Source organism: Bos grunniens, chromosome 6, assembly GCF_055505025.1.
Source record: "Bos grunniens cultivar Pamir isolate PY7600 chromosome 6, Bosgru_T2T1.0, whole genome shotgun sequence".
Lineage (NCBI taxonomy): Eukaryota > Metazoa > Chordata > Mammalia > Artiodactyla > Bovidae > Bos > Bos grunniens.
In genome coordinates, this window is record NC_141170.1 from 79027705 (window position 1) to 79099793 (window position 72089).

Below are 72089 nucleotides of genomic sequence, written 5' to 3' on the forward strand. Positions count from 1 at the left end.
GTTCCAAATACATCCAATACTTCTGATGTAGTTCTAGGAATAGGTGAGTGTCACGTCCTCTTACTCTGCCACCTGGATTGATTTCCACAAGCAACTTTTACTCTGCCACCTTGATATAAAATGACCTTGAGGATTTCAAACAAACATGACACTGGATAGATTAACCTCGGATCACAAGTGTTCTTTGGAAATGAGAAAGAAAGATGCTAATTTTCATAACAAGAGTTTGCTCTCTTCCTGACTATTAGATTTTTGGTGTGCATTCCTGTTTTTGGACTCAAGCAATCCTCTGGTTTTATTCAGTTGTTGATCCTAGTGGATAAATGTACTCTAAATTGATTTATGTTCTGAAATAGGGCCAACTTTATTTCTTGTTAATACTGACATTGAAGTATTGTGTTCAGAGATGTGTCCCACAGATGGCCTTCCTTCTCAACTGCCCACCCAGTACTCAAGGTTTCAAACACTTATACTTACAAAAATTTGGCTACCTTTCTTAAAAGGCCACAAGAACAACTCCCAGATGCCATTGTGAGAGAATGAGGAACACTGTCAGTAAGGGAGTTCAGGGAAGTTCTAAATGTACTGGCCTTCAGATTCACATACTTATGCATCCAAACTCATCCTATAGATGTCTGTCTTGGCCCGGCTGTGGAATGCCCAACTTTATAGAAATGGGAATTTACATTTGGATACACTTGTTATGTAAAATTATATTTGACATTGATAATTATTATATCCCGTCCCCCTTTTAGTTGCTTCTCCTAGAGTTAGTGATGCCTCTACAATATCATTTTTGGAGTGTTCTCAAACGGTGTTCCCACATAGATGACAAGTGTACTGAACCCAAAACAGTGAGGAGATGCTGGGGAAATCAAGGCAAGCAAGGTTCTACACTGAGGGACTCTTAGAGCTAGTCCATGCTGATGGGCACTGTAAACATTCTAGAGACAGAAAGGCATGTCCTAGTTCCCCAAATTAGATTAGGATTGGGAAATACCACCCTTGAGAGTAATGGATCAGGTCTTGATTTCAAGTTTTGCACTTTTGTAGCTGTACTAGCTGCAGAAACTAGCCAATGTGTTCTATATCGGGCATATCACTTTTCCATAGAGCTTTTTCTGACATGTACTCATGGCCAAATATCCTTCCCCATCATTCCAGAACAGAACATCTTTTCCTCTCAGCAAATTATATTTATTATTTCTCTCTCATTTATCACTTCAATTCATACTCATAGATAGTGGCTTGGATGTCTATTACCCCATCTACATTACAAGTTTCCTTAATATATATGGACCAGCCATCATTTATCTTTGATCCTTAGTGAGTAGTTTAGAAACTGACAAGCTGTGGGTCAAATTCAGTCCTCAGGTGAGCTTTGTTGGCTTAAAGGGTATCACAAAAATAATAAAATCTTTTTTAATTAGCTGACAATATCAGAATTTGAAAGACTTTTAGCTTTCCTTGAACAACTAGAAGAGTTGGCAGGTATAGATTGGCATTCCTGCATGGCAAAATTTGCAGAAGCTGAATAGTGAATGCCTTCCTTAGGTAGGGCATGTGCTATCTTGTACAGCAGGTTTCCTTTGGTCTGCATCTTAAATTTGTTTCCTGGTCTCCTCCTGAGTGTATCTGAGTGGATGACCCTTATTCTTGAGCTTAGCTAATCGAAAGAAATATACCACACTCTCAATAAATAAAAAGAATAAAATACTTAGGAACATATCTACCTAAAGAAACTAAAGATCTATATATAGAAAACTATAAAACACTGGTGAAAGAAATCAAAGAGGACACTAATAGATGGAGAAATATACCATGTTCATGGATTGGAAGAATCAATATAGTGAAAATGAGTATACTACCCAAAGCAATTTACAGATTCAATGCAATCCCTATCAAGCTACCAACGGTATTCTTCACAGAGGTAGAACAAATAATTTCACAATTTGTATGGAAATATAAAATACCTCGAATAGCCAAAGCAATCTTGAGAAAGAAGAATGGAACTGGAGGAATCAACCTACCTGACTTCAGGCTCTACTACAAAGCCACAGTCATCAAGACAGTATGGTACTGGCACAAAGACAGAAATATAGATCAATGGAACAAAATAGAAAGCCCAGAGATAAATCCATGCACCTATGGACACCTTATCTTTGACAAAGGAGGCAAGAATATACAATGGATTAAAGACAATCTCTTTAACAAGTGGTGTTGGGAAAACTGGTCAACCACTTGTAAAAGAATGAAATTAGAACACTTTCTAACACCATACACAAAAATAAACTCAAAATATATTAAAGATCTAAACGTAAGACCAGAAACTATAAAACTCCTAGAGGAGAACATAGGCAAAACATTCTCCGACATACATCACAGCAGGATCCTCTATGACCCACCTCCCAGAATATTGGAAATAAAAGCAAAAATAAACAAATGGGACCTAATTAATCTTAAAAGCTTCTGCACAACAAAGGAAACTATAAGCAAGGTGAAAAGACAGCCTTCAGAATGGGAGAAAATAATAGCAAAAGAAGCAACTGACAAACAACTAATTTCAAAAATATACAAGCAACTCCTACAGCTCAATTCCAGAAAAATAAATGACCCAATCAAAAAATGGGCCAAAGAACTAAATAGACATTTCTCCAAAGAAGACATACAGATGGCTAACAAACACATGAAAAGATGCTCAACATCACTCATTATCAGAGAAATGCAAATCAAAACCACTATGAGGTACCATTTCACACCAGTCAGAATGGCTGCGATCCAAAAGTCTACAAGCAATAAATGCTGGAGAGGGTGTGGAGAAAAGGGAACCCTCTTACACTGTTGGTGGGAATGCAAACTAGTACAGCCACTATGGAGAACAGTGTGGAGATTCCTTAAAAAACTGGAAATAGAACTGCCTAATGACCCAGCAATCCCACTGCTGGGCATACACACTGAGGAGACCAGAAGGGAAAGAGACACGTGTACCCCAATGTTCATCACAGCACTGTTTATAATAGCCAGGACATGGAAGCAACCTAGATGCCCATCAGCAGATGAATGGATAAGAAAGCAGTGGTACATATACACAATGGAGTATTACTCAGCCATTAAAAAGAATACATTTGAATCAGTTCTAATGAGGTGGATGAAACTGGAGCCTATTATACGGAGTGAAGTAAGCCAGAAAGAAAAACACCAATACAGTATACTAACGCATATATATGGAATTTAGAAAGATGGTAACCAGAACCCTGTATACGAGACAGCAAAAGAGACACTGATGTATAGAACAGTCTTTTGGACTCTGTGGGAGAGGGAGAGGGTGGGATGATTTGGGAGAATGGCATTGAGACATGTATAATATCATATATGAAACAAGTCGCCAGTCCAAGTTCGATGCACGATGCTTGATGCTTGGGGCTGGTGCACCAGAGGGATGGTATGGGGAGAGAGGAGGCAGGAGGGGTCAGGATGGGGAACACATGTATACCTGTGGCGGATTCATTTTGATACATAGCAAAACCAATACAATATTGTAAAGTTTAAAAATAAAATAAAATAAAAATTAAAAAAAAAAGAGTTGACTTGTTTAAAATTGAAGTGTGTCTTAGTTTAAGTTCTCCCAGAAACTGACCCACAGACTAGGATTAAAATTCAAAGAGTTTCTTTGAGATGTGAAGGAAATACCTGTGAGCAAGTGAGAAAGTAATTTAAAGAGAAGAAAAAAAGGTGCTTTTGGCCAGCCACCACTTGCAGGTAACTAGAGATTGAGCCTTCTGGGAAATTCTGGGGGGTGGAGGGAGTGGAAAATTTACACCTTAGAGGTATCCTAACTCAGAGTCTAGAGAACTGGAATATTCTACGGACTCCTGTCAGTCAGACCCTAGGGGATATAATTTCTCAACATATTTATTCTGTAACCCAGATAAACAGAGCAGCTCTCTGGGATTTTGAGAAAAACCTTCAGTATACAGACATTGATTTAGTATTTGGCAATCAGACAGAAGAAGCTGGAATGGCAAAATTCTTAAACCATCACCCTGGCGCTGACAATGACTCCCACAAAGTGAATTAAACTGACTGAAGAAGAAAAGAAGCAAAAGTTGAACATCTCTGTTGTGTGTTAGTCACTCAGTAGTGCCCAAATCTTTGTGACTCCAGGTTCCTCTGTCCGTGGAATTTTTTAGGCAAGAATACTGGAGTGGGTTGTCATTTCCTCCTATGCCAGGGATCCAACTTTATCATCTGAGTTACAAAGAAACTCTGCATCATCTTTGTTAGCTGCATCTCTGTTAGCTTTCCACAAGGAAGCTCTGCACCATCTCTGTTAGCCACAGGTAAAACTGATTTAAACTCATAAACATATAGTTAATAATTACCTTTGTTCCTTCCTGCTACCCATGTTCCTGATATAAATCACAACATAAAATTATGAAGTTTGGGAACTATAAAAAGTACTTTATTTATATGTAACTCTCATTCTGAAAGTTGCACAAAGTTGAAATGCAAGCTTATGTCTGCATGAAATTTTCTTTCTTATATATCTATGATAAACTTAATTTTTCTTGAATATTAAAACCTGCCAATTATTATGAAACTGAAACAAAAACCATGGTATGACTGGGAAAATTATTTTTTCTGTTCTATCTAGAAAGACCCCTAAGCTGCTCTTTTTATTTCTTTATTTTCCTTCCAGACTTCCAAAATTTCATTTTAACTTGATCACATAAGGATGACAATGTCCATCACAGACCAGTCCCTAGGGTGACAGGAATCTTGAGTACCTTTATATATGGCTCTGTCCAGAATTCACATGGAAATTTAAAAAAATCATTGTCTTTATTGATGTTATACTTTTGCAATTTCATTCAATATTTTTACAACTAAAGTTAATTTATTATTGAAAATTGTTCTAAGTTAAAAGGAAAAACCATTCAAGATCATGAAAGTGTATTCCACTGGTAAACTGATGTCTGTGTCTCGTTCTGTTGATTGAAATGTATTCCTTTCATAAACAATCATATAAACTTCAAGATAGACGTGTTTGCTTTCAGAGAGGGGAGAGGAATAATCCAACTGAGCTCCCTTAGGAACTCAGAAAGAGCAGAAAGTTTCATTTTCCCTCCCTGTCAAGTAGGAATATAGTTAACTTCTGGCAACTTACCTGACACATTTGTGTGCCTTTGTTACTGTAACTCTGAGACTGAGTTTTCTGAGCATCTATAAGCAAGATTTAGGTGCAGACTTTTTTTTGTTTAAAAGAGAAAAGAAAAATTCTTGCTATTTTCTTTTCTTTTCTAAAGAGTATTGATTTCCCCTAGGAACTAACAGACTATCTCTAGCCAAGTCTGATTTGGAGTTCATGGAGTATTGAAACTCAAGACAAACTGCAACTTTTTTCTTGAATTATTAATTTATTTCTGTGATATATTTTACTGGAATTGTTTGAAACTAAAAGCCATACTTTATGCTCAAGATTTTCTTTACTTTTTGTTTTTTTTTGGATGAATTGTCCAAATCTAAAAAGATGAGGATAATTCAATGACATTTTTACTTTCCTAAGAAGAAAGCCCACTTTATTATCTTAAAATATGTATGTCTTTATTTTATTATAGTTTGAATACATTTAACTAGTTTTCTCATGTCCTAGTTTAATTGAGGGATTGAAGATTTAATGTAGAAGATAAGCATGCTCAATAAGGGGAGAGAGATTGTCCAAGCAATGTAAAATGAAAGTTTAATCTCTGTATAAACAGGATATCAAAACTTATTATTGGTAATCTGATGACTAGCATTGCATTTTTATTGACACAAAACATTTAAAATGTTAACATTAAAACAAATAAAGACAAACTGTGTTATTTTGGTTAGGTAGTTAGAATAGGAAACAGGAGTCCAGAATGGTGGTGGCTAAAAGACAAGGAAGGGAAAAGCCCGCTAAAATAGATCAAAGGAAGGTCCAAGGACCAGAGTGAGGACCTCAAGTAGAACAAAGAGCACTCCTGGCTAGCCCAATTTACATAGGGCAGGCCCAAGGGCAGGGAAAAAACATATAAAAAGCGGAGCCAAAGGGCCAGGGGTCTCTCTTTCCTGTGTGTGCACGTGCACTCTCTGTTTCTCTTTCTTTCTCTCTCTCTTCTCTTCACGTCTTTTGGGTCAGCATGCTCTCATGCCTCAAGGATGTATTTTCCTTTTATTTCTAAATAAAACAGAGCTGTAACACTGATCTGTCTGAGAGCTATAACATGGTCTGTCTGAGAGCAGAGGGCTATAACACAGTCTGTCCGAGAGATGTGACACGCTGAGGGCTTTAATGTTTGTGGCTTCAAATTTTTGTTGTGATGAGACAGAACTGAGGAGATTACACTTCCCTGACATCTAGATATACAGCCAATGTACATTTTTTCAGATATCTAAACAAATACTGGTTTTGACATTCATCTGTATGGAAATCAGAATATTATTAGAAGAGTGAATCATTTCTACAGGGTATGTAGTTTGCATATACAGTCTTACTAAACGGGACCTAACCAGTACTGAAGCCTAGAGTTGCTTATTAATATTTAGAACATAAGCACTTCAAACTGATTTGAAAGTGATGAAAGAAACAGATGTTTTGCTTGAAGTTTATATGTTTCATACATATATACTTAGTATATAACTAACTTAGTTCCAAGAAGGCAGATCTCAGAAATTGAAGAAGAAATACCATCTTCTACACCCACATCTTTCAAAACAGCAAATCAGCAAGCCAAGTCGGCTGTTCAATATAGTTAGGCTACCTTAGTAAAGACAGATTGCTGGAACTGGTGGATTACAGCAAGTTTGAAGCAAATCATACAATTTCTTTCAGTATGATGAATCTCCAGTTCCATTTCCATTACAGTTTCATAAAATTTGAAAGCTCTGAAGTGAACATACTATGTATCTGAATATCTTATTCTTTCTTAATTGTATAATCTTAGTATGGTGCTGGAAAAGACTCTTTAGAGTCCCTTGGATTGCAAGGAGATCAAACCAGTCAATCATAAAAGAAATGAACCCTGCATATTCATTGGAAGGACTGATGCTGAAACTGAAGCTCCAATACTTTGGCCACCTGATGTGAAGAGCCAATTTATTGGAAAAGACCCTGATGCTGGGGGAGATTGAGGGCAAAAGGAGAAGTGGGTGGCAGGAGGATGAGATGGTTTGACAGCATCACTGACTCAATGAATATGAGTTTGAGGAAGCTCTGGGAGATGGTTAAGGACAGGGAAGCCTGGCATGCCGTAGTCCATGGAGTCACAGAGTCGGACACGACTTACCGACTGAACAAAAGCAACAAAAACATGGGGAGAAAGTTTGACGAAGGATCTACTGTTGCACTTGATATACATTTGGTGCTTAATTAATATTTGATTCTGTCCTCCTTTGAACTCCTAAAGTAATACAATAAGTAATGAGACAAACACACTTGGAGATAAAGACTTACAGTGTGTTAAGTGCTGGAAGATAGGAACAGGTACAAATAAGCACTAAGAAGGGAATGCCTAACTCTGTCTTGGGGAATTAATGAGTCTTTCATCAAAGAGTACTTATTGTGCTAAGCTTCAACTCTAAGATTTCTTAAATTGAAGAACAATGGACAGAGACCTTTGAGGCATGAGAAATTAAAGGCTGAGAAACTGTAGAGTTCAGTGAAAGTCAACAAGTTTGTGCAGCTGGATAGGAAGAATGAAGATGAGGGTGGTATTCATGAGAGTGAAAGACATGATGCTAAAATCAAAGTTTAGTCCAGATATGAAGGATCAAGTATGTCACATTAGGGGGTGTTTATCTTGTCTTTTGGGCTATTAAATGTCTTTCAGTAGGAATGTTGTTTAGTTCCTAAATTGTGTTTGGCTCTTTGCAACCCTATGTGCTGCAGCATGCCAGGCTGCCCTGTTCTTTACTATCTCCCAGAGTTTTCTCAAATTCATGTCCATTCAGTAGGTGATGCTATCTATCTCAGCCTCTGTTGCCCCCTTCTCCTGTTGCCTTCAATCTTTCCCAGCATCAAGGTCTTTTCCAATGAGTCAGCTCTTCACATCAGGTGATCAAAATATTGGAGCCTCAGCATCAGTCCTTCCAATGAATGATCAGGGTTGATTTCCTTTAGGATTGACTGACCATCTTGCAGTCCAAGGGACTCTGCAAAGTCTTCTTCAGCACCACAATTCAACAGCAATATTTCTTTGGCATTCAGCCTTCAATAGGAATAGAATATGCATTTCAGTTCAGTTCAATTCAGTCACTCAGTCATGTCTAACTCTTTGCGACCTCATGAATTGCAGCATGTCAGGCCTCCCTGTCCATTACCAACTCCCGGAGTTCACCCAAACTCATGTCCATCAAGTCGGTGATGCCATCCAGCCATCTCATCCTCTGTTGTCCCCTTCTCCTCCTGCCCCCAATCCGTCCCAGCATCAGAGTCTTTTCCAATGAGTCAACTCTTCACATGAGGTAGCCAAAGTATTGGAGTTTCAGCTTTAGCATTAGTTCTTCCAAAGAACACCCAGGACTGATCTCCTTTAGAATGGATTGGTTGGATCTCCTTGCAGTCCAAGGGACTCTCAAGAGTCTTCTCCAACACCACAGTTCAAAAGCATCAATTCTTCAGCACTCAGCTTTCTTCATAGTCCAACTCTCACATCCATACATGACCACTGGAAAAACCATAGCCTTGACTAGATGGACCTTTGTTGGCAAAGTATTTTAGGTTATATAAACTTGGGAATATTAGAATTTCAGTTTTTAAATTGCTAAATGAGAGTAACAACAGTACATAAGTCATTTATTTTATGCTATTTAGATATGATAAAGCAGGTAAAAGTTGACAAGAGAGTCATAGTGGCATGAAAGGAAAAGTCCTCAGTATCCAAAGGTAGCTGCAATCTATCCTCACTTTTCCATTAACATAATTTCAAGAATATCTTTGGCATTAGTATACTGAATACAGAAACAAATAAGCAAGAGTATGGAAAGATCCTGAATGGGAGACTAAAATAGGGCATATGTTTTAGTGGCAGAACTGCTAACAGGTAATATTTTTCCTTAGCCACAGTTGTATTCTCCATGCCAAAGAGGGTGATATGTTGAGGTTATCGGAATTTTATGTCTAATGCTTTGTTTCCTCTCCAAAGTTGGAGATAGATCATGTGTCAGTAAACCTCCCTAAAATCTAGGTTTCTTAATCTATAAATGAGATTAAAAATACCTAATCTTCACCCATTTGTAATGATTCAATAAGGTAATGTATGAGAAGAGTTTATTCTGTTATTGTTATTATTATTAATGAACATGGCCTGTCTATATAAGACCCTCTTTGTAATCAATTTTTAACTTCTATTCAGTTGGTTGATGGCTATCTAATGGAGGGGCAGTGGCAAAAAAAATAGCATACCTTCAAAAGATGAAATTAGATTCCAAGTCAAAGTAGTCAGCATTTTGGACCAAGCAGGAAATTTGATTGTATTTTAAAAGGCAGTGGAGGGGCTGAGGAAGTTACAATGGTCTACCCCATCAAAACTCTTATTTCTCGAATGGCCAGTCCACGTTTGATGCATGATACAGGGTGCTCAGGGCTGGCACACTGAGATGACCCAGAGGGATGGGATGGGGAGGGAGGTGGGAGGGGGGTTCAGGATGGGGAAGGCATATACACTCATGGCAGAGTCAAGTCAATGTATGGCAAAACCAATACAATATTGTAAAGTAAAATAAATAAATAAATAAGTTTAAAAAAAGACTTGTTTCTGAAACTGTGGCTGGAATTGTTGAGATTTATATTAATCATCAATCATCAATAATATTTTCATTAAACTCTAGTCATTTCCAGGGGAGTGTATAAATTTAACATGGAACAGGTTTTACTTGAGAATTCTCAAGTGTGAAAAAGAAATTGTTGATTCTAGCATACTGATTTAACACATTTATTGATTTTGTAGATAAAACAGAGTTTGCTTTCCTTTGATGTTTAACTAATACTGTAATTTGATCTGATTTGAAAATAGTTTTTTAATAACAAATTTAGCTAAAATCATGTCCTTATTTTCATAATAGAGTAAATTTTATGAATCATAATTAGATATTTTATACACCCCCAATGCAGGACCTCCAAATATGTATATATTTTATTGAGTTTTAAAACAAAAACTTAAAACACTGGAAATGTCCTATGGAAAATAATGTTACTATAAAGTGCAATGTATATTTGAATTCTTAATGTTTTTATTAGAGAAGTTACTGTTAATCATTTGAAATTTTGAAGAATCTGTAATAGAATAATAATTTCAATCAGTGTATTCTCAGAAGATGGTAGAATAATGGCAAACATACTGTGTTGCTCTCATTTTTCATTTGTGTGTTCATCTAGAGAATTATTAACTAAATCATATTGTCTACAGATATTTCAAAATCTCAATCAATTTTTCTGAAATCATTTTAACAGAATTTAGTTTCAGTTTTTCCATGACTGTTAGATTTAGTGTTACTAATATGTCTCCTTTGGCTATTGTGTCCTCTATAAATCCACTTTTATAAACCAGAGGCAGAGAAGAAGGTCCAAAGGTTCCCTTCCTTCCTGGACCCTTGATTCTTTGCTTATCTCCTTCTTTGCCTTAACTCCTTGCAAATGTTGCTAATAGTAACCAAAAAATAAGATTTGGAATTTCTCCTTGCTCTAGTCTCTTCTGTAATGGTAGCTTATTTAAGAGAGCTAGAATGTGGGACTCACTGTTTATGTTATATTATTATCAGTAATTCTCAATGAGACTTTAATTGCCCTAATTTCTGTTCTGAATGTAGAGTCTGGGATGTGTGCCAGAAGTTCTTTTGTTGAAAATACTAATAAAAATACATTCAGGTTTTGATTTTGCAAACATGCCTCTTGTTTAATGGTTCACTGAATGAAATGTTAGGGAATTACATATTTTGTTATCTTCACTTTTATTGTAAATTCTAACTGCACGGCTTCTTGTTGAGGAGACTGGCTATAATTCAATAAGAGGTAAGCGAAGCATTTTCAAAAATTACTTTACCAAATTTATATTTTAATTTGTATCTTTTTTCTCAGTCCCCAGTGCTGATAAATTACCTCACAGTGAATGACAACCTAGCCATGATGAAGTTTCCAGAGACAGCCTATTTCTTATTTTAATTTCTTTTAGACAGTTGATCATGTACTATTCAATATTTAACTCTATTTCAAAATAGAAGGTTCATCATAAAAATTCATTCTAAAGTCACTGAAAATGTAGAAGTTGGGAGTTTTCAACATTTTAGATATCTAAAGGGATAATTTTATAGCTATAACTCACTTTCTAGAGCAGAAGTGTTTCTAAATACCTCCCCCTCAATTGGATTTTATCGTATCAAAAGCCAGTCTTCACTGATTTCTGAGCTATTCTTTTGAGAAATGTGTTAAACCAAGGGTAGAAAAAAAAAAATCATGGATTAGAACTGTGGAAACTTTAATGCAGAAAAAATGCATTATTATATATAATCGAGATATATTTTATATATTATATATTCACCCACTGCAAGTATACAGTTCATTTTTTAGTAAATTTACAAATTGTGTAAGCATCACAATAAATCAGTTTTAGAATATTCCCGTCACCCCAGTAAGATCCCTCAACTTCACTAACTGTTAAACTCTGTCCCCCACACTCCCTACCCCCTACCATCTTAGGCAACTATTAATCTGTTATATGTCTCTATAAATTTGCCTTTTACAGACATTTCACATAAAAGCAATAATGCAATATATGTTCTCTTGTTTCTGGCTTGTTTCACTCAGCATGATGTTTTGGAGGTTTGTGCATAGTGTAGTGGGCATCAGTAGTTTGTTTCCTTTTATTACTGGCAAGTGTTCTGTCACGTGGATATAGTACTTTGTATCTCCACTTATCAGTTGAGGGGCTATTTAGGCTTTTTCTAATTTTTGTCTCATATATATAAGGCTGCTAAGGACATTTGTGTGCAAGTCTTTGTATGAATATATATTTTCCTTTTTTTTGGACTGATATCTAAGAGTGGAATTCTTAGGTCCTTTTGCCACTATGGCAAATACATGTTTAATTTTTAAGAAACTCTTAAATTGTTTAGAGTAGCTACATCATTTTAAATCCTCATTAGCAATGTATGAGGGATTTCCTTTCTCACATTCATTTGTTATTGTATGCCAATTTTTAATAGCAGTTCTAAGGGATGTGAAATGGTTTCCAATTGTGGTTTTGATTTGCATTTCCTAGTGACTAAGGAAGCTGGGCATCTTTCCTTATACTTGTTAACTATTTGTATATCTTCTTCATTCAAATGTATATTCAAATCTTTTACCTACTTTTGTTTTTTTTAATTTTCTTATTATTGAAATATATTCTCTGTAGGTTAATGTATGAACTCTTTATCAAATACATGTTTTACAAGTATTTTTTCTACTCTGTTGCTTATTTTTTTTCATTTTGTTAATAATATCTCTTCAAGCATAGATGCGGTGAATTTTGACAAGGTCAAATTTATCATTTTAAAACTTTAATTTCCTGTCCTTTTGTCCTTTTGGTATCATATCTAAGAAATCTTCACTTTATCTGAGATCTTGAAGATTTTCTCCTGTACTAGATTTCTATGAATTCCATAACAAGTTGCCACAAAGTCATCATAATGAAGTTTGGTAGTTCAGAATTCTGAAAAGGGTCTCAGTGAGCTAAAATCAAGGTGTTGGCAGGATTGTGTTCCTTTTTGAAAGTTCTACAGTAAAATATATTACCTTGCCCTTTACACCTTCTAGAGGTTGCCTCTGTTGAATTGATTGTGATTCATTTCGTCAATTTTCAAAGCCAAAATTGTGAGTCTAGTTCTCACATCACATTGCTATGATCTAACTCTAACTCCTTCACCTCCCTTTCTCTTCCACTCTTAAGCCCTTGCAGCTATATTGATCTTTACTAGATAGGATAAGATCTCTATTTTAAGGATAACGTATTAGCAACTTTGACCCCATAGGCAAACTTAATTCCCTTTTTAATACCTGAGCATATTTATAGGATCTAGGAATTAGGATTGTGGAAGTCCTTGAGGGACCATTATCCTGCAGACCCTACAGTCTGTATTTATGGTGTCACATCTACGAAACAGTTGCCTAAACAGGGTCCAGAATATATCTTCCAAAAATTTTATTATTTTAGCATTTATATTTGTCTATAGTAGCCATGAAATTAAAAGACGCTTACTCCTTGGAAGGAAAGTTATGACCAACCTAGATAGCATATTCAAAAGCAGAGACATTACTTTGCCAACAAAGGTCCGTCTAGTCAAGGCTATGGTTTTTCCTGTGGTCATGTGTGGATGTGAGAGTTGGACTGTGAAGAAGGCTGAGCGCCAAAGAATTGATGCTTTTGAACTGTGGTGTTGGAGAAGACTCTTGAGAGTCCCTTGGACTGCAAGGAGATCCAACCAGTCCATTCTGAAGGAGATCAGCCCTGGGATTTCTTTGGAAGGAATGATGCTAAAGCTGAAACTCCAATATTTTGGCCACCTCATGCGAAGAGTTGACTCATTGGAAAAGACTCTGATGCTGGGAGGGATTGGGGGCAAGAGGAGAAGGGGTCGACAGAGGTTGAGATGGCTGGATGGCATCACTGACTCGATGGATGTGAGTCTGAGTGAACTCCGGGAGTTGGTGATGGACAGGGAGGCCTGGCGTGCTGCGATTCATGGGGTCGCAAAGAGTCGGACACGACTGAGTGACTGATCTGATCTGATCTGATAGTACGAATATGGCTTCCCTGTGGTTCAGACAGAAAAGAATCTGCCTGCAATGCGGGAGACCCTGGTTTGACTTCTGGGTTGGAAAGATCCCCTGGAGAAGGGAATGGCAACCCACTCTAGTGTGTTTGCCTGGAGAATCCCATGGACAAAGAAGCCTTGTGGGCTACATCCATGTGGTTGCAAAGAGTTGGACAAGACTGGGGGACTGACACTTCATAGTATGAAAATAAAAATAAAATACAATTTCTATAGCCCAGCGCTTAAGGAGCATTTTTTGCAGAAAGAACTGTTAAACCTTGTATCCTTAAGTAGTAATCACCTCATTTAGGATTTCTTCATCCATCTATCCATTGATTCATTCATCCATCCTTTCACTAAAAGGTTATTTTGGGGAACTTAATCTATGTTAGGCTCAGAAGAAAATGTTGGGATAAAACTATGGCCAAGAAACAGTCTTTATGAGGCACATGTATATTATAGACTAAATGTTATGTCTCCTCAGTATTCGTGTGTTGAAGACCTAAATCTCAATATGACTATATTTGGAGATAGGGCCTCTGAGACAGTGTTAAAGGTTAAATGACATCATAAGTGTGGGGCCCTAAGCTGGTGCCCTTATTAGAAGAAGAGAGCAAGACACTTCAGAGCTCTCGCTCTCCACCAAGTGTCTCTCTTCAGACACAGCTAGAAGGCTACATGCCGAGGAGAGATCCTCACCAGAAACCAACCTAGATGACACCTTTATCTTGAACTTCTGGCCTCCAGAACTCATCTGTGAGAAAATAAGTATCTCCTGTTTAAGCACCTAGCATATGGCGTTTAGCTAAGGCAGCCTGAGGTGACTAATACAGTGTGCTACGTGAATAGCCATGTCCACTATAGTGTACGCCGTGATAACTATTCATGCCATTGTGGAAGCCTGTAGAGGCTCAGGAGAGGATTGATTGATAGAATGCAAATGCTTCAAAGAGGAGAGGACCTTTGAAATAGTTCTCAAAGTAAGGGAATGGGTTTGCCAGGCAGTGATTGTAACAGTGAAATGCTGAAAAGTTGTTGACAATTGTTGAATGTTTGCTTCTTGGGAATTGGTAATGGCCTGGAATAGAATGGCTAGGGAATTGCCCCACCCCCCCACCCCCCCAAAGCATTACTTTAGGCAGACAAAAAGGGTCTCAAGGCAAATCCTGGTGCCATAACATCCCTGAAAACAATAGCTCAGAAACACCTCCTTTTAATTATTTCCTTCCCAAGTGATAACTATAGACTCTGTTCCTATGCTATTTTGTGCCTTTTTTTTTTTTTTTTTACCACTTATGCTAACACATTACAATTAATAATGTCTGTCTCACCCATTGGACATTTTGTTTCACTGTGGTTACCAGTGGGGAGAGGGAAAGAGGGAGGGACAAAATAAGGGTAGGAGATTAAGAGGTACAAACTACTACATATAAAATAAACAGGGGCAGGAGGAGAAGGGGATGACAGAGGATGAGATGGCTGGATGGCATCACTGACTCGATGGACGTGAGTCTGAGTGAACTCTGGGAGTTGGTGAGGGACAGGGAGGCCTGGTGTGCTGTGATTCATGTGGTCGCAAAGAGTCAGACACGACTGAGAGACTGAACTGAACTGAACTGAACTGAGGGATTTTATTGTAAAGCATAGGGAATATGATGAATATTTCAAAATAACTTTAAATGGAATTTAATCTATAAAAATATTGAATCACTATGATGTACACCTGAAACTAACATTAATTTTGTAAATCAGCTATATTTAATTAAAAAAAAAAACAAAGGAAATGAGGCAGGGAATTTAAGAAAAAGAACAGATTTGGAGAAAAAAGGGAACGGTTTGTTTTTGGACCACATTAAGTTTGAAATTACTTTTGGGTGTTTTGGTAGAGATGTCAAGGAGACAGCAACATCTAGGAGAATGAAGCTCAAGGGGGATTTCTAGGTTGGACATAGGCTAGAGATGATATGCAAAGATGGAGAATGGATATGATTAAATGAAAAGAAGTGAAGACAAGGAAGAAAAGAGGCTCAGAATGGAAGTCGGGTACATGCCCATGTACAGAAGGTAGAAGGATAGAAGCAGATGACACAGCATGGAGGTAGAAAAGCAGCAGATGGTGTTGATGGAGAAATAGGGAGAGAGTGTGGCTCAGACAGTAAAGGATCTGCCTGCAATGCAAGAGACCCAGGTTCAATCCCTGGGGAGGAAAGATCCCCTGAAGAAAAGAATGGCAACCCACTCCAGTATTCTTGCCTGGAGAATTCTATGGGCAGAGCAGCCTGGCAGGCTATAGTTTGTGTGGTTGCAAAGAATCCAATGTGACTGAGCAAATCTCTGTCTGTCATGACCATGGAGAATTGGGAGAGGCCAGCTGTGTTGAATGCTGCTAAGGGACTGAGATGAGCTGATGAAGTGTCCTTTATATGTAAAAAATGAACGTTGTAAATTACTTTCCAAGGTTTCCATGGCAATGATCCTGACAGAAGACAGACTGACTGAAGAGGAAAACCCCCACGCTCCCAATGTCATTGTGCCATTAACCTGAAACCTTAGCATTATGCCTAAACATAGACTTGTTGTTTAGTCACTAAGTCATGCCTAATTCTTTTGAGACCCCATGGATTGTAGCCTGCCAGGCTCCTCTGTCTGCAGGATTTCCCAGGCAAAAATATTGGAGTGAGTTTCCATTTCCTTCTCCAGGGGATCTTCCCGACCCAGGGATAGATTCCATGTCTCCCGCAGTTCAGGCAGATTCTTTACCACTGTGCCTCCAGGGAAGCCCATAAACCTGGCCTACATGTCTCTAAATATACTTACTCTATTTGGCCACTAAATCTGGTCTTTCAGTTGGCATTGTGTTGAGATTGGTGAGTCTTATAACCTGAAATCCACTGGGGGAGGAAATGGCAACTCACTCCAGTACTTTTGCCTGGGAAATCCCATGAACAGAGGAGCCTGGCCAACCATAGTCCATATGGTCACAAAGAGTTGGACATGACTGAAGCAACTTAACACACACACACATACATACACATACACACACAATCTGAAATGCAAGTTTTAGAATTTACTGAAAAAAAAAAAAAACTAGGCCCAGGGATGTTGTTCTCCAGGATGTACTTTTTCGTTGTTGGATATTTTACAGCTCATCATCTTTAGAACAAAACAATGATTATAAACTGATAATCACTCACTTTGTGATCTGATTGCCCTCCATCGTTAACAGATTTTGAAGGTATAGAGAAAATGTATTTGAAGAGACAAGGGGCAACCCTCATCATAGTTTATTTTCTGTTTCTTTCACCCAATATGAAGAATAACTTTCTATTGCCCAATTTTGTCACTTTCTGGAAGCCAGAAAGAAAGTAGATTTTTAAACCTTCTCCTCAAGTAACCTGTCTTGTGAGTTATGTGGTGGGTATGATTTCCTTTAAGCATGAATGAGAAGAAAAAAACTTTAATTAGCGAAAGTAGTTTCATTTCTTCCTTTCTATACAGACACGTTTACCTTTTCTTTTATCTTCTTTTGTTTATTTTCCTCTGTCCTTAGTTTATTCAAAGTCTGTGCGTAGCAGAGCCAAGGTTTGGTTTGAAATCTGAGTGAGGATTCAACCACAGAGCACTCTTTTTATGGGGACTTGCGGAAAGTTTTTTTTTTTTTTTTTTCATGTATTCCTTTCCATCTTGGGGATGCCTAAAAATAACTTGCAGGTGGGCAACTCAATTCAGAGCCAAATTCCACCTCTGTTCTTTATTACATTATTTGTTGCATTTTTAGATAGTTTTACAGCTGATATTGACATTTTTGATTGTTTTTTTCTTTTTCCTGGATCTGTAATTTTCCAAAGTTATTTTATAGGCCTATATGCGGTCCATAATCTTGTTTTTATTACAATTTTAGTTTTGGTAAATGAACAATGGAGTGGAATTTGGACATGGGGCCAAATGCTGTTTTGTTTTTCTCCCACAGTGAAGTGGTCTCTGGTTGTTACTTGATCCTGGCATTGAACATCAAAGGTTCAGGTCTTCTTTTAGGAAATGTGGACAGCAGAAAATTCTCTGCTGAAAGGATATGGGGGAAAGCAGTTGATCCCACTAGACTGCGATGTTGAATTATCAGCAAATAGTTTTTTTTTTTTTTTTTTTTATTGAACCATTCAGAAGCTGCAGCACCATCTGCATTCACAAAATCAGGGTCTACTACTATCATTTTGGCAGGTTTCTTATTGCTGAATTCCAATTCTTGAAGTGATCTTGGGAGTGTTTGTTATGCCTGCAACTATAATGCCTTGTAAATTCCTGTTTAAACAAATGCATTTACTCTATTTTTCTCTAATTGAACGTTGCTGTGCACCTCAAAATGAGGCCTTTAATACTAAATAATTAGGACCATAAACTCTGCAAGCAACTATTATCATGCAGCACATGTAGAAGCGTTACTACCAGCTCATTATGATTAATCTGGGGAAGCAATGTGGTTATAATTAATTTCTACTCAATTCTGCTTCCTATAACAGGGGTGCACACATCTGCTTACACTTAGGGAAGACTTACTACCCTCAGCATCGTCATCATCTAAAACACAAAAATTACTGATACTGTGCTCAAAATTAAAGAATACTAGCCTTGCACTTGAGTGGCCTGAGAGAACACTGGATGTGAATCAGGAGACTTTAGTTATATAGCTTAGGGCATGAGAAATATCTTCTTTTTTGAGTAATTTCAAATCTTTTGGCATCAGGATCTCTAACTTTAAATTTAGATGTTTGAACTGAGTGATGCCTCTATTCCTTTCTTCACGCAAACATCTTTGAGGAAACATAAAATTGTCTCATTTTTCCTTTTATTTAAAAAAATGGCTAAATTTACAATTATGATGTGGTCTCACTATAGGTAAAACAAATCATGCGATGCAACTAAACGTAAGTCTTTTGTGACCTACCCCTTCTTTCTCCAGCCCTTCTCACCCCCTGAAAAAATCATATCTTTAATTTAATATGTATCCTTCTAGATCATTTTCTATGCATTATATGTGAATGCAAAGTTTTTAAACTAGGAAAACTATTATTTAAGCTGCTACATAGCCTTTGTCTTATTAATGGACCATAACATATTCAACCATTATTTTGCGGAATGATATTTATTTTATTTCCATTTAAATCTTTCAAAACTATGATGAAGTTCTCTTTGCACATTTATGCAGTTAATTCTACAGGAGAAAAGCTGACAGGTGAAATTACTGTAAAACAAAGAATACATAGTTAAAGTGTTGTAGCCACCTGTTCTGGGAAACAAACTCACTAAGGACAATGCAGATAGTAGAGTGCCATTTATTACACCGGCGGGCCCAAGGTAGAGTCTCCTCTTAGCCAAGGACCCTGACCAGTTTCTCTGGAAACCTTATATATCCTAAGTGTATGTGCCCAAACCCATCTCCTCAAATTCCCTGAAACTAGTCTGAACAAAGGAAAAGAAAGATACAATCAAAGTTAACCTGTGATTCATATGCCTTAAGCCTAGGTAGTTAACAGTGGACAATTATCAATAGGCCTGTGGTCATACCCCAATAAGCATGGTAGAATCTATGATTCTATTCAGTTACACAGATAATTAGGGTATTCTTTTAGGCAAGAGAGAGTCTAGGTATGAGCCCTGGGGCTCTTCCATCCAGGGGCCCTGGTTTTCCAGTTGGTATGTCGTTTCCATAGATACTGGGCATATAGTTCAAAGTCAGCAGTCCGGCCCAAGATGGAGTCCTGCTTTCAAGATGGAGCCTGTTCTGTCTGTTTCCTCCTTCATTCCTACCTCTTGATGCTCTTAACTCATAGTATGAGCAACATTCATAGGGATATGCCCTGACTTTCCGACCTCCAATTTGGGAGAACGACATCAACCTTTGGATTACAAAGTTCATAATACATTATAAAACAAAGGCTCCACAAAGCAGAACTATCAAGGCAACTATAACAATGGTAAATATAGTTTTCCACCAATCACCCTTCATCCAAGATAGGATGGAAATCCAAAAAGGAAGATTATCATCAGACATAACTTTTACCTGACCTTTCATGTCATGGAGTGTGGCTGATATATAGCCAGATAAATCAGGAATATATACACAACATTCAACTTTAATTATATAGCACAGGTCCCTCTTTGTACTGAAACTATGGTTAGTCTCAAGATGATACCAGCAAGTCCTTGTAGCAGCAGTTGATTGTAGAGCTTCATCTCTGTTTCTTCTTTAAGAGGATCTTGGTTTCACAGGGATCAGTAGGGTCTTTTGTGTAGTGCCCTCAGCATCCTCCAGTCTGCATGGTATGCCCTCTTCACCCTCATGTGGAGGATCCAGGGAGTGACACCTGCAACTTTAACTGCAGTAGGGCTGGTTAGAACAACAGTATATGGACCCTTCCACTGTGGGGCCAAGGAGTTGTGTTCCCAGTCCTTGACCACACCTGATCCCCGGGCACAAATTCAAGAATCTGTTCCCCAAGGGGGAATGGCACTCTTTCTTGTACAAACTTAGTTACCTGATTTATTACCTTACCCAGTTGTTCCATCTGCTGTGAAATCTCATCTTCCCTTACCTGTGGCAAATTTGTTGACACCTGTTTTATTATGGGAGGGGGCCTCCCGTACACAATTTTGTACGGAGAAGAGCCAAGGGACTTCGGGGTCATCCTGAGTCTGAGCAGAGCTGTCGGAAACAAGTCCACCCAGGAACTGTCAGTCTCTAAGATCCACTTGGAGAGTGTTTCTTTAAGTGTTCAGTTGGTTCCTTCCACCATCCCAGAACTCTGCGGCCTATATGCTGTATGACTTCACTGAAATGAAACCTCACTGACACTACCAGTACCTGCTGGTCATAGTATGTACGTTCTCGGGATGGGTAGAAGCTTTTCCTACCCAGACTGAAAAAGCATCAAAAGTAGCCTGGTGCCTGCTTAGGGAGATAGCTCCCAGATTTGGATTTCCTCCCAGCATTGGATCGGACAATGGCCCGGCTTTTGTAGCTGATTTAGTGTAACAAGTAGGCAAAATTTTAAACATCAAGTGGAAATTACATACAGCATGTAGGCCGCAGGGTTCTGGGATGGTGGAAGGAACCAACCAACACTTAAAGAGACACTCTCCAAGTGGATCTTAGAGACTGTCCGTTCCTGGGTGGACTTGACCCCTCTCTCATGCTGGGTAATGACGCCCCTGCCTCCCAGTGCTCCACCAGGACTGGAGCCCGCCTTAATGTCCAATCCAGGGCCAGGTGAAGTTCCTGCAGCAGCCACTGCTCTTCCACCAGCTCTCCCGGAGTTCGTTGAGCCACCGTTTTGGCAGGCTCCAATCCCAGCAATGGAGACCTCTGGTCAATGCCCTCAGAATTCCACCTCAGCTCATAAGCCCTTAAGATGAATGGAAGTTGCACAGTCTCCCAGAAAGGAAACCAGACGGGCTAAACAGTCAAGAGAGAGAGTTAACTCAACAATTCCCTGAGGTCTGGGCGGAAGACAACCCTTACCCCTTCCCCAAGGCTTGCAAAACAAGTCCCACTGGTAATAGAACTCAAACCCAGTACAATTACATCAGCAGCCGCCTTGGGCCTGCCAGAACTTGCTAAGCCGTTTACTCTTTATGTGACTGAAAAGGAAAAGGTGGCTATGGGAGTCTTGTCCCAGACTATGGGGACATGGGACAGACCAGTGACTTGTCTCTAATCAGCTGGGCAATGTTGCCACTGGGTGGCTGGGATGATTATGGGCAGTTGCTGCAGTTGCGTTACTGCTCTGGGAGGCAACCAAGCTGACTTTGGACCAAGATTTGTTCATAAAAGTGCCGCATGAGGTCAACACTCACCTGAGAGGGGATCCCCATAAATGGCTGTCAACATCCTGGATTACTCAATACCAGGGACTGTTCTGTGAGAACCCCCAGGTTACTACTGAGCCTTGTCAGGCCCTGAATCTGGCCACCGTCTTGCGGGAGAAGGTGGGCCCTCACATGATTGCAAGGAAATATGCCAGCAGACCTGACTTGAGAGACCAGCCAATCCCGGACCCAGATTTGGTCCTGTACACCAAAGGCACCAGCCTGGTGAAACAAGGACAATGACTGTCGGGATATGCAGTAGTCATGGAAGAAACCATCCTTGAGGCTAGCTCTCTGCCATCACACTGGTCCGCTCAACAGGCCGAACTATATGCTCTAATCCAGGCCCTCCGGCTGTCAAAAGGTAAGAAGACAAGCATTTACACAGACTCCAGGTATGCTTTTGCCACACTACAGGGCTCTGTACATGGAGAGAGGCCTTTGACAGCTAGTGATAAAGATACTAAAAATAAGGAAGAAATTAAGAGCCTATTAGATGCTGTCTGGGAACCAGAAAGGGGTGCAGTCATACACTGCTGAGGACGTCAAAAAAAGGATATCCGCTGGGCTCAGGGAACAGACTGGCAGATAAGACCACTAAACAAGCAGCTGAGGGCTTGGGGGTGACAAGTGAAGCCCCTATTAAAGCTCTCCTTTGGCAGAGCTACCTGAGCTAACACTAGACTCTCCAAAATACACTGAAGCCCAAAACCAACTAGCCAAAGCAGAAGGGGCCATCAAGACTGAAAGGGTATGGTGAGAATTGCCAAGTGGCAAATTATTGGTACTGGAGGAGCTGGCACCCACTCTGGTAAGCCAAACACACCAAGTGACCCATCTAGGCCATGATAAACTGGAAGAGCTAATTTGAAAATATTTCTTGGTTCCCTGCCTCTCTTCCCTATGCAAGACAAAATCTCAGAACTGCACTGCCTGCTCACAGGTCAATGCTGCCTCTCGGCACATACAGAAACCTCCAGGGATTCAGGTAAAAGGCACACTGCCCTTTGAACACCTGGAAGTGGACTTCACTGAAATGAAACCTCACCGACACTGCCATTACCTGCTGGTCATAGTATGTACTTTCTTGGGATGGGTAGAAGCTTTTCCTACCCGGACTGAAAGAGCATCAAAAGTAGCCTGGTGCCTGCTTAGGGAGATAGCTCCCAGATTTGGATTTCCTCCCAGCATTGGATCGGACAATGGCCCGGCTTTTGTAGCTGATTTAGTGTAACAAGTAGGCAAAATTTTAAACATCAAGTGGAAATTACATACAGCATGTAGGCTGCAGGGTTCTGGGATGGTGGAAGGAACCAACCAACACTTAAAGAGACACTCTCCAAGTGGATCTTAGAGACTGTCCGTTCCTGGGTGGACTTGACCCCTCCCTCATGCTGGGTAATGACGCCCCTGCCTCCCAGTGCTCCACCAGGACTGGAGCCCGCCTTAATGCCCAATCCAGGGCCAGGTGAAGTTCCTGCAGCAGCCACTGCTCTTCCACCAGCTCTCCTGGAGTTCGTTGAGCCACCGTTTTGGCAGGCTCCAATCCCAGCAATGGAGACCTCTGGTCAATGCCCTCAGAATTCCATCTCAGCTCATAAGCCCTTAAGATGAATGGAAGTTGCACAGTCTCCCAGAAAGGAAACCAGATGGGCTAAATAGTCAAGAGAGAGAGTTAACTCAACAATTCCCTGAGGTCTGGGCAGAAGACAACCCTTACCCCTTCCCCAAGGCTTGCAAAACAAGTCCCACTGGTAATAGAACTCAAACCCAGTACAATTACATCAGCACCCACATGGGCCTGCCAGAACTTGCTAAGCCGTTTACTCTTTATGTGACTGAAAAGGAAAAGGTGGCTATGGGAGTCTTGTCCCAGACTATGGGGACATGGGACAGACCAGTGACTTGTCTCTAATCAGCTGGGCAATGTTGCCACTGGGTGGCTGGGATGTTTATGGGCAGTTGCTGCATTTGCATTACTGCTCTGGGAGGCAACCAAGCTGACTTTGGGCCAAGATTTGTTCATAAAAGTGCCGCATGAGGTCAACACTCACCTGAGAGGGGATCCCCACAAATGGCTGTCAACATCCTGGATTACTCAATACCAGGGACTGTTATGTGAGAACCCCCAGGTTACTACTGAGCCTTGTCAGGCCCTGAATCCGGCCACTCTCCTTCCTGTGGGAGAAGGTGGGCCCTCACATGATTGCAAGGAAATATGCCAGCAGACCTGACTTGAGAGACCAGCCAATCCCGGACCCAGATTTGGTCCTGCACACCAAGGGCACCAGCATGGTGAAACAAGGACAATGACTGTCGGGATATGCAGTAGTCATGGAAGAAACCATCCTTGAGGCTAGCTCTCTGCCATCACACTGGTCCGCTCAACAGGCCGAACTATATGCTCTAATCCAGGCCCTCCAGCTGTCAAAAAGTAGGAAGACAAACATTTACACAGACTCCAGGTATGCTTTTGCCACACTACAGGGCTCTGTACAAGGAGAGAGGCCTTTGACAGCTAGTGAAAAAGATATTAAAAATAAGGAAGAAGTTAAGAGCCTATTAGATGCTGTCTGGGAACCAGAAAGGGGTGCAGTCATACACTGCTGAGGACGTCAAAAAAAAGGATACCCCCTGGGCTCAGGGAAGAGACTGGCAGATAAGACCACTAAACAAGCAGCCGAGGGCTTGGGGGTGACAAGTGAAGCCCCTATTAAAGCTCTCATATGGCGGAGCTACCTCAGCTAACACTAGACTCTCCCAAATACACTGAAGCCCAAAACCAACTAGCCAAAGCAGAAGGGGCCATCAAGACTGAAAAGGGATGGTGGGAATTGCCAAGTGGCAAATTATTGGTACTGGAGGAGCTGGCACCCACTCTGCTAAGCCAAACACACGAAGCCACCCATCTAGGCCATGAAAAACTGGAAGAGCTAATTTGAAAATATTTCTTGGTTCCCTGCCTCTCTTCCCTATGCAGGACAAAATCTCAGAACTGCACTGCCTGCTCACAGGTCAATGCTGCCTCTCGGCACATACAGAAACCTCCAGGGATTCAGGTAAAAGGCACACTGCCCTTTGAACACCTGGAAGTGGACTTCACTGAAATGAACCTCACCGACACTACCAGTACCTGCTGGTCATAGTATGTACGTTCTCGGGATGGGTAGAAGCTTTTCCTACCCGGACTGAAAGAGCATCAAAAGTAGCCTGGTGTCTGCTTAGGAAGATAGCTCCCAGATTTGGATTTCCTCCCAGCATTGGATCGGACAATGGCCCGGCTTTTGTAGCTGATTTAGTGTAACAAGTAAGCAAAACTTCAAACATAAAGCGGAAATTACATACAGCATGTAGGCCGCAGGGTTCTGGGATGGTGGAAGGAACCAACCAACACTTAAAGAGACACTCTCCAAGTGGATCTTAGAGACTGTCCGTTCCTGGGTGGACTTGACCCCTCCCTCATGCTGGGTAATGACGCCCCTGCCTCCCAGTGCTCCACCAGGACTGGAGCCCGCCTTAATGCCCAATCCAGGGCCAGGTGAAGTTCCTGCAGCAGCCACTGCTCTTCCACCAGCTCTCCTGGAGTTCGTTGAGCCACCGTTTTGGCAGGCTCCAATCCCAGCAATGGAGACCTCTGGTCAATGCCCTCAGAATTCCACCTCAGCTCATAAGCCCTTAAGATGAATGGAAGTTGCACAGTCTCCCAGAAAGGAAACCAGACGGGCTAAACAGTCAAGAGAGAGAGTTAACTCAACAATTCCCTGAGGTCTGGGCAGAAGACAACCCTTACCCCTTCCCCAAGGCTTGCAAAACAAGTCCCACTGGTAATAGAACTCAAACCCAGTACAATTACATCAGCAGCCGCCTTGGGCCTGCCAGACCTTGCTAAGCCGTGACTGAAAAGGACAAGGTAGCTAAGGGATTGTTGTCCCAGACTATGGGGACATGGGACAGACCAGTGACTTATCTCTAATCAGCTGGGCAATGTTGCCACTGGGTGGCTGGGATGCTTATGGGCAGTTGCTGCATTTGCGTTACTGCTCTGGGAGGCAACCAAGCTGACTTTGGGCCAAGATTTGTTCATAAAAGTGCCGCATGAGGTCAACACTCACCTGAGAGGGGATCCCCACAAATGGCTGTCAACATCCCGGATTGCTCAATACCAGGGACTGTTATGTGAGAACCCCCAGGTTACTACTGAGCCTTGTCAGGCCCTGAATCTGGCCACTCTCTTTCTTGCCGGAGAAGGTGGGCCCTCACATGATTGCAAGGAAATATGCCAGCAGACTTGACTTGAGAGACCAGCCAATCCCGGATCCAGATTTGGTCCCGTACACCAAGGGCACCAGCCTGGTGAAACAAGGACAATGACTGTCGGGATATGCAGTAGTCATGGAAGAAAGCATCACTGAGGCTAGCTCTCTGCCATCACACTGGTCCGCTCAACAGGCCGAACTATATGCTCTAATCCAGGCCCTCCAGCTGTCAAAATGTAAGAAGACAAACATTTACACAGACTCCAGGTATGCTTTTGCCACACTACAGGGCTCTGTACAAGGAGAGAGGCCTTTGACAGCTAGTGAAAAAGATATTAAAAATAAGGAAGAAATTAAGAGCCTATTAGATGCTGTCTGGGAACCAGAAAGGGGTGCAGTCATACACTGCTGAGGACGTCAAAAAAAGGATATCCGCTGGGCTCAGGGAACAGACTGGCAGATAAGACCACTAAACAAGCAGCCGAGGGCTTGGGGGTGACAAGTGAAGCCCCTATTAAAGCTCTCATATGGCGGAGCTACCTCAGCTAACACTAGACTCTCCCAAATACACTGAAGCCCAAAACCAACTAGCCAAAGCAGAAGGGGCCATCAAGACTGAAAAGGGATGGTGGGAATTGCCAAGTGGCAAATTATTGGTACTGGAGGAGCTGGCACCCACTCTGCTAAGCCAAACACACGAAGCCACCCATCTAGGCCATGAAAAACTGGAAGAGCTAATTTGAAAATATTTCTTGGTTCCCTGCCTCTCTTCCCTATGCAGGACAAAATCTCAGAACTGCACTGCCTGCTCACAGGTCAATGCTGCCTCTCGGCACATACAGAAACCTCCAGGGATTCAGGTAAAAGGCACACTGCCCTTTGAACACCTGGAAGTGGACTTCACTGAAATGAACCTCACCGACACTACCAGTACCTGCTGGTCATAGTATGTACGTTCTCGGGATGGGTAGAAGCTTTTCCTACCTGGACTGAAAGAGCATCAAAAGTAGCCTGGTGTCTGCTTAGGAAGATAGCTCCCAGATTTGGATTTCCTCCCAGCATTGGATCGGACAATGGCCCGGCTTTTGTAGCTGATTTAGTGTAACAAGTAAGCAAAACTTCAAACATAAAGCGGAAATTACATACAGCATGTAGGCCGCAGGGTTCTGGGATGGTGGAAGGAACCAACCAACACTTAAAGAGACACTCTCCAAGTGGATCTTAGAGACTGTCCGTTCCTGGGTGGACTTGACCCCTCCCTCATGCTGGGTAATGACGCCCCTGCCTCCCAGTGCTCCACCAGGACTGGAGCCCGCCTTAATGCCCAATCCAGGGCCAGGTGAAGTTCCTGCAGCAGCCACTGCTCTTCCACCAGCTCTCCTGGAGTTCGTTGAGCCACCGTTTTGGCAGGCTCCAATCCCAGCAATGGAGACCTCTGGTCAATGCCCTCAGAATTCCACCTCAGCTCATAAGCCCTTAAGATGAATGGAAGTTGCACAGTCTCCCAGAAAGGAAACCAGACGGGCTAAATAGTCAAGAGAGAGAGTTAACTCAACAATTCCCTGAGGTCTGGGCAGAAGACAACCCTTACCCCTTCCCCAAGGCTTGCAAAACAAGTCCCACTGGTAATAGAACTCAAACCCAGTACAATTACATCAGCAGCCGCCTTGGGCCTGCCAGACCTTGCTAAGCCGTGACTGAAAAGGACAAGGTAGCTAAGGGATTGTTGTCCCAGACTATGGGGACATGGGACAGACCAGTGACTTATCTCTAATCAGCTGGGCAATGTTGCCACTGGGTGGCTGGGATGCTTATGGGCAGTTGCTGCATTTGCGTTACTGCTCTGGGAGGCAACCAAGCTGACTTTGGGCCAAGATTTGTTCATAAAAGTGCCGCATGAGGTCAACACTCACCTGAGAGGGGATCCCCACAAATGGCTGTCAACATCCCGGATTGCTCAATACCAGGGACTGTTATGTGAGAACCCCCAGGTTACTACTGAGCCTTGTCAGGCCCTGAATCTGGCCACTCTCTTTCTTGCCGGAGAAGGTGGGCCCTCACATGATTGCAAGGAAATATGCCAGCAGACTTGACTTGAGAGACCAGCCAATCCCGGATCCAGATTTGGTCCCGTACACCAAGGGCACCAGCCTGGTGAAACAAGGACAATGACTGTCGGGATATGCAGTAGTCATGGAAGAAAGCATCACTGAGGCTAGCTCTCTGCCATCACACTGGTCCGCTCAACAGGCCGAACTATATGCTCTAATCCAGGCCCTCCAGCTGTCAAAATGTAAGAAGACAAACATTTACACAGACTCCAGGTATGCTTTTGCCACACTACAGGGCTCTGTACAAGGAGAGAGGCCTTTGACAGCTAGTGAAAAAGATATTAAAAATAAGGAAGAAATTAAGAGCCTATTAGATGCTGTCTGGGAACCAGAAAGGGGTGCAGTCATACACTGCTGAGGACGTCAAAAAAAGGATATCCGCTGGGCTCAGGGAACAGACTGGCAGATAAGACCACTAAACAAGCAGCCGAGGGCTTGGGGGTGACAAGTGAAGCCCCTATTAAAGCTCTCATATGGCGGAGCTACCTCAGCTAACACTAGACTCTCCCAAATACACTGAAGCCCAAAACCAACTAGCCAAAGCAGAAGGGGCCATCAAGACTGAAAAGGGATGGTGGGAATTGCCAAGTGGCAAATTATTGGTACTGGAGGAGCTGGCACCCACTCTGCTAAGCCAAACACACGAAGCCACCCATCTAGGCCATGAAAAACTGGAAGAGCTAATTTGAAAATATTTCTTGGTTCCCTGCCTCTCTTCCCTATGCAGGACAAAATCTCAGAACTGCACTGCCTGCTCACAGGTCAATGCTGCCTCTCGGCACATACAGAAACCTCCAGGGATTCAGGTAAAAGGCACACTGCCCTTTGAACACCTGGAAGTGGACTTCACTGAAATGAAACCTCACCGACACTGCCATTACCTGCTGGTCATAGTATGTACGTTCTTGGGATGGGTAGAAGCTTTTCCTATCTGGACTGAAAGAGCATCAAAAGTAGCCTGGTGCCTGCTTTAGGGAGATAGTTCTCTGATTTGGATTTCCTACCGGCATTGGATCGGACAATGGCCCTGCTTTTGCAGCTGATTTAGTATAACAAGTAAGCAAAACTTTAAACATTAAGTGGAAATTACATACAGCATATAGGCCGCAGAGTTCTGGGATGGTGGAAGGAACCAACCAACACTTAAAGAGACACTCTCCAAGTGGATCTTAGAGACTGACAGTTCCTGGGTGGACTTGTTTCCGACAGCTCTGCTCAGACTCAGGATGACCCCTAAGTCCCATGGCTCTTCTCCGTACAAAATTGTGTACGGGAGGCCCCCTCCCATAATAAAATAGGTGTCAACAAATTTGCCTCAGGTAAGGGGAGATGAGATTTCACAGCAGATGGAACAACTGGGTAAGGTAATAAATCAGGTAACTAAGTTTGTAGAAGAAAGGGTGCCATTCCCCCTTGGGGAACAGATTCACGAATTTGTGCCCGGAAATCAGGTGTGGTCAAGGACTGGAAACATGACTCCTTGGCACCACATTGGAAGGTCCATATACTCTTGTTCTAACCAGCCCTACTGCAGTTAAGGTTGCAGGTGTCACTCCCTGCATCCTCCACATGAGGGTGAAGAGAGCATACCACTCAGACTGGAAGACGCTGAGGGCACTACACAAAAGACCCTACTGATCCCTGTGAAACCAAGATCCTCTTTAAGAAGAAACAGAGATGAAGCTCTACAATCAACTGCTGCTACAAGGACTTGCTGGTATCATCTTGAGACTAACCATAGTTTCAGTACAAAGAGGGACCTGTGCTATATAATTAAAGTTGAATGTTGTGTATATATTCCTGATTTATCTGGCTATATATCAGCCACACTCCATGACATGAAAGGTCAGGTAAAAGTTATGTCTGATGATAATCTTCCTTTTTGGATTTCCGTCCTATCTTGGATGAAGGGTGATTGGTGGAAAACTATATTTACCATTGTTATAGTTGCCTTGATAGTTCTGCTTTGTGGAGCCTTTGTTTTACAATGTATTATGAACTTTGTAACCCAAAGGTTGATGTTGTTCTCCCAAATTGGAGGTCAGAGAGTCAGGGCGGAATATATCCCTATGACTGATCCTCGTACTATGCGTTAAGAGCATCAAGAGGTAGGAATGAAGGAGGAAACAGACAGAACAGGCTCCATCTTGAAAGCAGGACTCGATCTTGGGCCAGACTGTGGACTTTGGGCTATAGGCCCAGTATCTATAGAAATGATATACCAACTGGAAAACCAGGGCCCCTGTATGGAAGAGCTCCAGGGCTCATACCTAGACTCTCTCTTGCCTAAAAGAATACCCTAATTATAGTGTAACTGATCAGATCAGATCAGTCGCTCAGTCGTGTCCGACTCTTTGCGACCCCATGAATCACAGCATGCCAGGCCTCCCTGTCCATCACCAACTCCCGGAGTTCACTCAGACTCACGTCCATCGAGTCCGTGATGCCATCCAGCCATCTCATCCTCTGTCGTCCCCTTCTCCTCCTGCCCCCAATCCCTCCCAGCATCAGAGTCTTTTCCAATGAGTCAACTCTTCACATGAGGTGGCCGAAGTACTGGAGTTTCAGCCTCAGCATCATTCCTTCCAAAGAAATCCCAAGGCTGATCTCCTTCAGAATGGACTGGTTGGATCTCCTTGCAGTCCAAGGGACTTTCAAGAGTCTTCTCCAACACCACAGTTCAAAAGCATCAATTCTTCGGCGCTCAGCCTTCTTCACAGTCCAAGTCTCACATCCATACATGACCACAGGAAAAACCATAGCCTCGACTAGATGAACCTTTGTTGGCAAAGTAATGTCTCTGCTTTTGAATATGCTATCTAGGTTGGTCATAACTTTCCTTCCAAGGAGTAAGCGTCTTTTAATTTCCTGGCTGCAGTCACCATCTGCAGTGATTTTGGAGCCCAGAAAAATAAAGTCTGACACTGTTTCCCCATCTATAGAATCATAAATTCTACTATGCTTATTGGGGTATGACCACAGGCCTATTGATAATTGTCCACTGTTAATTACCTAGGCTTAAGGCACATGAATCACGGGTTAACTTTGATTGTATCTTTCTTTTCCTTTGTTCAGACTAGTTTCAGGGAATTTGGGGAGGTGGGTTTGGGCACGCACACTTAGGGTATATAAGGTTTCCAGAAAAACTGGTCAGGGTCCTTGGCTAAGAGGAGACTCTGCTTTGGGCCCACTGGTGTAATAAACAGCACTCCACTATCTGCATTGTCCCTCTGAGTGCGTTTGTTTCCCAGAACGCGTGGCTACAACAAATGAATTGAACAGATATTGTCAAAAATACCTCCAAAAAGCTGCAGCATATATTACACAGTTCTCTGTATTATGGGACTGTTTAAAATGTTGCCAAACTGAGGGCCAAAATTGTGCTGTCTCATTGCTTTCATTTTCTTTTCCAGATTCACTATTGAAAGGAGCTGCAGCTTACCATTGCTGTATTTTTACATTTCTATTTATATTCTTTGCCTCTGTTTCTATTTTGAAAACATCAATCTATATAACATTTAATGCATTCTAAAAACCAATCCCATTTCTTTTGCATATTAGACAGATTTTTTTCCCAAATGCCACTTTTTTTTCCCTTTGCTTATACTCATTTTTATGTTATGTTTTGGCTTTATCAAATGGGGTTTTTCACTTTGAAAAAGTTACCAAAATGGATGTGAGTACTTATAGAAAAATTACCTGCATCCATTTTGGTAGCTAAGAAAGTTTCTTTTTTTTTGATAAGAATGATAGCCTATTGTACAAAAATCCATAGTCAATAGATTTATACAGGACTTAATGGCAACCAACTCCAGTACTCTTGCCTGGAAAATCCCATGGGTGGAGAAGCCTGGTAGGCTGCAGTCCATGGGATCGCAAAGAGTCGGACACGAGTGAGCGACTTCACTTTCACTTTTCACTTTCATGCATTGGAGAAGGAAATGGCAACCCACTCCAGTGTTCCTGCCTGGAGAATCCCAGGGATGGCAGAGCCTGGTGGGCCACCGTCTATGGGGTTGCACAGAGTCAGACACGACTGAAGCAACTTAGTAGTAGTAGTAGTATTCTATACAAGCTATTGTATCAAAAATAATGAAGGATCACTTAATTATAGCATGTGTGCATGCTCAGTCACTTCAGTTGTGTCTGACTCTCTGTGACCCCATGGACCACCACTGGCCAGGCTCCTCCATCCATGGGATTTCCAGGCAGGAATATTGGAGTGAGTTGCCATTTCCTTCTCCAGTGAAAAAGTATGAAGTGAGTGAAGTGAAGTTGCTCAGTCGTGTCCGACACTTTGTGACTCCGTGGACTGTGACCTACACCAGGCTCCTCTGTCCATGGGATTTTCCAGGCAAGAATATTGGAGTGGGTTGCCATTTCCTTCTCCTAATTATAGCATAATTTACATGAAAAGAGTAATCTCTTGAGTTTCTTAATGCATCACAATTGGATATGTATATTTTATACTAATGCATTTGTAAATGTTTGACCAAGAGGCAGAAAGGTTTTGAAATAGTTATAGAATTTTCTGACTTTAAAATAAGAATCAACATAAAATAAAATAAGAATCAGGGTACCTATTAAGCTAGAAATTTGGAAATAAAAATCACCTGTAATTCTATCATCTAGAAAGAAACACACTTAACTTCTTGATGTAAATGTCTTTTAGCTAAGCAAAGGTACAGGAAGAGCAAATATAGTTGCATCCCAGAAATGTTTTTGACCCCAAATTATAGAATCATATACAAAATGCTGGGAGAGGAAGCAATGACAGGGAACACACTGCTTTTCCAAGCACTGTTCTCCCCTTTTTTCCTTTCTTCTCCTCGCTCTCTCCTTCTCTCTTTCCTTCCTTCCTTTCAATTTTTTCTTTTCTTTTGATAACTGTCACATAAGAACAGTTTTTCTTTACATACACCTTGAAATCTGTCCCCTAATTTTTTGCTTCTTTTTGCTTGGATTATATTTGAATATATTTGGATGAAATAAACATATGCTACTGAGAATAACAATTTGGACATAACCACGTGTAATATATACTCATTGCTACTTGTGTGTATCCTGTAGCTTATGATTATGTGTGCAAGTCCGTGAGGGTGCAAGAAACTTTTACCAAGTTCCTGTCTCCTTTAGTGGCTTCCCAGTTGTAAAGAATCTGCCTGCCAATGCAGGAGATGCAGGTTCAATTCCTGGGTCCAGAAGATCACCTGGAGAAGTAAATGGCAACCCACTATTGTATTCTTGATGGGAAATTCCAAGGACAGAGGAGCCTGGCAGGCTACAGTCCGTAGGGTCACAAAGAGTTGAACACTACACGTATTCCTCCTTTAGACCCCTCTGTCCACAAGAGTCCACTGGTTTGCTATTCTTTCCAACACTATATTGTTGTTAACAGAAATCTGTTCTGCTGAGACTTTTGTGTTACTTCTTGTGCCACTAACTTCTACTTGTCCTTCAGTTTGTGGCCACCAAGTGTCAGCACCTCTAGAGAGTTTCCTCTAGCTTAACCACTTTCACGTTCCAATATAGGTTAGATGTTTCTCCTCTTCTATCACTCATACTTACCTTTGCAACCGTTCTAATTGGTCATTAAATGAGTTTCATTTAATTGCCCTGGGAATGAATAAAAACCCAGTTTGTCTGTGGGATGAGAAGGCAAGGTCAATATCCATGTTCCAGGGGCAGGCTCAGAGTTGTCAAAGCCGTGGGGGCTGAGGCCTGTGGGTCCTAGAGGCAATGGTCATATTCAAATACTCTGCACTTCATTAAGTTTCTTTTGGGTCATTTCAGTTTCCATGAAATCAGTTCCTCCTCTCCCTAGACTGTTAGGAACATTTGGAAAATATATGCTTAAGGGCTTCACTCCAGGACCCCCTGGAGATAACGGGGCAGCATAGTGAGGATGGCATATGCTTTGGAGTCAGTAAAGCATCAGAGCTGGACTGTCAGCTGCACCTTTTGATGGCTGTGTCCTTGAATTTGCAAAATTGCTCTAAGTTTTATTGCTTTATCATTAAAGATGGGATTCTTACAAGGGTCATGGCAAAATTGATATTTCATAATTTTGGATAGTAGTCACTTTTCTCTACCTTTCTCCTGTTTGCTCCTCCATTACTGGATTTCATTTTAAATCAATGTTTCTTATTCTTGTGTGAAGGGCATGGTCTCCCTACAGAGGCTAATGAAAGTTATGGACTTCCTCTCTCTCCAGGAAAATGCACACTTTTGCAAAAGTTGACATGTAATTTCACACAATTCATGGACCCCTGTGAAACATTTTCATAGACTCTTGCCTGGAAAATCCCATGGGCGGAGAAACCTGGTAGGCTGCAGTCCATGGGGTTGCTAAGAGTCAGACACGACTGAGCGACTTCACTTTCACTTTTCACTTTCATGCACTGGAGAAGGAAATGGCAACCCACTCCAGTGTTCTTGCCTGGAGAATCCCAGGGACGGGGGAGCCTGGTGGGCTGCCGTCTATGGGGTTGCACAGAGTCAGACACGACTGAAGTGACTTAGCAGCAGCAGACCTTAATAAATGTTGCTTTACATTTGTAATCTCTGCTCATCTTCCTTTTTCCTCATTGGCACTTTTCCATGAGATTCATGGCCCCAGAGCCTTTTCCAAGGACTGTGAGAGGCTGGGGAGTATGACTTGTATCACCGTCCACCAGCACATTCAGTCTAACAGGTGCCAATGAGCAGAAATGACTTCTTGAGGACTGAGACCAGTGTTACCTTTCTCTTCCAAGGTCTTGTTAATTTTTCTGGGGCTCGCTTGCTCAAAGCCACCATTGTTTACTCTGGGAGGCAAATGGGGATCAAACTCGAGATGATCAAGTTCTCTGATGCCTCAGAGCCTGGATTAGCAGTCTTTCTTCCTGTGATTCCTCTCCAATTAAAGATCAAAGGAAAGTCAAAGAGGCAATTTATCAAATCCCTATATTTAAACTCATTTGATTTCCATTCAATGTGCTACAATCTGAAGAGTCAAACAAATAAACAGAAATAAGCACGAAGCATCTGGCTTTTGTTTTTGCCCTTAGGAGACTTCTCTGGTGGATTCTCTTTGCTTTGCCTGAAGTGTGGGAAACCTGCCTCCTGGAGCAGCCCTCAATCAATGACAATGAATTTGGTGTGTCAGAACCCAGCCCTCTCATCCCCAGGGTAAGATACCCTACAGACCCATGTTATATGTTGACTCTTGAGTTCGCACAGTTGTGTTATGCTCAGGTTACCCTCAGCTTGATAAAGCACTCTTTAAAACAAACAGCTGACTCATTGGAAAAGACCCTGATGTTGGGAAAGATTGAGGGCAGGAGGAGAAAGGGATGACAGAGGATGAGATGGTTGGATGGCACCACCTACTCATTGGGCATGAGTTTGAGCGAACTCCAGAAAATAGTGAAGGACAGAGAAGCCTGGCATGCTTCAGTCCATGGGACGGCAAAGAGTTAGACCCAAGTCAGCGACTGAACAATTGCTTTATTTCCCCTCCTGTCTCACTCTGACTTACCTACCAGTGTTTTCTTAACTTCCAAATAACTTAGTTGAATTTAAATCATCGGTCAGAGTCAGCTTCTGTAAGAATCCAAACTACAACATTATCTAATGCACTCAAGGGGCATGCTTTTGGATCTCTCCCTATAGGAGCTTCACATGTCCCTGGTGACCACCCACGTAACGCCTGTGGTAGTCCCCAGGCATTGTGACAGTTGAAGCACCTGCTCATACCTCCAAATACACCCCAGGGGGCAGTAATACTACTCCCAGTTGAAAATCACAAATCTACTGGTTAAGCTATTGAATTCTAGTTTTAAAATGTGTCCTAACTACTGTGTTTGAGCTCTAAACCAACACTATATTGTGAAGTAATTATCCTCCAATTAAAAATAAGTAAATTAAAAAATAAATCTCCAGGATATCTTAAAAAATGTATACCTAAATAATTGATTTAAGCTTATAATTTTAAGTTAAAAGAAGAAAGATAATTCTACCATGTTTTGGAAATAATATAATGTTTATGATAATTTTAGATTTACTGTGTTTATGTCTGTAATTTATTAGGTTTATAAGAATTGGTTAAGTTCCTGGAGAGCTTTTTTGTTATTCAGATTACTGAACTGCATATAAAAGAAAAGCAAAATGTATTAAATGAATAAATGCATTTTAAAATATTTAATGGGATTTAATTAACTAAGATGTAAAATCCCCTTTAAAAGTAATAGTTAAAATTTACTGGATATATAAATAGTATCACAAATTTGTAAATTAAATCTAAATGGTTTGTAAAATCAAAAAAAGGCTAAGCCTGTCAGTTTATAACTTTAGTCAATTAAATATTAATTTTAAAATTGTATTAATCTTAAATAATCTTTTCTGTGTGCAATAACCTCAAAAAAAAGCAACAATTCAACACTAATATTGTCTAATAAGTTTCACTCTTTATATGAAAAAACTTCCTATAAATTTTTGTCCCTCATATATCAAGACTAGTTTATCTTTCAAGGCATCCCTCTAACTCCACCTTCCCCATATGCCCTGCCTTGATGATTTCAGTTCTCATTTCTTTCTTTTCTTTTGAACATCTTCTGTATTTACAGTGAATGTGGTATAATTTTTCCTCAATCAAATTTATTTCTTTATTTCTATTATTCCATTATTATTTTATGCATATGTTGGTGTACTCTTATAATTGGATTGATAGTTTTTTCATAGTTTCTTCAGGCCTTTCATTTTTTGAATCACCCAGGTGCCTTCCCAACACACATTCTATCTGGTCCCATTTTGCAGCAACCCCATTCCAGAGATCCGGATTGGCTCCAGTTTTCTTGTTTCCATTAACACAGGGTTTTCTTTGAGGAACTTGGCAATTGGCCCAGGACACTGCCCCAGTTACAAGTTCAGGGTCCCCATTATCACTGTGCTGTTGTTGTTGTTGTCAGTAAGTCATGAATGACTCTGCTACACAATGCCTGCAGAATGCCAGGCTCCCCTGTCCTTCACTATCTCCTGGAGTTTGTTCAAATTTATGTTCATTGAATCCAAGATGCTATCTAACTGTTTCATCCTCTGTTGTCCCATTCTCTTCCAGCCCTCAATCTTTTCCAGTATCAGGGTCATTTCTAATGAATCAACTCTTTGCATTAGGTAGCAAAAGTATTGGAGTTTCAGCTTCAGCATCAGTCCTCCAAATGAATATTCAGGATTGATTTCCTTAGAATTGACTGGCTTGATCTCCTTGCAGTCCAAGGGACTCTTAAGAGTATTCTCCAGTACCACAATTTGAAAGCATCAATTCTTCAGCACTCAGCCTTCTTTATGGTCAAACTCCCACCATCATAAAGGACTTGATTTAGGTCATACTTGAATCACCTACTGGTTTTCCTTATTTTCCTCAATTTAAGCCTGAATTTCACCATAAGGAGTTCTTGATCTGAGCCACAGTCAGCTCCAGGTCTTGTTTTTTTGTTGATGGTAGAGAATTTCTCCACCTTTGGCTGCAAAAAATATAATCAGTCTGATTTGGGCATTGACCATCTTATGATGTCCATGTGTAGAGTTGTCTCTTGTGTTGTTGAAAAAGGGTGTTTGGTATGACCATTGTGTTCTCTTGGCAAAACTCTGTTAGCCTTTGCCCTGCTTCATTTTGTACTCCATGACCAAACTAGCCTATTACTCTTAAGTATCTCATCACTTCCTACTTTTCCATTGCAATCCCCTATGATGATGAGGACATCTTTTTATGATGTTAGTTCTAGAAGGTCTTTTAGGTCTTCATAAAATCAGTCAACTTTAGCTTCTTTGGCATTAGTGGTTGGGGCATAGACTTGGATTACTGTAACAGTGAATGGTTTGTCTTGGAAACAAACAGATCATTCTGCTGTTTTTGAGATTGCACCCAAATATTGCATTTTGGACTCTTTTGTTGACTATGAGGGCTACTCCATTTCTTCTAAGAGATTCTTGCCCATAAAAGTAGATATAATGATTTTCTAAATTAAAATTTCCCAATCCTGCCCATTTAAGTTCAATGAATCCTAAGATGTCAATAGATGTTCACTCTTGGCATCTCTTCCTTGACCATGTCCAATTTACCTTGATTCATAGACCTAACATTCCAGGTTCCTATGCAATATTGCTCTTTACAGCATCAGATTTTATTTACATCACCAGCAGATACATCCACAACTGAGCGTCATTTCTGCTGTGGTCCATTCTTTCTGGAGCTATTAGCAATTGCCCTCCACTTTTCCCCAGTAGCATGTTAGACATTTTCCAACCTGGAGGGCTCATTTTCAGGCATCATATCTTTTGCTTTTTCATAATGTTCATGGGGTTCTTGGGGGCATGAATACTGGAATGGTTTGCCATTCCCTCCTCCAATGGACCACATTTAGTGAGAACTCTTTACTGTGACCCATCTGTCTTGGGTGGCCCTGCATGGCATGGTTCATAGTTTCACTGAGTTATGTAAGCCCCTTCACCACAACAAGGCTGTGATCCATGAAGGGGATCAGCTGACTAATGCAATTGCCTTAACTATGGTTGTATCAATTCTTTTACTGCAATATTGGAATGAATAAACTGCTTCAAAACCCTGGCTTAAAAAGACAATCATTTATAATAGCTCACAAATTTAAGGGTCAGTTTTGAATCAGGTTCTGGTCTCAGCTGGACTCATTTGTTCATCTTCCATCAGCCTTGGGTCAGGTAGGCTCATCTCAGCTGATCTTGGCTTGGATCATCTGCAAATTTGAGAGTCAACTATCAGTTGACTGTTTTAGATAGTTAGCTGAGATGGCTCTGCTTTCCTGTCAGTATCTTAGCCCCAGCTGACTTCAGAGACTAGTTGAGGCATGTTCTCTTAGCAAGCACAGCTAAGGCAGGAAGGAAGTGACAGATGCAAGTATTTTGTCAAGACTTTGCATGAGTCAAGTCTGGTAAGATCTTATTGGTTAAAGCAAGTCATATGACCCAAGGGACAAGCAATTATTAAAACAAAACAAAACAGCAAGACCACTGGAAGAAAATTGAAGATATAGGGGAAGGGCAGACCTGGACCACCAATGTACTAAGTCAAAATCAGCAAAAGGTCAGAGTACCTGCTAGAAAATATGGAAATGAGAAATTTATGTTTCTGAACAATATGAGGTCTACATTTTCTGCATATATAGATGTTTTGCATAAGTGAGCAAAAGAGTCTGAGAGAATAGTCAGAGTGAACAAGACTGTGAAGAATCCTAGCTTTCCATGTGCTAATCCCATTCTGTGTCCTAATGTATTCAGTAATTTCAATGGCTATGGACATTTGTTTTTTAATCCTGCTTGAATTAAAGTTTTTGTTAGTTTGGAGAGTTTTAACTTAGACAACTTCATAGCCCCTGATAGAGTTTGAAAGGGAGTGGGTCCCAAACTTGGAACCCTACTTTCTCCCTTCCTTTCACCCTGAGGTTCTGATTCAGGGATTCTTGTTTGGGACCATGAGCTCTTTTTCAAGTTCCTCCTAGAATAAACACAATCACAGGTCCTACATTAAAATTCTGCAAAATTAGTACCCTTGATAAATCCCCAACATTTTAGAATAAGTAGAAATGTTCTATGAAAGTGATACAAACTTCTATTTTAAGATAACAAAATATATGTGAGTGTGTGTGTGTGTGTGTGTGTGTATAAAAGAATGCTTAAAAGTGTTTAAGGGCACTTCAAAATAGAAGTTCCTGAACAAACATTATAGACAGAAGTTGTTCTAAGAAGAGCTTGCAGCTTTGTGAATTGATACAGAAGCTTGTCAACAAATCCAGTTCACTTACAGGAGTCATTTATTAGGAACTTCCTTTGACAGAGAGATCTCTCTTGTATTTCCAAGTTTGCTTTATGTAAACTGATGACTCTCTGAAGGTTTTATTGAATATGTAAGGTGTTTATCGTCTTTAGAACATATGCTAAATACTCGATTCTTCTTTGTTCCTTTAGGTGAAGGAGTGAGTTATGTAGACTGCAGATTTATCAGTGAGATTTCAGAATGGCTTTGCTGCTTTCTTTCTCTCTCTCTCTTTTTTTTTTTTTTTTTGGTTATGCAAAAGGTACTTTGAACATGTGAAGATTTTATTCATTTCCCATGCTGTATGATTTGGAGTCATATTTTTGGATGGAACATATGTAGTGCATGAAGCCATGTTTTTCTGAGAAAAACACTGACTTCTTTTTTTAGTAAAATAGTTGTTCTTAATTCCTGAATGTGAATTTCAGAAGAGGTATCACTCATGTTGCAGCAAAGAACTATGGTTGTATTGTTTTCTTCATGTTCTTTAAAGCAGTTTGCACAGAAACTATTTCAAAAGAATTTCCCATTTATTTCCAGTGAAATTTCAGAACTGTGTTTTTGTGGACAGCTGTTAAAGCCTAAAATTAAATCAAGCCCATTAAAACAATATTAAGTTCTTTTCAGAAAGAGACTGTTGCAGAATAATTTCATTTAATTTGGTGAGAAAGCCAATATTTACTACTTTTAATATACTGTCCTAAGTGTTGAGATATGGAACTGAATAAGATATGGTTTATACCCTCATGAAACTCTAGAGGGAACAGGCAAAAATTCTAGATATGAAAGATATTGTTTAGAACTAAAAATAAAGCTCTGAAAGAACAAATAAAAGTGTCACAAAAAATCAGCAATTCATTTGGTTTTTGAAGGATGAGTAAGAATTACACAGTACCTGGTTTCCTGTTTTTATATTTTTTGCTGATTTTGAGAGTGAGGAAGGAGGGAATAATTTCTCTCCAACTCTAATCCATATTGTTCAAGTAAAGTTGATTTAACTCTTGTCTCTTAAGTATAGACCCTGACTGAGGCTTGGCCAAAATGAAACTCATGTTGCCTTGGTTTAAATGCCAGGGATTGGGGGTTGGTGTATCAAAAGTTAGGCATATATAAAATCAAAAGCTGTAGTCCAAAGGAATGCAATGCCTAGCATGTGGGAGTATCTTGACAATTCAGGCAGCAACCAAAGCAAATATTTTGCAAATATTATAAGATGTTGAAATTGTTTGATAAGATTTTGAATCATGTCTCATAAAATGCCTCAAAAATTAATTACAGGGACTTTCCTGGCTGTCCAATGGTTAAGTCGCTGAATTACACTGAAGGATGAATGGGTTCAATCCCTGCTTGAGAAACTAAGATCCTGCATGCTGTGAGGTGCAGTGAAAAAAAAAGACTATTACAAAGTTTCTGAAACAAATTTTAAAAATAGAAAATTTCACCAAAGATGTAAAAGAACCAAATGAAAGTTATAAGACTGAAAATTACCACAACCAGAATAAAAAGTCTATTAAATACACTCAAGAATAGGGTTTAGAGAATAGAAGACAGACTTACGTGCATTTGGAGATAGATCAATAGAATTTGCTTAATCTGAACAACAGAGAGGAAATTGCAAAGATTAATATGGTCTACGGGGACAAAAGCAATTTAAAATTTGTATCATCAGAATTCAGAAGTAGAGGATAAAGAGAGTGGAACTGAAAAAGTATTTAATAAATATTGAGTTAAAATTTCCCATATTTGGTGAAAGATATAAGCCTGCAGATCCAAGTGCTTGGGCACACTCCAAATATGATAAGTGCAAACAAATCCACACCAAGATATATCATAATCGAATATCTGAAAACAAAGTCTTAAAAACAACTAATGATAAACAACAGGTCATCTATAATTTGATAAAACTGAACAAACCATTTGTGATTAAATTTCATAATCACACCAGAAAAGAGGGAAACGTTCTCAGTCTCATAAAGGTCTACACAAAACCTATTGTTACCATCATACTGAATATAAAGTAGATAATTTTACTTTTGTCCTTGAAGAAACACTATTTTTTAATACTAAATTCTTACAGACATAAATACATATTGAATAATATTTTTGATGTTCTGCCTATATTTTTTTCTTTAGATTACTAGCAATTTTATCTCTTGCTGTGTTTCTTCCAGTGTAAAAATATCCAACTAAATAAACAGATGCAGATGGGCTCTAATGTCCTTCGAGGCCAAGCAATGTGCCTTGCATCCTGCCTGTTGTTACATATAATGTAGTTTAATACTTATAAATACTGTATTAGTCTCCTATTGCGACTATAACAAAGAACCATAATATTAGTGGTTTAAAATGATGAAAATTTATTCTATTACTTTGCTGGAGATCAGAAATGCAAAGTGGGTTTTACAGTGTTGAAGTCATGGTTCCAGGAGAGCTGGTTCCTGTTTGAAGTTCTAATGAGAAAATCAATGTCCTTGTCTTTTCCAGCTTCTAAGGTGACCTATATATATATATAGTGATATATATATATCACTTGGGACCCTCTTTGCATCCCTCCAACCTCTTGCTTCTGTCATCACATGTCCTTCCACTGACTATGTCTTTGACTCCTTTTTATAATTTCTCTTGTGATTACATTGGGCCCACATGGATCATTTATTTAATCTAACCCCGCATCTCATGATCCTTAACTTCATCACATCTGCAATGTTTTTGTTTGTCATATAAAGAAAGTAATTTATAGGATCCTGGATTTAGAATGTGAGTATCTTTGAAAGGCCATTATCCTATCTACTATAACCACCTGCATTAGTTAAGTGGTTGTGTTAGAGATTACCTATCGTGCCCCAATATTCATTTTCGCTTTCTTCCTTATGGATAAAAGTTTTAGATGGTCACAAGATAACCCTGGTAAAAGTTATCTATCCAAACTTCTCTGGCACTTAGGTGTGGTCTTGTGACTTCCATTGAACAATAAATAAATGTGGGAGCAGAAGTGAAGATAACGCAGCCAAAAGCCTCTCGGAAGCAGTGCACAGTATTTCATGTTTCTGTCCCCCTGCTATGGCAACCAGTGAAACTCTGGCCTGCACTTCTGTATGAAGATTATACCTGCTAGGATTCCTACCAACAATCTAATTGAAATGAATATCAAGCATGAGCCTTCGAGGTTGTTAGATACTAGAGAATAATATTGTCCACCCTGACTGTGTATATTAAAGTACACATTTGTAGTTGTTTCATTGTTCAGTCGCTAAGTCATGTCTGATTCTTTGTGACCCCTTGGACTGTAGCATGCCAGGCTCCTCTGTCCTCTGCCATCTCCTGGAGTTGCTCAAATTCATGTCTGTTGAGTTGGTGATGCTATTTAACCATGTCATCCTCTGCCACTCACTTCTCCTTTTGCTGATGCTCCTTTTGCTTCTTCTTCTCCTGATGCTCCTTTCTCAGCATCAGGGTCTTTTCCAATGAGTCAGCTCTTTGCATCAGGCAGTGCTGTAAGTGCTGGCTACTTGTGCAACCGCCTTGCTAGAATAGCTTACTAATAACCAAAGTTTCAAATGGCAGGGAACTGCTGTCCTTGTGTGAAGGATATGGATGCACAAACTGATCTAAGCTAATAGGACCCTGAGAAATGAGAAATCTGTAAAGAAGCTTTTCTGGGAGAGGCTTTCCTATCTAGTAAAATATGGTCATTTGCCATTTTCCCTTTATACTTTTGCTCTTATCAGATGAAGACGTGGTACTTGGAACCAGAGGTAGCCAGGTTGTAACCATGATGGGAAGGAAGCTAAACATGTAATTGAAAATTCATTCAAAAGCTCTGACAAAATTGGGCTGCTGAATCAATCTTGTTAAATACCTAATTATGAATGCCTCTAGGTAGAAAAATATTGTTTTGACTGCTTTAAATGGGCTTTCTGCTATTTAAAATTGATAGCGTATGTTACTTGACATATAGAGATTTGCCACCGAATCTAAAATTTCAGGAACCAAATAAATTTAGATGTATATATATTTTATAAGCCCCTTATTAACCATCTTTTGTTATTCTCTCCCAAAACTAAGGGAACAGACTGCTTCCCACAACACCTAGTCTCTTAACTACACAGTCTCACTGTCCAAACACACGAATTTTTGATAATATTTGGGAGATGTATGAGTATATATATATATGGTAAAATATAAACATATAAACATATATACATACACACAACATCAAAGTATAGATAAGGTTTATTTAACATTCACCCTAAGTGTAAATGTTAACTTTAAAACAGGCAGTTAGTAGGTCAACTGGATATTTTATTCATATACATGTGAACATAAATATGACATTTTGTACATTTTATAGTTGAAGTTTTGCTCTAAAATAACTTTACAAGAAATCAGAAAATGCTTGTTTTTTTTTTTCCCTTAGATGAATAAAAGTCCACAGACAAGTATCGGTGGGGTGAAGGTAGGGGAAAGAGAAACAGAACAAATCTTCATGTCTCATGTTAGATTTTTAAAAATTCAACTTATCTGTACTCTTCTATGATACTTTTACATGATTTGCCACTTGAGTTTAGAAATACTTAAAAATATTTTAGAAATATTGAATATTTCAGAAGTATATTAAAAAGCTGCAGAAAGACAAAGACAGAAATGAAACTTCAGGTTCTACATGATAATAGAACAGAACAGATTATAGTTTTTCCCCAAACACCTCTTTGTAATAATACTTTGTGAGCAGACAATGCCAGTTACAGTTCCAGGGTTACTTGGGTTGTTTAGAACTGCAGGTCCAACATGACCTCCTCCTTCTTTGGAAACAAATACACCCAGAGAACAGTGTAAAATGTTACAGATCAGGGCTGCAGTCTGACATTCACAGCCTGAGAGATTTGTCAAAGCCATGACCAAGAGATCACCTAGTTTAGACTGTAGTAAAACAGTATGCAGCCTTTCCTGGATTAGGAACACATACAAACTTCCCCTCAGATGCTCGGTGCACTGAGATCCTATGAGCAGTCACTAAATATTACCAGTTGAAGCTGGTAACAATTTCTAATATTTTTGTCCATTTGTTTAGAGTTTTATTCCATTTCCCTGATCACTTACTTCATTTCTGGTAGCTACTGCACTCTGAGACACCACTTCACTGCTTTGCTGCCCAAGAGGCAGCATGTTCAATCTCTATTTCTAGTACAGTGAAAGTTGCAAACATTGCTTAGCTAAAATAAAAATCTTTTGAAAACCTGACTCAATCTAGGAAGGATATCCAAATGGGCTTTTTTGCAAAATGAGTGACCTCATTCACAGCTTGCTGCTGCTGCTGCTAAGTCGCTTCAGTCGTGTCCGACTCTGTGCGACCCCACAGACAGCAGCCCACTAGGTTGCCCCGTCCTCGGGATTCTCCAGGCAAGAACACTGGAGTGGGTTGCCATTTCCTTCTCCAATGCATGAAAGTGAAAAGTGAAAGTGAAGTCACTCAGTCGTGTCCGATTCTTAGAGACTCCCTGGACTGCAGCCCACCAGGCTCCTCTGTCCATGGGATTTTCCAGGCAAGAGTACTGGAGTGGGGTGCCATTGCCTTCTCCACATTCACAGCTTAGTACTACACAAAATGAGAGCTTCCTTTAATTATATGGAAAGGGAAAATAAGCTATCAGAGAGAAAGAAACACAGACTTGAGGAAAGAAATATAACTTTTCAGAGAAAATTGAAAAATAGGTTTAATGATTGCTATCAAAAGGTAAAATCAGAGGAAAAAAGTGTGTTTGGAATTCACATATTGCATTAACATTACATAATTTAGATGTTTGGAGAAGGCACTGGCGACCCACTCCCGTACTCTTGCCTGGAAACTCCCATGCATGGAGGAGCCTGGTGGGCTGCAGTCCATGGGGTTGTTAGGAGTCAGACACGACTGAGTGATTTCACTTGCACTTTTCACTTGCATGCATTGGAGAAGGAAATGGCAACCCACTCCAGTGTTCTTGCCTGGAGAATCCCAGGGACGGGGGAGCCTGGTGGGCTGCCATCTATGGGGTTGCACAGAGTCGGACACGACTGACGTGATTTAGCAGCAGCAGCAATTTAGATGTTATATTATTCTTGAAAATGTTTCCTCCTTTTTAAATACTGATCAATGTTGAAATTAAGCTATGTAAATTATGTACTGTATTTTTGCAGCATTAAATCTCTTCATACTGATGTTGTTGTTCAGTCACTAAATCATGTCTGAGTCTTTGTGACCCTGTGGACTGAAGCACACCAGGCTTCCCTGTCCTCCACTATCTCCTAGAGTTTGTTCAGATTCATGTCCATTGAGTCAGCGATACTACTGAACCATCTCATCTTCTGCCACTCGATTTTCCTTTTTCCCTCAATCTTTCCCAGCATCAGGGTCTCTTCCAGTGACTCAGCTCTTTGCGTGAGGTGGCCAAAGCATTGGAGCTTCAGCTTCAGTATGCTTTTTTTCATCTCTATGGCATAGATTCCAAACATTTACAATTTTCCTTTCCTTCCTGGATGCAAAAGTAAACTATGTTTTCCAGCTTCCCCTGCCATTGGACTGTTGGGGCCATTGGATTAACTTTTGGATAACGGTTATATGAACCATTTCTAGAACTGGTCTATAAGAATCTTTCTCCTGTGATCCTCCTGCTTTTCCCCTGACTGGTAACTGGGTGTGAAGGATCAAGTAGAGGCCTTCATGGCTCTAGAGAATGTCAGTCTGCATGAAACACAGAAAAACCACATTGAAGGCTTCCCACCAGCCAGAAACCTCTGCATCAAGTTTGACATAGACAAGAAATATATTTTTATTATATTAGGACAATAAGACTTTGATATTTGTTTGCCATAGAAGCTAATATTACTTTCTGTAATAAAAATAATATTTTAGAGGAAGCTTTCTAGCCTTGTATAAAAACTAAGCACACAGGGAAAACTTGTATTTGAAAAGAAAGCCTATCAATGAGACATAGGCAGGTTGGGCAGAATTCTAAAATGTGAATTTAATGTGCATCAAATTTATAACAATATAGGAAAATTCCAGACAGAGACTATAATGCTACCCATGCAGTTACTTCACAAAGTTTTCAGGTTAAATATTGGAGCTGCTTGTAGAGTTGATGTTTTTTCTATATGAGTCCCATTTAAGTTTTGTCCTGCCACTGCTCAGAAGCACCTGCTTGAACTATTCAGTCAAAACAACTTCCCAGATGTTTCTAGCTTTAGTCGATACTACAAATGGTCTTTGAAGGAGACATAAAATACCAAAAGCCTTTATGATAAAGCCAGTTAACTATTTAAACCACAAACATTGATTTTAAGTACAGGTAACAGCCAGCATTAAAAAAGAAGTAACTAATTTATTAGGGTAAAAATTATCATGGCTTCTTTTGCTTGATATTAGACCTGGTGACAGAGGATGGATGAACATAAATCAACTGCTGGGCCATGTCTTTTAAATAGTTTAGCTCAATTTTTAAAGAATTCATTGTCCTCACATAATGACAGAGATGTTTTCTGGATAATGTTAGTCAAGAGCATTAAGTGCAGGTATCGGTTATCTATTGCTGTGTCACAAGTTACCAATATTTACCAACTTAACACAACACACATCTATTATTTTATAGCTTTTGTTGGTCAGAAGCTGGGTAACAGCTTAACTGGCTTGTCTGCTTCATGATCTTTCTCAAGGTTGTAATCAAGCTGTCAAACAAGGCTGGGGTTTTGTCTAAAGGCACAACCAAGGAAGGATCAACTTCTTTACTTAATTACATGACTGTTGGCAGAATCCAGTTCATTGTTTGTGAACAGACTTCAGGCCTTGACCAGAGCCCATGGTCCATTTTTTGTCACATTGGCTCTCCAACATGACAAATTGATTCATCTAAGCCATGGTGTGCGTGGGGTGGGGTAGGGGGCAACTAACAAGACAGGAATTACAACTTATCTAACCTAATCATGAACTTGACATCCCATTTTCATTGCTGCTTTCTAATCTTTAGAATCAAGTCCATTCTGTTACCTTTGCTGTATTCTATTCTCTAGACAATAGGTACCAACTTAAAGAGTTCTGTTTATTAGCATATAAACTTAACTTTTGTGGACTTTCAATGATATTTAACTTTCTGAGCCCCTACCATGTTATTCTTATTTGTTTTATTCTTCTGGGGGTTCTGCATTATCTTTTCTGCTGTTGATTATAGGGGTGGAAGGCACTTACTTGGGTTGCCTGCTGTTGCTGAGTGACCCTCTGGTGGGGACATAACAGATGCTGCCTTTTCTGCCTAAGCTGGCTGCTTGGAGGGCAGGAAGACAAAGAGTTTTGCCATTGCCACTAACATATCAGCTTCTCTGACATCCAGATTATGGACCTGGGACTTGTCAGTCCAGGGAATAGCAACTGCAAGGGATCAAACTCCCAGCTGGCCTGGGTTGAAGAGTGGTGGCTGGGGATCCTCACTAGATGAGGCTTCACATTCCCTGATCTCTTTGCTGGAGAGAACAGTCTTGTCTTATATATTTTGTACAGTGCCTGTTGGTGGTTATGGGCTGCAAGCCTCTCTGGTACACAGTACAAGGGTTTATGGCATATAAAATGAAAACTCAAGGATATTGCCTTATCATTCCTCAAGTTTTGTGGTATCTAGCCAATTTGCCTCTTTTTTTTTTTTTTTCTATTTTTCAGATCCCTTTAATATCTTGGTTAACATTTAATACTGTCAGTTATAATTTACAGAGTATTTAATTGTATTTAGGGAGAGAGAATAAGAGAAAATAAATCTATACAACCTTGTTCTGGACTCCACCATTATTCATAAGTCAGTACACAACTAAGCAAGGTTGTGGAAACCTGTGTTTCTGTAAATGTTCTCTAACAGGGTTCAGCCACTGATAAAAATACTGACTTTGCACTGGAGAGTCTTTCATTTTTGTACAAATGACTTCACTTCATAACATGATTTTAACAGAAATCATACCAAGGTGCCTATTGTTATTATCAGAATTTTACTGCTGAAGGATGTCCAGGAATAATTCTCAATGACAAATATATTACATGAAAAGGGTTGGAAGTGGAGCTTTAGTCCTGTCATTCCAAATTGTGACTTCTGTCGGCTAATCCAGTCAAAGGAAAATATGTTTTATAGTGGTTCAAAAGAATTTATTACCTTCTTAAATTAATTATAAAATATTCTGAGAGGTAATATTGTCTGAGATCAGTCTTAACAAGGATAGAATGTTGACAGGAGTAAATCTGAGGCATGCAAGAAAGAATAACAGACATTGGTAAATGCATGAGGTGGTAAAGATACGGGAGTTTTTTTTTTTTTTTAAAGAACTGAATATAATGCATTTTATTTGAAACACATAGTAAAATGAGTAATATTGTGAGTAATTGCAAACTTGGAGATTTATGGAAGGCTTCAAGTGTTATTCTAGAAACTTTGTTCCTAATTTATGAGGCAGTGAAGAATCTTGAATAAATTTAGTAGGGCATATTTGTCATTGCATTCATGCCTTTTTGAGAAGCATCTGAATATGGACTATAAAACCACAATAGTTGTGACAATAGTGGTTTACATAGTAAAAGGAGATGAAATAAAATTTAATCTGTTAAGCTGGTAACAACTCAGTTACTCAGTGCATAATGGTTGAATGTACTCTGCGTGCTGTGCACTGGCGTGACTTTGTGCTAGATTGTGAGACATAGGGGTCAATAGGGGAGGCACAGATACTATCTTTAATGAACTTGTAGTCTAAAGAAGATAGGACAAATATGAAGAAAATTATGAGAGTATACGTTTATTATAGGATAGATAGAACACTATGTCAATATAATTTAAAAAATTAATTTGGAGTTGATATTAGATTTTTCCAGTAAATAGTGCCTAACTTAAGTTACCGTGTATCTTGGCTTTCCCAGGACAATTTCTATTCATGTCTATTTCCTGGCAGAATTATTACTAGTATGTCCTTCCACTCTGAAAAAACTCTCAGCTTGAACAAAAAATTATCTGATAACCCTTTGTCTATGCAAAAACAGGGATGAGTTGCAGTTATGTAGATAAATGGCTGAGGGCAGTGAATGTTTTACTTGCAGAAAAAGGGCATACATGTAGACCTGGAGACAGATGACACTATAGCACGTTCAAAAAATACTAGTGGAAAATTTCTTGGTGGTCCAGTGGCTAGGACTCAACACTTTAACTGCTGAGCATCAGAATTCAATCCCTGGTCAGGGAACTAAGAATCCACAAACCCTGCAATGCAGCTAAAGGAAAAAACCTACCAATAGTAAGTAAAAGTATTGTTGCTTGAAAAATCAGTGTGATTGAAAACAAAAGATGAAGTGGGGCTCCAGACATGGAAACTGCACAAGCTTTCCTAAGGACTCTATACTTAACACTGAATACCATGGGAAGTCTTTGAAAGACAGTAGGAGGTGATTAGATTCGACTATAGAAATGCCACTCTGGTTAGCCTATGAATAATGGATTTCGGGGATTTGAGTGGGATGAAAGTGTGACTATGGTAAAAAAAAAGAAAAAAAAGAAAAAAAAAAAAAACAGATAAAACTTTTCAGAGTGATAGTGATGACAGAAGACAGGAGGTTAATCCAGGATACTGACAGTGAGAATGGACAAATAAAGAAGCAAACAAACAATGTTTCATAATTGAAATTTGTAGAAGTTGGTGAATTGTTGCAATTTTGGGAGGAGGGAGTGGAAATAATTAAGGATGGGACATTTTTTTCTGGTTTGAGCAGTTGAGTTGGTGCTGCCATTCATGAGCCAATAGATGAAAATAAAAACATATTCAAGATATTTTGAAGAGGAAATGATTCAAATAATTGAATGCAATGAATGAGAAAAAATAATAAATAACTGATGGTTTATAGTTTCAAACTTGAATGGTTTGAAAAAATGCCGCTTAGCATATTTAAAATGAAGAGATAGTCAGGGTGGTAATAAGGAGTTGAGATTTAGACATGTTCAGAATAGTTTAATAGGAGGAAAATGTTGGTCTTAACGAAGAGATTTTTACGGATGATTCCACTCCAGTACTCTTGCCTGGAAAATACCATGGACGGAGGAGCCTGGTAGGCTGCAGTCCATGGGGTCGCTAAGAGTCGGACACGACTGAGCGACTTCACTTTCACTTTTCACTTTCATGCATTGGAGGAGGAAATGGCAACCCACTCCAGTGTTCTTGCCTGGAGAATCCCAGGGACGGTGGGGCCTGGTGGGCTGCCATCTATGGGGTCGCACAGAGTCAGATACGACTGAAGCGACTTAGCAGCAGCAGCAGCAGCAGCAGCAGCAGCATGTCTGGTAGAAAGTCCAGGAGGATCCCCAAAGACAGGTTAGGACTAGAAATATATTAACTAGGAGGCACTGCTGTGAACTGTGAAAACCCTAATTGTGCCTGAATTTTCAAAGAAGTCCAAGGGCCAAGATGCTAGGTAACACAATTGTCGTAAGGAGGGAGACTAAAATTAGTTACTAAAGCTGATTACTACAGTTCTAGCCAAACAAGGGGACTTGGGTCAACAATTTCAATGATAAAGAGAAGTCAAGGAAAACTGCTAATATAATTTGGCCATTTAAAAAATAAGTGACCTCTGAGAAAACATTTCAAGTTGAATGAAGGAGATGAAAAATCAGACAAACTTTAAGTGAAAAAGTAGTGGGAAACTTGAGAGAGCAAATATAGATCACTTTTTCAACAGAATTTTTTCTGTGACATATAGAAGTGAATGCAGATTAATGGCATAGCAGAGATGAAATGATTTCCTAATGAATGCATGAAATGATAGCATATTCATAGCCAGAGCAGAACCACTGAAAAAGAAAAGTTTCAAAGGAAAATTAGTTGATGGAGAAGTTTCCACCGATTGGGATAAAAAAATACATAGTATTTATAATCCAATAAAGAAAGAGGACAGTTTTTATGTCAGTGATTAAAAGGTATAAAACTGGGCTGGCAAAGATATATAGATTTTTCCAAGTGAACAGGGTAAAAAAGAATGGAAGAAAAGAGTGAGTAACATTTTATTGAATTTCCCTATGAGACAGGTACTGAATTTTATCCTAAGTAATTCTCATAAGAACCCTTGTAATTATAAGCCTACTCAGGTTAGGTTATATGCCATAATTTTTTTAAAAGGCAAATCTTAGAAACTTAATTAAACAAAGTTTAACCACGTGCTCACATCAAGATAAAATATAGTCATTCAAAGGCTACTGAGATTCATTTTCCTTGACTAGCCACTGGGTCCTTGGAATTCTCCACCAGAAGTCATATGGCTGATAGACCAGGAAAAAAGTTTATGTGGGACTGAACTTAAAATTTCAGGAGTCAGGCTTGAAAATAGCATGAACTATTTCTAACTACAGTCATGTTACCCCTGATTCACTGTAAAAGCTTGACAAAGAGGCTTAATGAATGCCGAGAAAGAAAATAAAACAGGGCTTGGTGAACTTCTAGCATTAACCGTGAGATTGTAAATTTCATTATCTCCATTTTGCATAAAGGGTAACAGATTCAGACAGTACTTAAGCAACTTGTGTGGCCTTCCCAAGTGGGTTCAGTTCAGTCAGTTGCTCAGTCGTGTCCGACTCTTTGCGACCCCATGAATTGCAGCACACCAAGCCTTCCTGTCCATCCCATTTCCCGGAGTTCACTCAAATTCACGTCCTACAGAAGCAGAAGATATTAAGAAGAGGTGGCAAGAATACACAGAAGAACTGTACAAAAAAGAGCTTCACGACCAAGATAATCACAATGATATGATCACTCACCTAGAGCCAGACATCCTGGAATGTGAAGTCAAGTGGGCCTTAGAAAGCATCACTACGAACAAAGCTAGTGGAGGTGATGGAATTCCAGTGGAGCTATTTCAAATCCTGAAAGATGATGCTGTGAAAGTGCTGCACTCAATATGCCAGCAAACTGGGAAAACTCAGCAGTGACCACGGGACTGGAAAAGGTCAGTTTTCATTCCAATCCCAAAGAAGGGCAATGCCAAAGAATGCTCAAACTACCACACAATTGCACTCATCTCACAGGCTAGTAAAGTAATGCTCAAAATTCTCCAAGCCTGGCTCCAGCAATACGTGAACTGTGAATTTCCAGATGTTCAAGCTGGCTTTAGAAAAGGCAGAGGAACCAGAGATCAAATTGCCAACATCCGCTGGATCATGGAAAAAGCAAGAGAGTTCCAGAAAAACATCTATTTCTGCTTTATTGACTATGTCAAAGCCTTTGACTGTGTGGATCACAGTAAACTGTGGAAAATTCTTCAAGAAATGAGAATACCAGACCACCTGACCTGCCTCTTGAGAAACCTATATGCAGGTCAGGAAGCAACAGTTAGAACTGGACATGGACCAACAGACTGGTTCCAAATAGGAAAAGGAGTCCGTCAGGTGGTGTTAGTGGTAAAGAATACATCTGCCAATGCTGGAGTTTCAAGATGTGGGTTTGATCCCTGAGTCAAGAAGATACCCTGAAGCAGGAAATGACAACCCATTCCAGTATTCTTGCCTGGAAAAGTCTGTGGATAGAGGAGCCTGGTGGGCTACAGTCCACGGGACCTCAAAGAATCAGACACAGCTGAGCCACTGAGCACACAAACACACAAAAGTAACTTGCTCAAAGCAATACAGCTTAGCAAGCTGGACTAGTCAAGTCTGGTGTTGGTTTTTACAGTAAATTAGAAAATGTCATCTTGTGCATCAAATGACAATGAGTGCCAGGAATAGAGAAGGAAGGCTTCAGAGTCTTTTAGGGAGACAAGAATACATAATGTCAGAACAAACTCATTACAAAGGAGTTAAAGCTAGAAACAGGTGTCCATCTTGGACCCAATTACCGCAGCTTTGAGGACACTTTACAAGTAACTCAGTGGACTAAGTTCATTCATTCATTATTCATTCATTACTCAAAAAATATAATTAGATGCACGTTACCTACAGATGTTATTCCAGATGTTTAGTGCAAAAAGCAGTGCATCTGCCCTTATGGAGCTTATATTTTGCTTTCCAGAAACAAAGCAGTATAACTACAGATGTTGATTCTGTTTAATTTATGCCAACAATGAAATAATATAATGAAAGGGTATGGAGTAACACAAAATCAAACCAAAAAAACTCTAAAAAAATAGTACAAAAATAAAGGCTGCTCAGGTGATTTGTATAAAAGCAAACAAAATGAAGTAAAACAAAACACTGATGGAAAGTTTCTATTCCAGGAAGAGGACTTCTACTTGAGCTGGATTATATAAAATGTCTTAGCTAAGGTGCCTTAATAGAAGTTTGTAAATAAAAGAGTGAAGGATAATTACCTCCCCAAGTCATTATATGATTATTAGAAAAGCAGAGAATAAATGCAGAAAAAGGTAAAAGAAAATTACAGACACAAGTACAAAAATAAATTATTTTCTAAAAAGAACTATTTCAAAGTACAATAAGTAGAAGTAAAATAGAGTAATAGAAGAGAGACTAAATAGGAGGATAAAGATGCTACTTAGATGGTACCTTGGATACATACCTTAGTGAAAGCTACTCCGATTAAAGCAGATTTTAAAATGTGTCCTGAAGAAGGAGGGGCCAAGCCTGAAATAAGCCAGGAACAAACCTCCTAGGCAGAAAGAACAAAAACTTTAGGAGTCTGAAGCAGGGTGTTTTTATAGGAGCAGAAAATATGTTTCTATAGCTAATAGATACTACTGTAATGAGTAAGAGGAAAGGGAGGAGCAAGTATATAGAATTTCTACCAAGATATGATAGATTGTTCAATAATCTATCATATCTTTTTTTAATAATAAGGGGCTATTGTCATTTAAAAGAAAAGCATGTTATCTCATGAGTGTCAAATGAGTGAATATTTTATTCTATTTTTTGAAAGGAAATAAAAAATTCCTTTTGCCCTTTGCCTAGTCTATTCCCAGAACTTTGTTTTTCTACTAGAATTTCATTATAAGATCAGTTCACTTTGGAAGTTTCCAGTCATTGATACTAGTCTTAAATGTATTGTATCTTGCCAGCTTTGGGGGGCAATAAATTTCTTCTTCAGAGAGGCAACTAACAAATGTGGAAGAAGGGAAAACAGTATGTTCCTTGAAGTAACTCAACCTAGGGTTAGCTTGGACTGAACCACTTCCTGCCCACATGACCTCAAGAAATTTACTTACCTTCTCTTCTCTCAGTTGGCTCATCTCTAAAAAGAAGAAAATAATACCTAACTTCCAGAGTTGTTGAATGAATTAAATGAAATAGCATATGTTAATATTGTGAACTGGAGTTTAGGGTCCTTGCACAATTCATATATTAAAGTCCCCAGTGTGATGATATTAGAAAGTTGGACCTTTTGTGGATAAGTAGGTCATTAGGATAAAACACTCATAAATGGGATTAGTGCCTTTATAAAAGAGACCCAGAGACCTCTCTTGACTCTTTTACCAACTTAGAACACCAGGAAATGATGGCCACCTGTGAAAGAGGAACCAAGCTCTCACAAGACACCAAATCTGCCAGCACCTTAGTCTTGTACTATCCACTCTCTAGAATTATTATAAATATATATTGTTTAAACCATCCAGTCTAAGGAATTTTCTATTGAAACAGCCTAAAATGAAGAAGGCAGTTAAGTTATATAGTAAACTACTATAACTTCCCAAACTTAGAAAGGGCTCAATAAACAGCAGATTAAAAAAAAAAAAAGCATGAAGCAAACATTGAATGCTTAAGAAGAATTCCAAGAAAGAAAAGAAAAATATTATCTCTTCCTCACTTCAGACTTTAAAGAAGGTAACAACATAGTTGACTTCTGAAATATCATCATAGCCAGATGGTTCTTTGTGTCTTCTGGAGATTCAGTTAAATAAGGAAATCTGAACTCATTATTTTAGTCAAAGTTCTCCAGAGAAACAGAACTAATAGAATGTGTGTGTGTGTGTGTGTGTGTGTGTGTGTGTGTGTGTAGATAGAGAGAGAACAAGAGAAAGATTTATTATAAAGAATTGCCTCGTGTGATCATGGTGGTTGGCAAGTCCAATGTGCAGGTTGGGCTTGCAGGCTGGAGACCCAGAAGAGGTAATGCTGTAATTCCAGTATGAAGACAGTCAGCTATAGAATAAGAATGAGCCAATAATGTAGATGAAGTCTGAAAGCTGTCTGATGGAAAATTCTCTCTTGCTCAGGAGAGGCCAATATATTTGTTCTATATTGTTCTATTTTGTTCGGGTGTTTTCAATTCACTGGATAAGGCCCACACATATTATGAAGGCAACCTACTTTAGTAAAAATCTACCTAATGAAATGTTAATCTCATCCAAAATACTGTCATAGAAACACCCAGAATATGTTTGACAAAACAGCTGGGCAATCCATGGTCTACCCAAGTCGACACAGAAAATTAACCATCACACCCATGTATTTGTGTATGCTTCTGTGACCATGTTTTAGCCAAACAGGATCATCTGTAGGATCCGGTGGAAATGTCTAAAGACAGCACTGGTAAAAACTTGATTTTCAAAAAGTTAAGTTTGGCTTTATGAGTCCCTTATCTCAATTTGGAAAGGATTTGAAATAGCCTAAAAAAATATTATATAATGTTGCAAGCGGAAGAAATATGGAAATACTTAACTGGGTAATATGTTAAGTCACACTTAATCAGCATTTGTTTCTTTTATTCATACCTCAACTTTTACTAAGATTGAAAACCAATAAAATATAGGAAAATATTATAAATTAGGTAAAAATAAAAGGGAAAAAATAAATAAATAAGAGAAATAACATGAAATTGAGGCAGAAATGAGGAAAACATATACCAAAAAAAAAAGGGCACAAAACCAAATAGGTAATGGGAAGCAGGCAGATGATGTAAGCGAGTGAAGTGGGCCAATAGAAGGTAATGTGGATACTGGACACTTTGCTCAATTATTCCCCTTTAAAAGGGGCTCATTCTAGCCAAAAGTGGCTAGATTATGGACCTACTTTTGTAAAAATTGTTTGTGTATTCCCTGTGTATGTGTTTGTAAAATTTATGATAGTCTGAACAGAGTTTACATGAAATCACACATTTATGGAACAAATAAAATTGCTCTGGCAACCAAGCCTTACTTCCCGTGTCCTTGCTCTAATTTCTCATAGTAGTCTTTAGAGTTATATCTAAACTTTCTTGCAACTAGTGTATATAGGGAATCTTAATTGGTTTTAGAAATCAAAGTATCTTATTAAATAAAATCAAACAGTTCTTAAGGAGAAAAATGACTAAGATTAGAAGGAAATTCATCTGCAGGTGCATAAAAAAATGTTTTTGTAATGCCACTCAATCTTCCTTACTGTAGACATAATAATTAGCCCCTTGGTTCACCTCCAATAATAGTTATGAAGGTATCTGCTCAACATCACTAATTATTAGAGAAATTCAAATCAAAACTGTTATGAGGTATCACCTCACACCATTCAGAATGGCCATTATCAAAAAATCTTTATGCAGTAAATGCTGGAAAGACTTGGGAGGAAATGGAACCCTCCTATATTCTTGGTGGGAATGTAAATTGTAAGAGCCAGGATGGACAACAGTTTGTAAGGCCCTTAAAAAACTAAAAATAGAGCTATCACATGACCTAGAAATCCCACTCCTGGTCATATATCCAGAAAAAACTATAATTCAAAAAGATAACTTCACCTCTATGTTCATATCAACATTATCTAGCCAAAACATGGAGGCAAACCTAAGAATTCATTGACACAGGAATGAATAAGGAAGATGTGGTACATATATACAATGGGATGTTACTCAGCCAGAAAACAAAATAAAGCAATTTGCAGCACCATGGATGGATATAGATATTGTCATCCTGAGTGAAGTAGCGAAGTCAGACAGAAAAGATAAATATTATACGATATCGTTCATATATGTAATCTATAAAAGGGTGGTTCTTACAAAAAAGGGTACAAATGAACTTATTGACAAAACAGAAAGAGTTATAGATGTGGAAAACAAACTTATTGTTACCAGGGGGTAAGAGGAGAGGAATAAATTGGGAGTTTGGGATTGATGTTACACACTACTATATACAAAATGGACAACTAATAAGGACCTGTTGTATAACAGAACTCTACTCAACACTCTATGATGAACTATATGGGAAAAAGAGTCTAAAAATGGGTGAATATATGTATAAATATAACATATATTCATATGATTCACTTTGCTGTAGACCTGAAACTAACACAACATTGTAAATCAACTATAATCCAGTAAAAATTTAAAAAAAGTAATTTTGAATGTAGAGAGCAGACACTGCTGCTGCTGCTGCTAAGTCGCTTCAGTCGTGTCCGACTCTGTGCGACCCCATAGACGGTGGCCCACCAGGCTCCCCTGTCCCTGGGATTCTCCAGGCAAGAACACTGGAATGGGTTGCCATTTCCTTCTCCAATGCATGAAAGAGAAAAGTGAAAGTGAAGTCGCTCAGTCGTGTCCAACTCTTTGCGACCCCACGGTCTGTAGCCTACCAGGCTCCTCCATCCATGGGATTTTCCAGGCAAGAGTACTGGAGTGGGGTGCCATTGCCTTCTCCAAGACAGCAGACACTACTGATGTTGAAAAAAAAAATCCTTTCAATTCATGAAACAAAACGGAAAATTTTAATTTTCCCAAACTTTAAAAACACGGGGAGGATTATTAATTTATTACTTAAATAGCAACAGTTATACATATCTTCCTAAAAGTCAATCAGTTCAGTTCAGTTCATTGCTCAGTCATGTCTTTGTGACTCCATGAACCACAGCACGTCAGGGCTCCTTGTCCACCACCAACTCGCGGAGTCCACCCAAAACCACGTCCATCAAGTCAATGATGCCATCCAATCATCTCATCCTCTGTCGTCCCCTTCTCCTCCTGCCCTCAATCTTTCCCAGCATCAGGGTCTTTTCCAATCAGTCAGCTCTTCACATCAGGTGGCCAAAGTGTTGGAGTTTCAGCCTCAACATCAGTCCTTTGAAATGAACACCCAGGACTGATCTACTTTAGGATGGACTGGTTGGATCTCCTTGCAGTCCAAGGGACTCTCAAGAGTCTTCTCCAACACCACAGTTAAAAAGCAGCAATTCTTCGGTGCTCAGCTTTCTTTATAGTCCAACTCTCACATCCATACATGACCACTGGAAAAACCATAGCCTTGACTAGGTGAACCTTTGTTGGCAAAGTAATGTCTCTGCTTTTTAATATGATGTCTAGGTTGGTCATAACTTTCCTTCCAAAGAGTAAGTGTCTTTTAATTTCATGGCTGCAATCACCATCTGCAGTGATTTTAGAACCCAGAAAAATAAAGTCTGACAATTTCCACTGTTTCCCCATCTATTTGCCATGAAGTGATGGGACCAGATGCCATGATCTTCATTTTCTGAATGTTGAGCTTTGAGCCAACTTTTTCTCTCTCCACTTTCACTTTCATCAAGAGGCTTTTGAGTTCCTCTTCACTTTCTGCCCTAAGGGTGGTGTCATCTGCTTATCTGAGGTTATTGATATTTCTCCCGGCAATCTTGATTCCAGCTTGTGTTTCTTCTAGTCTAGCGTTTCTCATGATGTACTCTGCATATAAGTTAAATAAGCAGGTTGACAATATACAGCCTTGACATACTCCTTTTCCTATTCGGAACCAGTCTGTTGTTCCATGTCCAGTTCTAACTATTGCTTCCTGCCCTGCATACAGTTTTCTCAAGAGGCAGGTCAGGTGGTTTGGTATGCCCCTCTTTTTCAGAATTTTCCACACTTTATTGTGATCCACACAGATGATAATCACAATGGTGTGATCACTCACCTAGAGCCAGACATCCTGGAATGTGAAGTCAAGTGAGCCTTAGGAAGCATCACTACAAACAAAGCTAGTGGAGGTGATGGAATTCCAGTTGAGCTATTTCAAATCCTGAAAGATGATGCTGTGAAAGTGCTTCACACAATATGCCAGCAAATATGGAAAACTCAGCAGTGGCCACAGGACTGGAAAAGGTCAGTTTTCATTCCAATCCCAAAGAAAGGCAATACCAAAGAATGCTCAAACTACTGCACAATTGCACTCATCTCACACGCTAGTAAAGTAATGCTTAAAATTCTCCAAGCCAGGCTTCAGCAATATGTGAACTGTGAACTTCCAGATGTTCAAGCTGGTTTCAGAAAAGGCAGAGGAACCAGAGATCAAATTGCCAACATCCGCTGGATCATCAAAAAAGCAAGAGAGTTCCAGAAAAACATCTATTTCTGCTTTATTGACTATGCCAAAGACTTTGACTGTGTGGATCACAAGAAAAGTCAATAAAAGTATTGCAATAATTCTTCAAACATACAGAACTGTGAATATTCTTTTTCATTCATTGCTGAAAGTATTTACTACATTTATAAAATGGTGTAATATGTCTCTCAGAGTTCTTTTGTCAGTTTTCAGCATGTAAAGTGGCCGTCTAAAATTCATAAAAGTATATAGCTCTATACATTACAGGATACCATAGATTTAATGAATGCTACTAAAACTGTGATCACTTCTAATATTTTGTATCATTCAATTTTCAGACTGTAGGACTGTAAGACTTTTGTTCATAATTTCATATTAACTGCTTAAATTTTCTTTATATATACCAAATTCAGCTTATATTGTTGCTGCATAAATATTTAACTTAAGGAACTCCTTAAGTCTTCAATATTTGTGTTCTATTTGTCCCTAATTTTTTTTCAAACATATTCTAAAACATGATATAAGTTCCCAGGGAGGAATAAATAAGTACAGATTGCAGATAGAAAGCATTTTAAAGAATTAGAGAATTATTTTCAAAATATTTTTGTAGGTTTACAATAAAACTTGCCAACTTTTCCCCTTGGAATACAGTTTAAAGAAGATAGGGTTAAATTCTTTCTGTTATTAGACACTTTTCTAAACAACTGATCATTTACTTAGAATTAGAATGAAATCAACCTTGTTAGCTCTATATTCCTCTTAAATCTAAATTCTTAAAGGGCAAAATTTGCTTTTATGTGTGTTTGAATTTCTAGAAACCCTCATGTTATGACACATAGTAAGCAATTAATATATATTAAATGATTAATTTATCTACATATATGTGTATGGTTGAAGCAAAAATATTGTTATTCTTTAAGCTAAAATTGTGCTCAGCCTATTTTGATGGTTATATGTATGTATATGTAAATTTATGTGTGTCCTTTTATTTTTTAATTCCTAATACCAGGTTGTTTTTCCTTGCTTATGGTTAACATTTCTATGCTTTACTTGCAACATATTATATTTTTGAAATATGAATTGAATATATAGCCTGTTCACTTTTACATCTGTGCTTTTTAAAATTCTTTCCCTAGATACTTTTGTTTAAATAAAATGGCCTTACCATTTTATTTCCTTGTTAGATTTTTGTCAGAGGGAAAATTAATTGAAATACAAAATGGGAAAGCTAAGGAAAACAACTGAGCTACTTTGAGTCCCTCAGGTTCTTCCATTTGGACCTAAGTTATTTCCGTTGATGAATACAAGCCACTTACTGCTGTTGGAGCTATGGTGGTGAATATCTTAAAGGATTTTTCAGGAACAGCGAACTTTTTATAAATTGTGAATCCCAGGAAAGAATGAGACAAATTTCCGCTCTCCTCCTTCTCCAAGGAGTCAAACAGAAGAAACAAAACTTTGTATAAGCAAAAACAAAAAGATATGTATATGCTACTTGTACTTGAAGTAACCATGAGTATTGGATATATATTTAAAAGAAAGCTTTAGAGGCAGGTATTAAATATGAATGAGAATACAAGGCTTTAGATCAAAGACACTGATGTTAGAAAATAGGGAAAGAGGCCAGGTATTTTACTCCAGTAGATAAAAATTGGATAAAATGGGTTTAATTGTGCCTTTAAAAGACTGATTTTGTGGAACAAAGCTGCCAATAGGTTATGAAGAGACAGATGCTGGAAGATTCCTCTCCCTATACTTCCCTTTGGTCAACAAACTGTGAAAAAGCAATGATCCTACTTGGGAAGGTTTTTGTGGAAAAAAGAGGTAATCTATACAATGAACCTAACAGCATTTTGTACCTAAAATACAGGAACATTCAATTAATATTTTCTTTCCTTATCCTTCTCCTGAAGTCATAGAGGGCTCTGGATAAAATTTAGATGTTAATTTTGAAAGCTAACATTTAAAACTTTCCATTTTCCTCTCTTAAAGTGGAAGGACTGAAAGCACAATCTTTCCCTAATAAAGGCTGACCATAAGTCTCTAGTTGCCTGGGCAGTTCCAGCTTATCAGGTATAATTATTAATGGCATTGACTTCAATTCTCAAAATTATCTTAATTAGGATAGTAAGTTATATAGTAATCCTATCAACAATGAATATTTAATTGGATATTTGAGTGTGACCAATAAGAAAGTTCTGGAAACAAGGCAGGGCTTTGGCAGTGCTGAATTGTAAGAAGCTTCATATGAGGTTATTTGAGCAGCACTAGAAAATGAAAGGTCAATGAGAGAGATGAGAAGATATAGAACGTAGAGAAAGTTCCTCTCACAGTTAAGGATGCTGAGAACAAAAATGGTAAATCAATTAACCTAAATCATGTTGATAGGTAAGTGTAGATACAGAATAACAAATTTTCCTTAGTAAAGGCATTATTAAAAAATTACAATAAAATAAGTTAATTGGTTTTATTTTTTAAAACAAATTTTTTTTAAGTTTAAAATATATATCTTTTATTTGGGGAATGTAAAAAGTATACAAGTAACAAATAAGTTGTTTTTTAGAAAGTTTTGCCTGAAACATATCTAGTATGATGTTAAAGATAAGGACTCTATATTTCTTAAAAAACAAAAACAAAACACAAAGCACCACCTTAAGAAGTTTGAGATATGCAAAAAAGCACCCAGGACCTCATTTGCTCTGCTTTGTTTCGAACGCTAACAGCAACTTAGATTTGATTGGAACTTGACAGCTGGGGAGACAGGAGGTGGAGAGAGAGAACATCAGCAACATGGCGGGATGCCCAGTCAGAGGGAAAGAGGCAGCTAGTGGGGGATTTCCCATGGCAGGGACTCTGAAGAACAGAAATGTTTAGCTTTAAAATATAAATTTTTGTCTCTATGATGTATTTTTTTAGTTTATCTCAACATTTCACTAGAATTTCTGTATTCCCAATAGCCTTGTGTCAGTGGAACTGTGGGAAAGTGATTTGAAAGAGACAGGAAGCGATGCCTTACTATCATCTGACATTTGGGATTGGAGGTGATACACCACAGGGAAGAGAAAGATGACCTCAGCAACATCTCAGCGTTCTGGAGAGGGACCCAAAAACCAGGGAAAGCTGGCCGGAGAACAGGCTAATTCAGAGTTGGACATGAGCCAGACCCTATTTATCTTAAATATATTAGAGAAAGGTAACTCTCAGAGTTCAAATTCCAGCTCACTGCTTAGTAGCCATATGATCCTTGACAAGTTATATAATCTCCAAAGCCTGTTTGCTAATATATAACTCTAGGATAATGAGAGCACTACTGCATAGGCCTGCTGGGAAGATTACATGATATGATTGACTTTAAGACACACAGCTCTGTGCCTAGCAAGTAGCAAGTGGCTCTATAGAAGACAGCTGATAGTTAGATTTAGTTTTAGTATATCATTTTGTAGTCAGTGTATTATTTTGTATCTACTTAATATTATAATAAGATTCTCCCATATCATAAGATTCTCCCATATTGCTGAATATTTTTTGAAAACTTAATTTTTAATAAATGTGCCAAAGCATGCAAGCATTTTAAGATTCTTCATACATGAACAACTTTCTCTGCTGGAAAAGAATGTCAAACATCATGATTATGATTTTTATTGTAAGCAAAGAGAATTTCAAAATGGCTTAAACCACACAATGGGTATGTGCTCAGTTGCTCAGTATTTGCAATCCCATGGACTGTAGCCCACTAGGGTCCTCTGTCCATGGAATTTTCCAGACAAGAATACTGGAGTGGGTTGTCATTTCCTACTCCAGAGGATCTTCCCAATCCAAGTCTTGGGGGAGTGTGTAATTTCCTTGGTTCTGTCTCACCACAGCAAAAATTTGAAGTGATGGATGGACCCAGTGTTATAGTTCAGTTTTATTTGGCAAGCAAAGGAAAATACACCCTCGAGGCATGAGGGCAGGCTGACCCAAAAGACGCAAAGAGAAGAGACACCCCAGCTCAATTTTGGCTCCTCCTTTTATATGTTTTTCTCCTCCCCCTGAGCCTGCCCTATGTAAATTGGGCTAGCAGGAGGGCTGGTTTTTTTTCTTTTTCTTTTTTTAATTAACCTGAGGTTCTCACTCCAGTTCTCAGACCTTCCTTTGTTCTATTTTCGTGGGCTTTTCCCTTCTTTGTTTTTTATCCACTGCCATTCTGGACTCCTTTTTCCTATTCTAACTACCTAACACAAAGATCAGACGGACATCTCTCACATCTCCTACACTGACAGGCAGATTCTTTACTATTGTGTCACCTGAGAAGCCCAAAACCATACAAAAAAATACTATAAATTCCAAAGATAGGCCACCCTCCAAATCTGATTGTTGAGAAGTTTCAAGATCATTAAAGACCCATGTTGTTTCCATCTCTTCTTTCTTGAGTTTCCCTGGTGGCTCAGAAGGTAAAGAATCTGCTTGCAATGCAGGAGACCTGGGTTCAATCTATAGGTTGGGAAGATCCCCTGGAGAAGGGAATGGCTACCCACTCCAATATTCTTGCCTGGAGAATCCCATGGGCAGAGGAGCCCTGGAGGGCTACAGTCCATGGAGTCACAAAGAGTTGGACATGACTGAACAACTAACACTTTCACATACACTCAACTTTCTTGCCTTTGACATCATACTCAGGTAGATAGCAAAGTGGATGTGTTTCATCTGGACACAGTAAGTCCCAATATCTCCATCATACCAACAAGGAAAACTTCCTGGACTCCTACACAGATTTCACTACTTATTGGCCAGATTGATCACATGCTCATTCCCAATCAGTCCCTGGATGAGAAGCTGGATTAGCATAATTGAATTGACTAGTTACTTAGGATGGGCTGGATGTAGGAGAATCAAAAGTATTTGAGAGTGCCACTTCAGTTTCATCCACACTAATACTAGGTATTATTGTAAACTTCTATATCTATTGGTTTCTCATAAAAAAAATACATTTGGGTACAATATACACTATGAAAAAAGTGAAAGTGTTAGTTGCTGTGTAGTGTCGGACTCTTTGCAAACCCATGGGCTATAGACCGCTAGGCTCCTCTGTCCATGGGATTCTCCAGGCAAGAATACTGGAGTGGGTAGCCATTCCCTTCTATAGGGGGATCTTTCTGTACCAGGGGTTGGTCAAACTTGCATCTCTCGCATTGCAGGCAGATTCTTTACAGTCCGAACCATGAATATACACCATGGTTCTGCACAAATACTGTTGACTAATTAAAAGAATGAATGAATTAATAAATTAATAAACTAAACTTCTCAAGTGTTTAGTTCAATTGGGCTGTACTCTATCAGGTTGAACAGTAAAATCTTGAGAGAAGAGATGAACCTTATTTTTTTTTTTTTTTTTGAGATGAACCTTCTTAAATACAAAGAGAATATTATATGCAAAGAAAGGATATTGAGCAATAATACTGCTCAAGAGCTCAATCATTATTTGGAGGAATCTATAAACTGACTGTAAATTAAAACGTGAAAATAAGTGTAGACAGAAGTGAAATTTAAGCTCTCAATGGGGGTAATCCTTCAACAGAAATGGCCTCACACTATTTTTGTTGGATAATTTTGAGCCCCATTGTATTATCTGAAGGAGGTCTATTGAACAGTGATTGACTGGTGTTGACCTAGTGTTACACTCATTTTGCACAAAAAGTTCTCTCTATAATGCTTGGTGAAGTTATACATTGAAGTCAATTGTGATCCTGAAACCAAATGAAATCATTCACCCTCTCTTCAAAGGTTTTAGCATGACATGTTCTATTATATTATAATTTTGAAAAGAGTCACTTCTCCTAATGGCTAATTATTAACTTTCAAATGGATGCTGTAACAAATTGCAATCAAATATCTTTACTTATTCAATACTTACGTTGTCAGGAAATATAATTTCACTTTAAAGGGTTTTGTGGTTTTACTGACACCCAGATTTCTTTGTTCTGGTTTTGGTCTCCTCTCTTGCTGCCTCTGGGCAAACTGGAATACTACATTATTGAGCTTCATGCTTTCAAATTCCTTGATGTGCATCAGTGCACAGAGTAAACATTCAGGTGATTTCCAAGCTTTTTCTTTCCTGTGTAAAAAAAATTTTTTTTAACTTTTATCTAAATGTTGTAGAGATGCTATGCCCAGCAAGCGTGTTTAAACAAGTGCAACCAAACATTACATGTGAAAGGTTATACTGCATATTCACATTTTGTTTCTCATTCTAACTTGACTACTCTTCACATACGGCTCTAAAATTTGAATTTGTGTTTAGAATATTTAGAATCTTTGATTCCAAAATTCATGCATATATGCTAATATGCTAAAAGTGATAGTCTGTCTTCATTAAATCTATCCCTCCAGGAAGTTTGGTTAGATGTTTCTTCTTCCAGATTTTTTAACACTTTGCCCTTCTCTGTCTGCATCACTCATCATTATATTGCCTGTATCTACATCACACATAAAATTATCAGCTCCTTACTAGCAAAGTCAGTCTGTTTTTGTATTACCAGTCCATCATTTCCTGGGCTTAAGTTCTCAATAATACATAATAAATGATAGGCTAAATTAATGAAAGAAGAAAAAACACCTATTTGATATTTGTTTCCCCTTTAAAACAGTAAATTATTTTGTCAGTTAGTGGGGAAAATATATAAAAGATATATCTCAAACATCCTATTACTAGATTCTCTAACCGAAAAGCAAAATGATTGAAACGCCTTAAAGAGAAGAACAAAACAGAAAGTTGAAGCCATTCCAAACCATGCTGAAAATTCTATCCAATAGTGCACAAAGTATAATTTTTAGTCAACTTATGCACCAGTGACCTAAGTCTTTCAAGTCCCAAAGAGTTACATCCTGAAAATCATGAAATAATCAATGACTCTGAAAACTTAAGGACTTTGTTTTCTAGGAATCTTGAAACACTTGAGATAGGTGGCTTTTTGGACATCAGCTAGTTTTGCCTTTTATTTTAGAATAAAAGAAGCAAAATTCCAGAGATAGGATGTGATTTACAAAGATTAGCTCCTAGGCACAGAGACAGGAATTCAGATGCTAAGTAGTCAAATCATCACAGAATACCTAGTGATTGGAGAGATAAGAAATTTCCTGGACAAAATAGGATGAGCAAATACTGTGTTTCCAGATCATTAAAAAATTTCTTAAGGCAGATGCTGCTGCTGCTATTTTATGCTAGGGAGTGGTCCTCAAGGAGCATGTAACTGTCTAGAGACAATTTTGATTCATCACACTGGGATGTGTGGGAAGTCCCACTAGCATCTAGGGAGTAAAAGTTGGGGATGCTTCTGAACATCCTTTGTTGTTATTGTTCAGTGGCCCCGTCATGTCCAACTCTGAAACCCCATGGACTGCAGCACGGCAGCCCTCCTTCTCTCTCACCATCTCCCAAAGTTTGCCCAAATTCATGTTCATTAGATCGGTGATGCCATCCAGCCATCTCATCCTCTGACACCCTCTTCTCCTTCTGTCCTTGATCTTTCCCAGTATCAGGGACTTTTCCAATGAGTTGTCTGTGCACATCAGATGACCAAAATACTGGAGCTTCAGCTTCAGCATCAGTCCTTCCAGTGAATATTCAGGGTTGATTTCCCTCAAGATTGACTGGTTTGATCTCCATGCTGTCCAAGGGACTTTTAGGAGTCTTCTCCAGCACCATGGTTGAAGGCATCAATTCTTTGGTGTTCTGCCTTCTTTACAGTCCAGCTCTCATGTGACCACTTGGAAGACCATAGCCTTGACTAAACAGACCTTTGTTGGCAGAGTAATGTCTCTGCTTTTCAACACACTGTCTAGGTTTGTCATTGCTTTCCTGCCAAGAAGCAATCATCTTCTGATATACTGCAGTCACCACCCACAGTGATTTTGGAGCCCAAGAAGAGGAAATCTGTCATTACTTCCATCTTCTAAGCATCCTAGAATGCCCCAAATTGTTAATAGTGACAAGGTTGGGAAACCCTGCCCTAGAATATAGCTCAGATCACAAAGACTAAGTAAGGTATGCTAGATGTTGCTAGAATCCTGCTAATCATTCTTTAAAGTGTATACAATTGTACATACATGTGCATGTAAAGCCACTCTGGTATTCTTGCCTGGACAATCCCATGGATAGAGGAGCCTGGTGGGCTGTACAGTCCATAGGGTAGCAGAGTTGGACATGACTGAAGCAACTTAGCCTGTGTGCATGCTCACATGTAAAGTCATCTGTAGCATGGAGGCGCTGTATCCAGAGGAACTGCCTATGAGGTCGGCATCCATGTATGGAAAAATTTCTCAGCTTCTCAGTGTCCACATGGGAATGCTATGAGGCCATATTTCTATAGACATACTTTAACTACAAAGGAGACACTAGATCCAAAATAATATACAGAATCAGAACTAGGAAATCAGCCAGAAATCAAGATTGTATTTGCAGTTCCCTCTCCAAGAATGTTGTGCTCCTTCATTTTTCAGTACCTGAAGCAATCACTTTTGCTTATTTAATTGTTAAATGTTTTCCCCCTATCAATTCTATCAGGGTGCTAGTGGTAAAGAACCTGCCTGTTAATGAAAGAGACATAAGAGACACAGATTTGATCCCTGGGTCAGGAAGATGCTCTGGAAAAGGGCACACAGCAACCCACTCCAGTGCTCTTGCCTGGAGAATCCCATCAACAGAGGAGCTTGGATAGTTGCAGTCTATAGGGTCGCAGAGAGTCAGACATGACTAAAGCAACTTAGCACGCATACATACAACTTAGGAATTACCTGAGATCATGCAAGGAAAAAAATGTAAGACTTCAACTAAGGCGGTCATAGAAACACCAAGGAAATATGATCAGGAGGTATTGGGAAGGTAAAATTTCAAGACTTCAACCAACTGGAAGTTGGAGATAAGGGGGCGGGCAGTTTATGCCAGTTTCTTGTCTTTGAAGGTTGGAACTCATCAAAACTTTCATTGCAAGCTTCCTCTGTGCTAGAGACTGTTGTAGGTGGTGAGAATATAAGAGTAAACATGACAGACAAAAAGTGCTGCTCTTCTTGAGATTGTGTTTAGGCCAATTTTCTTGTCATGCTTGTGTCAAGCATGCAGACTTGATACCATTAACTATGATTGGAATAAGGAGGAAGAGAATGTGTGAGGAAAGAAGAAAATAAGTTCAATTACGTGCTTAATAAAGCTGGCACACAGATTCTGGTGAAGATGTGCAGTTGACAGGTGGGTGGAAGAGTCTAGTGCTCAGGGAGCACTCTGGGCTGGTTTTACTGGTGGTCCTGTGACATTGAAAACTGTGGGAAAAGCAGCAATCAGTGAGGATAATCTGATAAAGCCATGATGCTCTTTACCTGCCACGTAGGTAGGTGTTGTAAAGGGATGGCATTTGTTTAGTTTATCCAAGAAGTATCTTATGCAGAGCAACTTTCATCTCAGACCCTAAGCAAGAAATGATTTATTCCTTTTAGAGTGCTTTTAAATTTTCCCTTTTCTTTGACAGACCCAAGGAGGAGAAGGTGAAAATGAGTAGGACCACGTAAGGAGAAGCTCCAGTCATCATGTCGAGACACAATCTCTTTCTTCAGAGTACACACCCCTTCAAGCTTCTGGCTCAAGTCAAGGAGTTATTCAGGAGTCCGTGAAAGAGAGCCAAGTAAGATCAGTTGCTAGTAGATGGATCTACTCACTTCAGCTGAAGATTCTCATGTGAAAATATGGGTGTGGTGAGAGGAGGACCTTTCATTTGTTCTCAAGAGATCTTGGAAATCACTCAAATCTCTGTTGCAAATTCCTTTGTTCCAGAAACTATTCTAGGTGGTGAGAATATAACAGTGAACTCAACAGGCAAAAAATCCTACCCTAATTGCAATTATATTTATGTGGAGAGAGCAGATAAGAAATCATTGAATCAAGAAACACATCAGATACTGAGAATTGAAGAGGGATCAGGGGCTCAATTTTAAATAGACAGTCTGGGAAGACTTTACTGAGAATGTAACATTTGAGAGATAGGTAAAGGAAGGAAGCTATATATGGGTAGAGCAGGAAATTGTTTTTTCAAAGGAAATAGCCAGTGGCATGGTCCTACATTCGAGATTCAGCTCTTGACTATGCTTTAAAGGCAGAGCCAAGAGGACTGGCTATGAAAGTAGATGTGGAGTGCGTCAGAAAGAAAGGAAATAGAAGTGTCTCCAAGGTTTTGGTCTGGAGCTCTCCATAGCTGAGACAGGGAAGGCATATGAAAAAAGGAGGTGGGGAATTTCCTAGTGGCCCAGTGGTCAGGATTCCGTGTTCTCACTGCTGAGAGCCTTGGTTTGATCCCTGGTCAGGGAACTAAGATCCCACAAGTTGTGTGGTATGGACAAAAAAGAGAATTCAGGAGGGAAGATAGTTTGGGACAGATTAATTTCAAGATGATAAGATGGAGCCCAAACCTTTGCACTTTCTTAGTGGTATCAGATGACTTCTTCCTTCTTCCTTGTTCATGGCTGTCACCTACTTGTGCTTGAACATCTTCCCAGTTTTTGGACTGAGTGAATCAACAAGTCATGTTGATTCAAACATGATTCATATAAGCGCTTAGATGAGGATACTTTACTGCTACTGCTAAGTCACTTCAGTCGTGTCTGACCCTGTTCGACCCATAGACGGCAGCCCACCAGGCTCCCCCATCCCTGGGATTCTCCAGGCAAGAACTCTGGAGTGGGTTGCTATTTCCTTCTCCAATGCATAAAAGTGAAAAGGGAAAGTGAAGTCGCTCAGTCATGTCCGACTCTTAGCGACCCCATGGACTGCAGCCTTACCAGGCTCCTCTGTCCATGGGATTTTCCAGGCAAGAGTACTGGAGTGGGGTGCCATTGCCTTCTCCAGAGGATACTTTAAGAGACCATCAAAAACCCAGAAGTTAGAGCAAGGTGCCCAGAGAAAGCCAGGCAGATTTCTCTCTCCATTAGGCTACTCCATGATGTAATTCTTTCTTGTAACTTTCCCTAGACATAGAATAAAAAAGCCTCTACAGTTTGTTGTGTCTCTCAGTAGTATATTGTTATGAGGTAGTGAAGAAATGCTTCACCTTACTCTCTTCTATTACTTCCTTTTACTTTCATCATCATTGTCCTAGGCTTGCATTTTAATTCTTGCACAGAATCTTCTTTCTACATAACCTAGACTAGAACAGTTGCCTGAAGGACATCCAAGAGGAGCTGACCAATAGGGAATTAGACCAGAGATTGATTATGGGGCTAGTGGTGCTGGGAGAATTAAACTAGGTATATACATTTGGGAGTCAAGGGCTTCCCTGGTAACTCAGGTGGTAAAGAGTCTGCCTTCAATGTGGGAGACCAGAGTTGGATCCCTGGGTCAGGAAGATCCTTTGGAGAAGGAAATGGCAACCCACTCAAGTGTTCTTGCCCGGAGAATCCCATGGACAGAGAAGCCTGGCAGGCTATAGTCCATGGGGTTTCTAAGATTTGGACAGGACTGAATGACTAACACTTTCATTTTCACTTTCAGGGCACAGATGATATTTAAAACTTTGGAACTGAATGGCCTCCACAAGGAAATGATTGTAGACAGAGACGAGAAGAGTTCCAAAGTCAAAGTCTCGGGTACATCTCGGGTACATCTGAATTTAGAGTTCAGAAAGGGACTCTGAGAAGCAACAACTAATAGAGGAGGAGACTCTGAGGGTGTATTGTGGAAGCCAAATGAAGAGTGAGTCAAAGAAGTGTCAAGTGATTTGAATATTAATGTGAAATATCCCAAATTTTAATATTAAGAAGAAAGTCAAACTTGTAAAAAACACACAGAGACCATCAGAACACATATAAAGGTAATTTGGTCTTCATATACTTATTTGCAAAATGTAGTCTGGTGGGAAGGTTTATGATAAACAGCCTTCCTCCTGTTCTTTTCCACTGGTGCCAAGACCATATCTTACTGTATACTCCAAAGTATATTTCTCAGTTACAGAATTTCCCACCTG